We start from the raw sequence: 72,089 nt of genomic DNA, 5'->3' as shown, positions 1-72,089 counted from the left end.
ATATAATAACAGAAACCACAAGGAATATGTTTTTGATATTTATTTGTATATGGTTCTTTTGGATTAGGAGAAGCAGTATTTATCTTTTTAAGGATACATTCAAAATCAGCGTATATCACAAATGGGTGCATGATAGATTTTTTATAATCTTCAAAAGAAATCTTTTCACCAGGTTTAGGCATTGTAATTACAGCTGATTTATGATTACTACAATATTTTGAATGTTGTTCTAATCGTTCTTTTGTATGAAATGAATAAAGACATCGCTTACAAGGATATACTTTGTTTGCTGTTCTGAATACCTGAGAAGAGATTAATCTTGATAAATTATTGATGTATGTGGAATGTGAATTCTTTCCAACACTAAAATATAAAAGATCAATGTGTGTTTCTTCATTTTTATCGTTGTTTGAAATTTTTAATATTTGAACTTTGTTTGTATCCGTTAATCCATATACATTAATAGAAAGATTATTCTTTTTCTCAAATTTAGGAATATCTGTTAGTGGCATTGGGAAATTAAAATCTTTAATGTCCAAGGTATTCTCATATTTCATATATTGTTTTACTCTTTCTGAATTACATTTTGGTGGATGTAAGTGAGCAAGAACAGACCAGAGAAAACATTTATTATCATTATTCTTAATATTAACAACTGCCTTCTTTCGTTTTATTTCTTTTGGTAATTCAATATAAGAAGAAGCTTTAAGAGGGTTTGATTTCAGAATGTGTATATCCAAAAAGATGATTTTTTTAATATTGAATCCACTTCCTACCACTGTATTATCAACATCCTCCTCTTGTCTTGATAGTTCTTCATAAACCCCACTATTCAAAAAATCTTGAAATGATGTTATAAAATGAAGATCTGTTCTCATATAAGGAGTTTGTTCTTCATCTTGTCTTTTCATATTCATTTTCACTCCCATATAAAACTTTAAAGTTTTCATTTCTTTTAATGTCTTTTTAATAAATTTTTCAACATCAGGTTTCACTATTTCAATTGATTCAACTATTGATGATGGACCGGGTTCTCCAAATTGAAAAATCCTTATTTTTATATGCCCTTTAAATGCCCCATCAGTGTTTTCAATATAATAGTCTCCCTTTACTTTAAACTCATTTTTCTTGTGTTTTTGTGATTGAAGATGTCTATTATAACTACTCTTCAAAACATCCTTTGAGCAGATATCACAATGTTTTCTTTCCAACTCGAGGAGATATTTTATGAAATAGATTAAATGTGTGTTTGTTGGTTCGGAGGTGTTTTCTATAATGTTTATATTCGTGATTACAAACATCGCAGTATGTTGTATTCACCATATTTATATAATTAAAACTTTGCTTAAACTAAAATTTTCTTGATGAAAATTTCGTTTATTTTACAGGTGAATCTGTGCTTAAACTAAAATTTTCTTGATGAAAATTTCGTTTATTTTACAGGTGAATCTGTGCTTAAACTAAAATTTTCTTGATGAAAATTTCATTTATTTTACAGGTGAATCTGTGCTTAAACTAAAATTTCTTGATGAAAATTTCGTTTATTTTAAAGGTGAATCTGTGCTTAAACTAAAATTTTCTTGATGAAAATTTCGCTTATTTTACAGGTGAATCTGTGCTTAAACTAAAATTTTCTTGATGAAAATTTCGTTTATTTTACAGGTGAATCTGTGCTTAAACTAAAATTTTCTTGATGAAAATTTCGTTTATTTTACAGGTGAATCTGTGCTTAAACTAAAATTTTCTTGATGAAAATTTCGTTTATTTTACAGGTGAATCTGTGCTTAAACTAAAATTTTCTTGATGAAAATTTCGTTTATTTTACAGGTGAATCTGTGCTTAAAACCATTTTATCCTCCAACTTTTTCACTTAATAAATACAATGTTTCAAGACACAAAAGACAAGTTTCAATCAATCTCTTCATTTGTTAAAGATGCTGAGAAATATGTCAAGGATGTAAAATTGAACAAAGATAAATATAACAACTATTGGATAAAAACAATTATGGTGGATATGATGAGTTCTTCAATTCACTTCAGTGGAAGGGCTTTTAGTATACCTGGAAGAACATCAATTAAGGTATCTCTAACAAAAGTTTCTCCTCTCCTTCTGGCAATATATTCAAAACTAGAAAAAGCAATGAAACAAGAAAAGGTATCAAAAAATAAAAACCTTATGGATGAAGCTTTAGAAAGAAAAGATAAGACCATCTGTAATATGCAAGGAGAAATTTGTATTTTTTTCAACAACCCTAAAGATATAAATCCAGATGAAATAAAGGATGTTACTATATCAGGTGAAATGACATTTCGTTCAATTGTAGTTCAGGATCATTTTAAAATTACCTTTAATATAAAAAATGTAGCAGTTGAATCTGTTAATGAAAAAATGTATATCGATATCGATGGTAATGTTTTTTCTACTAATTAAATGAGTCAATATTCAACTGAAGATTTTGAAGATTATGAGAGTGATTATGATACCGAGAGTTTGCATTCAAACGATAGTTATGACACCGAGAGTTTGTGTTCAAATGATAGTTATGAAAGTATAGATGATTCTGAAAGTATCGAAGATTAATTTCAGTTTAAGTAAAGTTTTACTTTATAAATATGAATAGTTTACTCGATTTTGAGCCTCTTGAATTCCATGATTCTCCATATGACAAATTTGAGAATTGTCCTGCGTGTGAAAGACGGGGATTAAACACAGAGTCAAAAGCCTATAAACAATGTATATTCTGTGATTATCTTCTAATTAATGATAATCAAAAATATAAAAAGGAAAATAATTCTTTTAGATTTACACCAAAAATGAATTACTTTACAAGATTGATTAGAGAAATGAATGTAAAGTACGAGGGTGATAACACACCTTTCCTTACAAGGGAAGAAACTGAACGTATTAGAGAAATGTTCAAAGGATTGTTGTTATATATTATTCATGGATGTGATTTTCAGGGAAATATCAACACAAGATATTGCATAAATAAAATAATGGATTATCTTGAAATTAAACCTGAACTTAGGATAAAATATAGAATTTCGAAAAAAGCCAATAATAAATTAAATAACCTGTTTTCCAAATATATAAATGAATGATTTTTTACCCATTTGGGAAAATAAGATAAAATTTGACAACCATAAAAATCTCCCAAATTCATTAAGATGCCTCATAGTTGGTTCAAGTGGATGTGGAAAAACCTGCTTACTTTTAAAGATGCTCCTCACTCCCAACTTTTTAGATTATGATAATTTAATAATTTTCACAAAGTCGAATTTTCAACCAGAGTATCAACTACTCTCACAAGGTTTTAATGCTGGTCTTCAAAAAGAAGATATAATCGGTTTATTTAAACTTCAAAAAAACCTAAATGATTTTAACATTGAAGATATAATACAACTATTTTGTGATACACAGAGATGTAAAAAGAAATCAAAACCGATAACTTGTATTCTGAGTGATAATACGGATGATATACCGTCTCCCCAAGATTTGGATAAATCCAAAAAGAACCTCGTTATCTTTGATGATTGTGTTAATGAGAGAAACCAAATGGTAATGGACAGCTACTACACAAGAGGGAGACATTCTTCTTGTAATTGTATTTATCTTAGTCAATCGTACTTTCAACTTCCTCGTCGTTCCATCAGAAACAATGCTAATACTTTTATTTTATTCAAGTTAAATTCAATAGATATAAACAATTTTTGGAGAGACAATTGTTCTACATTATGTAGTAAAAAGGAATTTGGGGATTACATGAAACACACGACTGAAAAATATAAATATATTGTTGTGAAACAAGATGAGATATTAAATGATATTTTTCAATAAATAAATGGATGCGAAAGAAAGAGCAAGAAGATTTAGGGAACATCAAGAGTTGGTTTCAAAAGTTGTAAAACAGCAGGAAGACATAAAGAAGAAACGCAGACAGAAACTAACGGGCGAAGAAGCATTTGAAAGAAAACAAGAGAAATTTTTTAAACCACTTTTAAAAACTTCCCAAGAAAAAATGAAAGATGTTTCCACAGTTCCCACAGTAGAATATACTCCTAAAAAACTTCAAATGTTAAAAGATTTTGATCAAATGACGGAGGAAGAATTAGAGCATTTAGGAGAATTAGAATATGATGATGAAGGTTTATTTCAACAACTGGAAGAGATTAATCGACCCCCTGATTATATTGTGAATGCTCTTCAAAACAATGAATATTCAGCGGATTCAAAAACCAAAGCAGGACTCATTCCAACAGAACAATCAGCAATATTTCATCTTGTTCAAGAAAAGGTATTGATATTTAATGATGAATTAAGGTTCTTGGGTTCTGCTCAACCCCCTGTTAAACTAACTCCGAGATTAATGTTTCTTCTCACAAAAGATGGAAGACAAGGTTCAACTGTGAGGGATGAATCAAAGTATATTGATAAACCATTGGATATGGAAAATAATGATGATAGAGTATATATTGATCTGCTGAACACTCTAAATTATAAGGTTATTCTTTCTGGTAAAAGTAGGAAGAATGAGAAGGAGAAACACATTATTCAGGCTTTAAGTATCCTTGGTTCAGGTGTTAGTTTTCTTCCAAATGACCCATCGCAATTAATTAATAGACTGTTATTGTTGTTAGGCAGTAAGAAGGCTGGAAATAACAATTGTTTTAATGAAGCATCAGCCATTTTAGACGAGTTGATGAACATGAAAATAATTAATAAATATCAATATAAAGACATTTTATCTCATATTAAATAAGATGAGAAGCACAATCCTTAGTTTCAATTTCACAACAAGCGACCACACATCTTCATTCCCATACCCACTACAACTTGACACAACAAAAGAATATGAGGCATCTTTATTGTCCATGGAAACTTACAATACCTTATTTAATATAACCGAGAAAAATGACAACTTTAGTTATAATCCGGGAAGTGGATACAAAACAATAACAGTCTCACCCGGAGCATATGAGATTTCTCAAATATCTTCCGAAATTGCTCGTCTTATGAAAGAACAGGGTGATGAACCAAAAAATATTGTTATAAACATTCAAAAACATACTTCAAAATCAACGATTAAAGTTAAAAATAACTACAAGGTTGATTTCACAATTGATAATTCATTTAGAGAGTTATTGGGTTTCTCCTCAAAAAAGATTGAAACTAATGGGACGTTTTACAGTGATAATGTCATTCAAATATCCTCAGGAATAAATTCGGTGTTAATTCACTGTGATTTGATTGATGGTGCTTATATTGATGGAAAAAAAACAAATACAATATTTTCATTCAGCGCATACTCAACCCCAATTGGTTATAAATTCAATATGGAATTGGATGATACTATTATTATCTCAAACTCCACTAAAAAAGAAGATTACTTCAAGGTAAATGCAATAACTGGAACAGACTGGAATACGAATGGTACAAAAAGTTTTGAAATAAATAATCAACAAACCTATTTGAATCTCTCCGAAAGTTTCTTGTTGTGTAAATTTAAATTCACTAAGGCTGGGAATAACACAAACGCTACACTTGTAAATGATTTCTTCTGGAAAATGTTTGATAGTGTGCGTTTGTATATTGGAACACAAGAAGTTGAAGCGGTTGATTATGTCTCTGCTGTATCTGAAATGATGAAATTTACACTCTATACATTCAGTGATAGAATGGGAAAGGGGTCTGTCGAAGGTTTTATTCCTGATATGTCAACGGGAACAAACACAGACCCTGGATATACTCAAAGGAAAGGAATGTATAATGATGATACAAAAGCAGAAAATAGTTTTACTGTGGCAGTTCCTCTTAAAGGTATATTTGGATTTTGTGATCATGATAAAGTTCTGTATGGTCTTAAAATTAGATTTCAACTACAAAGGAATGATAATGAAAATCGATTGCTTTTTGGTGTTGGTAATGCTTTTAGTGATCAGAATAAATTTGTAATTGAGGAGATGAGTTGGTATATCAGTGAATATACTCCTAATCTTAAAACAGAAGAGATGTTGAATCGAAGACTTAACTCAAAGAAACCACTCAGTGTATCATACCTCAAAAGAAGATGTCAACACGTTAAACTCAACCAAACTACTTACACGTGGAATTTGGGTGTTCTGGAAGGAAAGCCACGATATCTGTGGATGATTTTTAAAAAGCCAGATGGTGATACTGCGACTGATAAGAATAATGCATTGAGTGATAATGCGAAGGTGAAACAACTTCGCGTTTCTCTAGATGGAACATTTTATCCACGAGATAGATTGGAAATTAATTGGGAAAAAAATGATTTTGCTGAAGCAGACAAGTCTTACCAAAAGGTGTGTGAAAGTAATGGAAATAAAGAACCTATTTTGGATATGACAGCATTTAAAAGTTTGTATACAATCTATGCGTTTGACCTGAGCGCTCAAAAGGAAACTATAAAGTCTAATCGAGTGGATACTTCCCTATACATTGAAAGAGGAGAGATTGAAGAAGTTGATACATATTGTTTGCTTTTGGAAGAAACAGAATTGCAGATTAATACAGATAATGGTGTGATGATTAGTCTCACATAATTTTTTGTTAAATAAATGAGTGGCAAAGTACCAACTGGGGTATATGTTAATCAAATCAATCTTCATAAACTATCATCTTGTGTTCAAAATCAAAAGCCTTGTACGATTAACGTTAATACAATTCAGAGAAAAGGAGCAGTAAGAATTGATGTTTTGCTCACAAGAGAACAGGTTAAAATCTTGAATGACACTGGCTCACTTAAAATTAAAATGACAAAACCAATGTTGAAAAAATATTCAATAAGAGAGACGAGTGGAGGATTTCTCCCATTTCTAATTCCTTTATTTGCTGGTTTAAGTGCGGTTGGAGCATTGACGGGTGGTATTTCAACAGCGGTGAAAACTGCCAACGAAAGGAAGGCTCAACTCCAGGCTCAAAAGAATTGGAAAGACATAACAAAGAGTTGGAGAAACAAATTAGTGGAAGTGGTGTAATTGTAGATTTTGCTGAAAAACTTGAAGGTCTGCCTGATAAAGCGAGATTGTTAGTTGGAGATATGCTTTCTTCTATAGCACAAGCAGGTGTAAAATTAACGAAAAGAGGTAATGGATTATATCTTTCTAATAAATAAATGAGCATTGATGAGTGGTTGAAAGAATTTGGAAAGAATACAACATCAAATTTACAACTTGTCAAATATTGTAAGAAATTAAAAATTCATAATGTGGTTATTTGTATGAGAGATGAATTAACAAATGTGCCGAAACATACAAAGAATATTATTATGAACTTAGAAGATAATAATGGGAACGGTTCTCATTGGGTTTGTATTTTTAATCGTCAAGACAAATATTATTTTGATAGTTTTGGTCTTCCACCACCTGTTGAAGTCATAAAATTCTTACAGAATGGTGTTTATCAAACATTTCAAGTCCAAGAATTAAATTCCAAGTGTTGTGGTCAATTATGTCTATATGTGTTATTTCAACTCAACAAAAAGAAAAAAAATTATGATATTATTTTTAATCTAATATAAATGACTTATGTTGGTAAAGATGGTTCTATCTTTGGTGTATCTCAAGAACTGGATATTGATTTATCAAATTATTACACAAAGGCACAGGCTGAACGACATAAATATAATATAACCAAAAATATTAACATGAAAAATGCTTATAAATTAAAAAATTATCCAAGCCCGACTGACGCGAATGACTTGGTGAGATTAAGCGATTTATCACAATATATATCCTTAAATAAAACGGCCGTGTATTCCAAAGATACAGAAGTGTTGATATTATCTCCAGGTCATACAGAATTCACAGTTCGAATTAAAATAATTTTTTATAAAGAAGGGCGTATCGTTTGTATGAGAATAGAACAATGGGGGTATGATATGAATGATTTAGGGTATAATTGGTCATTTAAAATTAACCTCGAAGACCTGGAACAATTAAATCAGTCTCGTAAGGAAGAATATTATCCACTTGGTATCGAGAATGAGTTTTGTGGGGCCACGATTAGTAAACAACAAATAAAATAATTTAATAAGGGCAAATATAATAATGGTTTTGCCCTTGTTTATCTCATGAAAACAGAAAAAAACAGGATTATATATAATAAGTAAGGAAATACAAAATGATTTAACTATGGGAAGATGGGGAGGTGTTTCGTGCCATAATATTATTCTAACATATATTTCTAATACATAAATGACAGCAAGAAGGCTTCAAGAAAATTATCATTTCTGTGTCCAAGCATACCTTCAAGAAAAGGGTATTCGGTATTTTAATAAATATGTTCTACAACATAAGAATGAGGTATTTTCAATAAAAGATTGGCATTATGCTGATGTTGATAAACCGACAACTTTAGATTTAATTAGAATGTTAAATAATGAAAAAATTATAAAGTTAAGAAAAGGTAAGGCTCTTTTAGAAATTCAAAAGAAATTTTATTGGTTTCCTGTTGTAAAAAAATTATTTTGGATACAGGAATAACAAGAAATCCTGATGAATATATGTATGATATTCTATGGGGTGTAAGCGATTCAAGGATAATAAGGGATGAGGAAGGAGTTGAAGAAGAGAGGGAAGAGGAGGAAAAGGAGAAGAGGGAGAAGAAAGAGAAGGAGGAAAAAGAGAAGAGAGAGAAGGAGGAGAGGGAGAAGAGAGAGAGGGAGGAAAGAGAGAGAGGGAGGAGAGAGAGAGAGAGAAGAGAGAGAGGGAGGAGAGAGAGAGGGAGGAGAGGGAGAAGAAAGAGAAGAAAGAGAAGGAGGAAAAAGAGAAGAGAGAGAAGGAGGAGAGGGAGAAGAGAGAGAAGGAGAGGGAGGAAAGAGCGAGACAAAATAAATATCAAAATATGGAAACCAGTGAGATTAAAAAAAGATTAGGGGTATTACAGAAAATAACTCAACCCACCGAGGAGGAAAACAAAGAATTTACAAGTCTATTTGCAATACTTTCGACAAGACTATTGACATCGACAAGATATGGATTTTAATTCAAGTTTTTCATTTTTTATTTTTTTTCTTAAATAAATGGAGGAGAGAGTGAAGGCATTTCTAAGGATTCTTTATGTTTTAAAAATTAAGATTCAAATGTGCATGTTGGAAACTAAAAAGGTTTTTGCACTCTGCAGGAATTTTTCTCATAAATAAATGAGTTATTGTCTCAAATGTAAAAAGAAAACTAATACTAAAAATATTTCATATATTAAAAGTAAAAATAACAGGGTTATACAAAAAGGTATATGTTCAGTGTGTGGTTCAAAAAAAAATCAATTTATCTCCCAACACAAACTAGGAGGAGATATACAAAAGTTATCAGGAAGTAAATTTACAACTACTGGAATACCAGGGGAATTACATCTTCCAGGGTATTCTTTCTGTGGTCCAGGCACAAACTTGGATAAAAGATTAGATGAGGCAGACAATCCTAAATCCTGGAGTAAGCCTATCAATAGAGTTGATGAAGTGTGCATGAGACACGATATTGATTATGGGAATACCACAACGTTGGAAGAAAAGCATGAAGCCGATAGAGAAATGTTGTATAATTTGTCTCTGATACAAAATCCAACCTTGAGAGAAAAAGTTGATCGGTTCATTGTGAAGAAGATGATCAGTGCTAAATTGAAACTTGGACTTGGAAATTCAAAAAAACTTGTAAGCTCTAATGATGTCATTAAGATTGAAGAGCAATTAGCTGATGAATTACATAAACCAATATTCACAAAGTTTCAGAGAAGGAAAGTTTATTCCAAGGAAGTAGATTATATCTGGTCTGCTGATTTGATTGAACTCAATAATGATAAGGGGTACAAGTATGCTTTAACCGTTATTGATTTGAGGAGTAGATATGCGTGGGTTGTACCATTAAAAAACAAAACAGGTAAAGCTCTTATGTTAGCCTTCCAACAGATATTTAATAAAAGTAAGAGAAAACCTAAAAAATTGTGGACTGATGAGGGTAGAGAGTTTTATAACAAGACATTTATGAATTTTCTAAAAAATAACAGTATTACATTATACAGTACCTTTAATGAAGGGAAGGCAGTTGTTGTTGAACGTTTTAATCGTACCTCAAAAGAGAGACTATATAAAAAATTCACACAACTCGGTTCACAACAATGGTCATCTTTTATTCAGGATATTGTGGATAAGTATAATGACACGATTCACACGTCAACAAATATGAAACCATCAGAAACATTTACAAAATTAAAATATGAAAAAGAGATTAATGTCAGAAAACCTAAGTTCAAAGTTGGTGATATTGTAAGAATATATAGGTGGAAATCTCATTTTGAAAAGGGTTTTACTAAACGATGGACGAAAGAACTTTTTTAAATTGTTGATGTAATAGATACGGTTCCTTGGACTTATAAGATATATGATTTGGAAGGGGAAGAGATTTTAGGTTCATTTTATTCACAGGAATTACAAAAGACAAAACTAAGCAGATAATACCCATGGGAGCAATGGGTTGTCCCTTCACTCCCTCCTACTATACACCTTTGTGGACACTAGAGGGCCAAGTCCGAGGTGTATTACAGTATATAATGTGTGTCAAAGGGGGGACGTTCTTAGATCTGTGAACCCCAAACATAGAATCCTCAACTGAATAGTCAAGGCTTAACTTTTGTTTGTTGGTGTGTGTGTGTGTGTGTGTGTGTGTGTGTGTGTGTGTGTGTGTGTGTGTGTGTGTGTGTGTGTGTGTGTGTGTGTGTGTGTGTGTGTGTGTGTGTGTGTGTGCGCAATGGGAGCAATGGGTTGGCGCTTCACTCCCTCCTACTATACACCGTTGTGGACACTCGAGGGCCAAGTCCGAGGTGTATAACAGTATATAATATGTGTGCAATGGGAGCAATGGGTTGGCGCTTCACTCCCTCCTACTATACACCATTGTGGACACTCGAGGGCCAAGTCCGAGGTGTATAACAGTATATAATGTGTGTGCAATGGGAGCAATGGGTTGGTGCTTCACTCCCTCCTACTATACACCATTGTGGACACTCGAGGGCCAAGTCCGAGGTATATAACAGTATATAATGTGTGTCAAGGGGTGGACGTTCTCAGATCTGTGAACCCCAAACACAGAATCCTCAACTGAATAGTCAAGGCTTAACTTTGTTTGTTGGTGTGTGTGTGTGTGTGTGTGTGTGTGTGTGTGTGTGTGTGTGTGTGTGTGTGTGTGTGTGTGTGTGTGTGTGTGTGTGTGTGTGTCCCAACCCTCACATTCAAAATCTCAACCTCAACCCTCACATTCAAAATCTCAACCCCAACTCAATCCTCGCCCAACACAATGTCTTTTTCAAAATGAGATTTCCACCTATATATATATATTTTTTACGTTTTTTTTTTTTTCTTCTTCCAATTCTGTCTTTTAAGGCTTTCAGGTTTGATGACGTAGAAAGGGGGAGTAAGCCTGCACTTTCTTCCCAGAACGAACAATGTATATTTTTTGTTTTTTTTCTCTTCTTCAAGTTCTTCTCTTCTCTTCTTTTTTTTTCTCTTCTCTTCTTTTTCTCTTCTTCAATTTTCTCTTTTTCTTCTCTTCTTCTCAAGGTCATGTCAGGTTCGATCTGTGATCTGCTCCAGGTACCATGTAAACCTGTACTAACCTGTTCCATGGTCGGGTTGTCGGCGACTAAACCGTCTCCCCCACCAGGTTTTCTGGTGAGGAGGGTGTTTGGATATGGACACCCAGCAAGATTAAAAACAAAACCTGTCAAAGGGCGGAGGAGCTCCTTGTGAGCCAACGGCCATCCATATCTAGTGCCCAACTGTGTCTGCGGACGTCCTCCTGCAGTTGGGTCACTTCTTATTAGGAGGTTGGTGGCAGGATTTGCACTCCGGCCACCGTAAAACCCTTCATTCCGCAAAACGCAAAAACGCAAAAAAAATCTGAAAACCCACTTCGTGGGAGTACCTCCTGTGCAGCTTCCCTTTGCAGGGCAGCTCACCGGATGACGGGATTGGGGCAAAGCCTTCGGGACCCCCAATCTTTGATAGGAGGGAAACCACGGGGTAACATCCCTGGGTCAGATTGCGGGAGAGTATGTCAGAGTGGTGCTGAGGTGTCGTCCACCAGACGGCGGTCTCCTTGGGTTAACCTGAGGCGGTCCCTTTGGGTGGGTGCCTGGAATGTCCTATCCCTAAGAGAGGATGATCACCTGTCTCTGTTATCATCTGAGCTCAAGCGTTTGGACATCGGGATTGCAGCTCTCTCTGAGGTTCGGAGACTGGATTGCGGTGAGATAATGGTGGGTGGTTACACCTACTATTGGTCTGGTCGCTCTGATGGTTACCATATCCAAGGAGTTGCTGTAGCTGTGTCCAATAAGCTGACCCCAATGATAATTGAGGTAACACCGGTCAACGAGCGTATTATGAGATTAAGGATTTGTCACTCCTTAGGTGTCATTTCCCTGGTCTCTGTTTATGCTCCGACTGAGGTGAGTGATCTCACCGTGAAGGATGCATTCTACGCCACACTCGAGTCTGTGGTTGATCAGTGCCCCAGACGAGATACACTTCTAGTCTTGGGGGATTTCAATGCATCGACTGGAACTGATAGGGACAGTTATGAGGTGTGTGTTGGTCCCCATGGGTCAGGAACTATGAACCAGAATAGCACTAAGTTCCTTGACTTTGCAAGAAGTCATGGACTTAGGGTGGCTGGTTCATGGTTTCAGCGCCCACAAGCTCATCGCTGGACTTGGTATTCCAACGCTGGCGGTGTGGCAAAGGAGATTGACCATGTCCTCATTGACGGTCGTTGGAGGATGATCCAGAACTGCAGGGTCTACCGGAGTGCTCAGTTCCTCAATACTGACCACAGGCTTGTTGTAGCAACTCTAAAGCTGCACCTTAAATCCTGGAGAATGGTACCATCCCAGCCGAGGCTGGATGTTGCCAAGCTCAGGGATGAGAGAGTAGCTGAGGAGTTTGCGAACAGGCTGAGTGGACACTTGGGGGGTCTGGGTGCTTTGGGGGGTCCTGAAGAGTTGTGGAGCGCCTTCAAGACCACCGTCCTTGATGTTGCCGGTGGATGCCTTGGAGCTCACCGCAGGGCAAAGAAGAATTTTGTCTCTCAAGGGACACTGGATACCATTGACCAGAGTCACAGGGCCAGGCTGAATGGCAGAGCTGAGCTGTTCAGGGAGCTGAGGCGTAAAACTGTACGTGCACTGAGGGTGGACAAGGAGGCCTATGTGCGAGGAATCTGTGAGGGGGTAGAGCATCACCTGTGGACAGGTGATTCTCCTCCCGCTTACAGGGGAATTCGCGCATTACGTTCATCCAAGCCCATCCCTCGGAGCACTACAGTTCGAGCAGAGAATGGTAGGCTCTTGACAGAGGAGTCTGAAGTGAAGGCCCGCTGGGCCGGTTACTTTGAGCGGTTGTACCAGGCTGATCCCCCAACTGTCGAGTTGGACGTCAAGGGTGTTACAATCCCTGTTGCTGACCCTCGAATCAACTGTGGTCCACCTACGCTTGTGGAAACACGGGCTGCGGTGAACCAGTTGAAACGGGGCAAAGCTCCAGGGATCTGTGGCATCCATGCCGAACTTCTCAAGGCTGGTGGAAATGCTGCACTCATGTCGTTGCATGCAGTTTTGTGCTCTGCCTGGAACACAGACATCATCCCAACTGACTGGAAGAGGGGCCTTGTTGTCCCTCTCTCTGGAAAGGGAAGGGTGATCGCCAAGACTGCAACAACTACCGAGGGGTGACGCTGCTCTCAGTGCCGGGCAAGGTCTTTGCTCGGATAATTCTCGATAGGGTTCGCCACCATCTGCTTGAGCACCAGCGTCCAGAGCAGTCAGGCTTTACACCAAAGAGGTCAACGATTGACCGTATCCTTGCACTTCGTGTCCTCACCGAACGCAGACGAGAGTTTCGGCAGGGGCTGCTTGCAGCCTATGTTGATCTCTGTAAAGCGTTCGATTCAGTGAATCGGGATGTCCTCTGGAGGATTCTTGGTCTTCGTGGGGTGCCACCAAAACTGATCGATCTGATGTCTGAACTCTACTCTGGTACTGAGAGTGCTGTGAAGTGTGGTGGTACCATCTCTGACTTATTTCCAGTTGTTACTGGAGTTCGTCAGGGATGTGTACTTGCCCCCACACTTTTCAGCACTTGTATGGACTGGATTCTAGGGAGGATGTCGGAGAGATCAAGTTGCGGTGCGTCATTTGGGAATGTCAAGATCTCGGACCTTGACTTTGCAGATGATGCAGTCATCTTTGCGGAGACTTTAGACATCCTCTTGGGTGCCCTCGAGGTGCTGAATGAGGAGTTGGAGCCATTGGGATTACGGGTTTCTTGGGTCAAAACTAAGATCCAGGCTTTCGGTGACATCTTGGATGCTGCTGTCCTGTCTGTGTCTGTTTGTGGTGAGGATGTTGAGGTCGTGGAGAGATTCACTTTCCTTGGCAGTGATATTCATGTCTCTGCTGGCTGCGAGTCAGAGGTCAATAGACGTCTGGGTCGGGCCTGGGGAGTCATGGATTCACTGGATCATGGGGTGTGGCGCTGCCGGTACCTGTGCGGGAGGACGAAAGTCTGAGTCTTCAGGTCCTTGGTACTTCCAGTCTTGCTCTATGGGTGCGAGACTTGGACTCTGACCAAGGATCTGAGACGGAGACTTAATTCCTTTGGTACCAGGTCTCTTCGGAGAATCCTTGGCTATCGCTGGTCGGATTTTGTGTCCAACGAGCGGTTGCTGAGAGAGACTCGGATGAGATTTGTTACCTACATAGTCCGTGAGCGTCAGTTGCGGCTGTATGGACATGTGGCTCGTTTTCCTGACTCTGATCCTGCTCACCAGATTCTCTCAGCGAGGGAGTCTCATGAGTGGAGGAGGCCAGTGGGTCGACCACGTGCCTCATGGTTGCAACAGGTTGACCATCATCTCAAGGAGATGGGGATGGGCCTGGCATCTGCCTGGGGGATGGCCAGACGGAGGCCCCTGGAGTACCGGCGGAAAGTGGATGCAGCGACGTGCTGTTCTGGCACATGCTCCCATACCTGACCTGACCTGACGTAGAAAGGGGGAGTAAGCCTGCACTTTCTTCCCAGAACTTTCTTGATCTTGCTCCCATCAAGCACCATCCGACAAAGAACTACATCGATAGGTTTATATCCCAAAGAGTGATAGCAACTCCAAAAGTCTCCAAAATATAAATAAATAAAATAATAATAATAATAATAATAATAATAAATAAATAAATAAATAAATAAAAGTCTCCAAAAAAGTTTCAAGTGTCCAACATAAACCCAACTTTCCAAGTCTTCAAGGTATAACCACATTCCCGTTGAGTTTCCAAGATATGTATCACATTGTGAGTTATCAATCCAGAACCCACATTTCAAGTATTCAAAGTAAAACCAACTTACAAAGTCTCTTAAGGATAACTCATTTACTGATTTTTTCAAAATTTGTGAGTCTCCAAGGTAGGCCCCATATTTAGAACCATCTTGGCAGAACCCTTTTCCTGAGTCTCCAAGGTAGTTATTTAAACCATCAAGGCAGAACTCATTTACTGATTTTTTCAAAATTTGTGAGTCTCCAAGGTAGGCCCCATATTTAGAACCATCTTGGCAGAACCCTTTTCCTGAGTCTCCAAGGTAGTTATTTAAACCATCAAGGCAGAACTCATTTACTGATTTTTTCAAAATTTGTGAGTCTCCAAGGTAAAACTTGTATTCTGGCTCATCAAGGTATAACTTGTTCAGTGGGTATTGTCTTGATAACTCACAATGAGTACTATTGCTGTAAAACTCTTTTCAGGATTTTGCTGGTCTCCAAGGTATAACTCTTTGGTTGGGTCATCAAGGACGAACTCGTTCTGTGGGTCTTGGTCGCTCATAAGGTCTTCAACCAAGCCAACAATTTCGCCCCAAGTTGTAGCAAAAGCAGTATTTTCATTTCGTATTTCAGACACAATTTCCTGTGAGAGAAAATAATAATGTATTAATTAAGTTATTTAATTATTAAATGAGTATGCTTCAATCAAAGTTTGAAAATAGGAAAATAAAAATCTTACCTCAACAGATAAGAGGTTTGAATCCAGTTCATCAACTTGAAGGTTTAGTTCCATACAAGTCTGAGAGTTCCAGGCAAGCACACAGCACACCATTGCCAGCAAAAAAAAATGTTTAAAATGGAGCCTGGGCTTGAAGCTTTTATAGGGAAAGACTGTTGGGTGTGGTTTCTTGTGGAAATTCCCTGGGCAAGCTCACGCAGGCCTTCTTTGGGCAATTTTTCAAAACCATAACATGCTGGAATTTTCTTGTGATTTCTTTGTGAGTCAGAGATGAACTGGAAATGATGTAAGAGTAGGTGGGGCTTAGCAAAAGTAGGCGGGGCTTAGGAAAAGTGGGCGTGGCTTAGAAAAAATACCTCATGAAAAGTTGGCGGGGCTTAGCAAAAGTGGGCGGGGTTTAAAGTGGGCGGGGCTTATAAAAATCCACAGAAAAGTGGGCGGGGCTTAGAGGAAAGTGGGCGTGGCTTATGGAACACCTCGTGAAAAGTGGGCGGGGCTTAAAGAAAAGTGGGCAGGGCTTTTAAAAATTCCATTTGAGAGTGGGCGGGGCTTATGAAAAGTGGGCGGGGCTTAACAAAAATAATCTGTGGCTCAGGAGGTGGTCAGATGAGATCATTAAGAGAAGCTTATCATTTCGTAATGGCACAAAAGGGGTATCTTAAAAAATATAAAGATTCAAATGTTTTGTTTTTCAATATTTTAGATGGGGATTATTGTGCAAAGAAAATTAAACTATTGAAGGAATTTGAGAATGAACAAATGTTTATAGGTTCAATAAGTGAGCTAAACAATATGCATCGGTTATTTGATAAAGAGTGTCCCGAGGCTTAGACGTTTCAGATATTTCTTTAGAATCACCTTTAACAAATCTTTATCTTGTTGTATGGGTTATTTGAATAGAGAGCCCCTAGGTTAAAAGGGGAGACAAATAAATATACCTTGGGATAAAAAGGGGATTTATTTTTTTAGGGGAAAAAAAGAAAAATTTCATGGCTGAAAATCCCCCATTCATTTACATGGGGAAAAGTGAGCCAGAACCAGTATTCTTACCCTACTCTCTCCTGTCTCCAGCTAAATTCACGGGAATAGGTCTAGGGGTGAGAGGAGCGACCCCCGATTCCCTCCAAATTACGAGCAATTAAAATTAACCCGTTTCGAGAAATAAGATGGAGTCTCAAGGCGAGCGGTTGCCGGGGGTAGAAATGTATATGTGTAGAAATGTAGGATCCATGGCCCAGGTCGGTTCTTTTTATAATTATAACCCCACCACTAACTGGACTCTAATACACCACTAACTGTACTTTGTATCATTATAACCCCACCACTGACTCGTCAGTCAGGTCAGGTTCGATCTGTGACCTGCTACAGGCACCATGTAAACCTGTACTAACCTGTTCCATGGTCGGGTTGTCGACGACTAAACCGTCTCCCCAACCAGGTTTTCTGGTGAGGAGGGTGTTTGGATATGGACACCCAGCAGGATTAAAAACAAAACCTGTCAAAGGGCGGAGGAGCTCCTTGTGAGCCAACGGCCATCCATATCTAGTGCCCAACTGTGTCTGCGGACGTCCTCCTGCAGTTGGGTTACTTCTTATTAGGAGGTTAGTGGCAGGATTTGCACTCCGGCCACCGTAAAACCCTTCATTCCGCAAAACGCAAAAAGGCAAAAAAATCTGAAAACCCACTCCATGGGAGTACCTCCTGTGACGCTTCCCTTCGCAGGGCAGCTCACCGGATGACGGGATTGGGGCAAAGCCTTCGGGACCCCCAATCTTTGATGATAGGAGGGAAACCACGGGGTAACATCCCTGGGTCAGATTGCGGGAGAGTGTGTCGGAGTGGTGCTGAGGTGTCGTCCACCAGACGGCGGTCTCCTTGGGTTAACCTGAGGCGGTCCCTTCGGGTGGGTGCCTGGAATGTCCTATCCCTAAGAGAGGATGATCACCTGTCTCTGTTATCATCTGAGCTCAAGCGTTTGGACATCGGGATTGCAGCTCTCTCTGAGGTTCGGAGACCGGATTGCGGCGAGATAATGGTGGGTGGTTACACCTACTATTGGTCTGGTCGCTCTGATGGTTACCATACCCAAGGAGTTGCTGTGGCTGTGTCCAATAAGCTGACCCCAATGATAATTGAGGTAACACCGGTCAACGAGCGCATTATGAGATTAAGGATTCGTCACTCCTTAGGTGTCATTTCCCTGGTCTCTGTTTATGCTCCGACTGAGGCGAGTGATCTCACAGAGAAGGATGCATTCTACGCCACGCTCGAGTCTGTGGTTGATCGGTGCCCCAGATGAGATACACTTCTAGTCTTGGGGGATTTCAATGCATCGACTGGAACTGATAGGAATAGTTATGAGGTGTGCGTTGGTCCCCATGGGTCAGGAACTATGAACCAGAATAGCACTAAGTTCCTTGACTTTGCAAGAAGCCATGGACTTAGGGTGGCTAGTTCATGGTTTCAGCGCCCAAAAGCTCATCGCTGGACTTGGTATTCCAACGCTGGCGGTGTGGCAAAGGAGATTGACCATGTCCTCATTGACGGTCGTTGGAGGATGAGCCAGAACTGCAGGGTCTACCGGAGTGCTCAGTTCCTCAATACTGACCACAGACTTGTTGTAGCAACTCTAAAGCTGCACCTTAAATCCTGGAGAATGGTACCATCCCAGCCTAGGCTGGATGTTGGCAAGCTCAGGGATGAGAGAGTAGCTGAGGAGTTTGCGAACAGGCTGAGTGGACACTTGGGGGGTCTAGGTGCTTTGGGGGGTCCTGAAGAGTTGTGGAGTGCCTTCAAGACCACCGTACTTGATATTGCCGGTGGATGTCTTGGAGCTCACCGCAGGGCAAAGAAGAATTTTGTCTCAAGTGACACTGGATACCATTGACCAGAGTCGCAGGGCCAGGCTGAATGGCAGAGCTGAGCTGTTCAGGGAGCTGAGGCGTAAAACTGTACGTGCACTGAGGGTGGACAAGGAGGCCTATGTGCGAGGAATCTGTGAGGGGGTAGAGCATCACCTGTGGACAGGTGATTCTCGTCCCGCTTACAGGGGAATTCGTGCATTACGTTCATCCAAGCCCATCCATCGGAGCACTGCAGTTCGAGCAGAGAGTGGTAGGCTCTTGACAGAGGAGTCTGAAGTGAAGGCCCGCTGGGCCGGTTACTTTGAGCGGTTGTACCAGGCTGATCCCCAAGCTGTCGAGTTGGACGTCAAGGGTGTTACAATCCCTGTTGCTGACCCTCGAATCAACTGTGGTCCACCTTCGCTTGTGGAAACACGGGCTGCGGTGAACCAGTTGAAACGGGGCAAAGCTCCAGGGATCTGTGGCATCCATGCCGAACTTCTCAAGGCTGGTGGAAATGCTGCACTCGCGTCGTTGCATGCAGTTTTGTGCTCTGCCTGGAACACAGGCATCATCCCAATTGACTGGAAGAGGGGCCTTGTTGTCCCTCTTTGGAAAGGGAAGGGTGATCGCCAAGACTGCAACAACTACCGAGGGGTGACGCAGCTCTCAGTGCCGGGCAAGGTCTTTGCTCGGATAATTCTTGATAGGGTTCGCCACCATCTACTTGAGCACCAGCGTCCAGAGCAGTCAGGCTTTACACCAAAGAGGTCAACGATTGACCGTATCCTTGCACTTCGTGTCCTCACCGAACGCAGACGAGAGTTTCGGCAGGGGCTGCTTGCAGCCTATGTTGATCTCTGTAATGCGTTCGATTCAGTGAATCGGGATGTCCTCTGGAGGATTCTTGGGCTTCGTGGGGTGCCACCAAAACTGATCGATCTGATGTCTGAACTCTACTCTGGTACTGAGAGTGCTGTGAAGTGTGGTGGTACCATCTCTGACTTATTTCCAGTTGTTACTGGAGTTCGTCAGGGATGTGTACTTGCCCCCACACTTTTCAGCACTTGTATGGACTGGATTTTAGGGAGGATGTCGGAGAGATCAAGTTGCGGTGCATCGTTTGGGTATGTCAAGATCTCGGACCTTGATTTTGCAGATGATGCAGTCATCTTTGCGGAGACTTTAGACATCCTTTTGGGGGCCCTCGAGGTGCTGAATGAGGAGTCGGAGCCGCTGCGATTACGGGTTTCTTGGGTCAAAACTAAGATCCAGGCTTTCGGTGACATCTTGGATGCTGCTGTCCTGTCTGTGTCTGTTTGTGGTGAGGATGTTGAGGTCGTGGAGAGATTCACTTACCTTGGCAGTGATATTCATGTCTCTGCTGGCTGCGAGTCAGAGGTCAATAGACGTCTGGGTCGGGCCTGGGGAGTCATGTATTCAATGGATCGTGGGGTGTGGCGCTGCCGGTACCTGTGCGGGAGGACGAAAATCCGAATCTTCAGGTCCTTGGTACTTCCAGTCTTGCTCTATGGATGCGAGACTTGGACTGTGACCAAGGATCTGAGACGGAGACTTAATTCCTTTGGTACCAGGTCTCTTCGGAGAATCCTTGGCTATCGCTGGTCGGATTTTGTGTCCAACGAGCGGTTGCTGAGAGAGACTCGGATGAGATTTGTTCCCTGCATAGTCCGTGAGCGTCAGTTGCGGCTGTATGGACATGTGGCTCATTTTCCTGACGCTGATCCTGCTCACCAGATTGTCTCAGCGAGGGAGTCTCATGAGTGGAAGAGGCCAGTGGGCCGACCACGTGCCTCGTGGTTGCAGCAGGTTGACCATCATCTCAAGGAGATGGGGATGGGCCTGGCATCTGCCTGGGGGATGGCCAGACGGAGGCCCCTGGAGTACCGGCGGAAAGTGGACGCAGCGACGCGCTGTTCTGGCACATGCTCCCATACCTGACCTGACTAACTGTGGTCAGTGGGAGCGGCTTGAGCACCAACTTTGCCGGCAAACGAAGTCGCACAATGGCAGCGCGATCGCACCTCAGCGCAGCACGGAGCGGGATGATATTAAGAGCACAACTAACGGCGCAGCACGAGGCGTGAGCTCCCAGTCACCGGTTCAAGCCACGTGGTCACGGCATGTGCCATGGCAGGCGTGGCAGCATGACTATGGGAGCATTGGCAGGCTTCAGGCACAATTGGGGGATGACTTAGAAAAGGTGAAGCGTTATGAAGATAATATCGAGGAGGTGCAAAGTGGAGTGGACGAGTCACAACGGCACGCAGACGAGCTTCAGAAAAATTACGTGTACGGGGGGACACAGCGATTGGACGATTTACTGGAACGAATTCGGTGGCAAAAACATGACTTGGCCAACACAGTCGACAAACTATGTGGGAAAAAGAATTTGGTAGTGTTTTATACCCGTCAGTTGGAATATGCGAAGAGCAAACTGAACAAAAGAATAGAGGAACAGCAGATTGGTATCTCCCAGGATAGGAAACAATGGGAGGAAGAATGGAAAACCGAGCTCGAAAAGAAACAAAAGGAGCACGACTTGGAAGTAAAACAACTAATGGAAAATTTATTATTGGAGGAAGCAAGGCAGTTCAAAGAACTGGAGGGGAGAGTGAGGGAAATACAGTTGGAAGAGAAAAAAAATGTGAACACGATGGGGAGTTGGAACAATTGAAGGAAGAGATAAGAACAGGCAATCAGGAAAGAGAGAGCCTAGAATGGAAGATAAAAAGAGGAGAGAGACAGCTGGAGGAAAGGACGGAGGAATTGCTGGAAAAGTCAGAACAGTTCAAAGAACTGCAGGGAGAATCGAGGGAGGAAGGAGAAAGGAAAACAAAGCTCGAAAAGGAAAAACGCAAACAAGATGGGGAATTGGAACTACTGAAACGAGAGGTAAGGGCAAGCCAGTTTAAAAGAGAAATCCTGGAAGGGGAGATAAGAATGGGAAAGGAATGGCAGAAAAAAAACTAAATGAATACAGTAAAAAAGGGACGAATTGAGGAGGGAAGCGGTGGAAAGAAGAGATGAAATGAGTGAAGAAGCATGCAAATTGAGGGAGGAATTAGAAACAAAAACTTCTGAGATACCGAAACACGAAAACAAAGAAAGAGGATTACAAGATGAACTGAGGATGTTAAAAGAGGAAAGGAAGAGAGCAGAGAATGAAACGTTAAGGAACCACACTGAGCAGATTGAACAATTAGAAGCCAAAGCAAAGTCGGAGTGTGCGGAGATGAGAAAGGAATTGGAAAAGAAAGCTTCTGAGTCGACCTGCGGCGAGGTGCGATCGCCCGGTTTACCATCCGCGTGGGAACTTAGGTCGGTCGAGTTTGGCGAACAACCCTATCCCACGCAGGTGGCAGATTGGCACGATCGTGGTGCGGCCGAAAGGCCCACCCGTGACAAGCTCCCGGCGTTAGTCCGAGAGGGTCACGACAGAATTGTCCGTCTGGTGGGCGACGTGCCGCGATTCGAGTCACGTGGCCGTTCGCACGCCGGCGGGCGCGAATTCGCAACAATATATATATATATATATATATATATATATATATATATATATATATATATATATATATATATATATATATATATATATATATATATATATATATATATATACACACACACTGTTACGGATCTGGAAACCATAAGCATTCAACATACAGATTGGATGTCCCAAAAGTCAGTTATGTCGTTAAGTATGTGTCTCGTCAGATCCCCTTCCTTTTGTCGAGTGGGAGAATCAAAGGTGTGCGTTGCGATTTCTTTTTAGTTAGGTTATTAAAACTTTACATCCAACGAACCCTCCAAGCCATCTCACAACCATCCCATCTGCATGACCCCTCGGCCCATCACGATCCATCACCAACAAGCTGCTTTCTCGCACACTGACGTGCCAAGGCAAGATCTCGTGGTTCCGGTTTCTCGGTACCCACGAACATTATAACTTTTTCACGACAACCTTTGCAACATTGATACTGTTAATCGTCAAGTATGAACCCGTGTGGAAGAGTGGCTGGAGTTTCCTGGCAGGGGCCGTTGCAACATTGATACTGTTACTCGTCAAGTATGAACCTGCGTGGAAGAGTGGCTGGGGTTTCCCGGCAGGGGCCAAGGCCCCGCCCTAGAAAGGTATGCATGCCGTAGGAACCTGTCCAATCAAAGGCGGACAGCGAGGTGTGTTCACCAAGGCCCCTAACCGCTGAGGGAGGTCCATAAATTCCCGAGCACTCTCTGAGGCAAGGGTCTTTATGGGGTCTTGGAGAGTTTTTGGTGGGTCTTTTTGGAGAGTTTTTGCTGTCACGAAAGGGGTTTTTGCTGTTACAAAGGTCATTGAGGCGGCGAAGGTGTCTCTGCTGGCCCTCGACAAGGAAGGAAAGAGCGACCCCGACATCCCCCTCCATGGACCCCACTACTCACCACCCAAGTTCCGCCACGAACCTCGAATCCCACACGTGCGACTGGGGGACCAAACCAGTGACCATTATCAGGTGCCACAGCACGGAGTACCCCCTTTCTCCGACGGCCAGGTACCCAACCCAACTCTGACTCCCAGCTTATCTCTCTCCTCAGCTGCGAGGGTCCAATAACGAACTCTGGGTTTCTTTTCATTCGTGTGTCTGTCTGCGTGTGGGCCTGTCTTTAAGTAGAACTGAATAAGTGTTTTTGGATCATTGTAAATACTTCTTGCATATTCGCGTTAAGTCTTGCTTTGTGTCTTCATTTACTGCAAATGAAACTTGGAGAAATGTTCCCAGTTCGTTTCTGTCCCTTCTTGAATTGGTCCAGCATGGTTCGGATCTGAGTTTAGGCGGGGTCTTATCCCCGATAATCCGTTCATTCCAGCCGGCACGGCTTTGGCAGTTTCCGCTCGGCTGCACCCGAACCGGAGTTGGTAGTCGGTAGTTGGAACTCTACCGCAGTCGGTAGAGTGACCCGGTTCGAGCAAGACGTGCCGAGGGGTTGGTTTTCCTCGGTAGTTGAAATCGCGTAGTTAATTAGGTAAATTGGTTATAGACAAATAGACCCGACGCTACGCGGCTGAAATATTGGCGACCATGGTCGGTTAAACCACCCGCCGCCTCGCAGAATTATCCGAGTGACGGCCTACAATTCCGGGGAGTTTTGTGGGAGACGACGCAAGCTTTCCCCACCTCGTGGTCATTTTCGCCACCGACCCCCGGCCCACAACAGTTTGGTGTCAGGAGCGGGGTACGAACCCCTCCGCCTCCATATAAAATTTGCGGGGTTCGAATCCGCAACAGTTTGGTGTCAGCAGTGGGGTTCGAACCCCCCCCCCACGCCTCCACAAATAAATTTACGGGACACCAAACTCACAACAGTTTTGTGTCTGGAGCGGGATTCAAACCCCTCCGCCTCCAGAGAGAAAATTATGGGATTCGGACCAGGGGTGTGTTTGACAACCCCCCCCCCCATTCCCTCCAAATTAAGAGCAGTAAAATTTTATTTAATTCTCAGCACGGACCATGGCGGACCAAGACGTCTGGTACAGGTGGGTTCGGAATTAACGTTAGAAGAACTCATGGATCAGGACAACACCGGGCAGGTAGACCTTTCCCTGCAACCAAATCCGAAGGTAACATTGGGTGTGGCAGCGGTGGTGCGTGAGCACCCCCTATATCAAATTTCCCTCCCAGAGGACCGAACGATCCCAAACGGATCCGCACCGCCAGCGCCAATTGACTTGAGCTAGTTGGTGGAGATACCTGCAAACATGCAAAACCAACTGAAAGGGGATTTACAAAAACAAATGGATGCGAATGCGCAAAGAATGGATGCCAATCTGCAAACACTGAGAGGTGAAATGCAAAGCATGGGGATAAGTTTACAAGAACAAATGAAGGCGGGCCAGGAGGAAATAATGGCAGAGCCGTAACGTTGAATTAAAAGAAACGACCGGGTCAAGGGGGAGTGTGGAGATTGTTCGGACCGCGATGACGACAGGCGAGGTCGAGGTAACGAGTGACGTCACAACAGTTAAAGGAGAAACCGGTAAACTCAAGCAGGGGATGACGGAGATAGTAAAAGAAACCCAGGAATTAAAAGAGGTGACGGAGGTGTACTAAATTAAAGAGGAGCACACGCAAGTAGAGCTGGTAGGGGACATTGAGGTTGAGCATGTGGAATGTGTTGAGACCCAATGCGGGGGTCAGATTAACCTCCCACAGGAACAAGGGGAGACAATACGCTCCATCGAAGCAGACCGCGACCAGGTGAGTCCGGTAGGGCCATGCGAGGTAGAGCCGTTGCATGATGCGAAAGGGTGCATGCCGAGCTTGGGGGGTATAGTGTTGTGGTGCCGGGGTTCGGGGGAGAGGAACAACCACGAGATGGAGCAGTTGTGCCGTCTCCACCCGAACACCCAGAATTAAAGGTCGTCACTCCGGACAACTCCGAAGTCGACGGGTCGCTTAATGGACCGTGGACGCCAATATTTTGACCACGCAGTTAGGGTCTTTTTGTCTGATTCCAATTTACCTAAGTAGCCGCACGGTCTAGCTACCGGGGAAACTACACCCTCGGCCAGCTTTGTCCGAACCGAGTCGCTGTTCCCGACTCGGATCCGGCGTAACCGACTTTACATAACCGAATTATCAAAGCTGCGCCGGTCCAAATAACAATTTACGGCACAATCGGCCTCCCTAATTCTCAAGCCCAAACCATACTGGGTCAATGAAAGAAAGCACGGACAACAAACAGGAACATTTAACAGTTATTTATTTACAATGCAAGAGGGAGGGAAAAACAGAGCAGACTTAACCACGAATATAGATGTAGGTAAATGTACAATGGCAATCACTTAAACGATTTCTACTTATCAGACTGGCCACAGATACACACACACACCCAAAAAGAAATGGACCTCGTGGGTCTTTATTTGGCCCTTCAACTCGGGCTGGAAGGCGAGCTGAGGGTCAGAGTCTGGCCGGGTACCTGGCCACCTCGTGCGGTTTTACCGCCTCGCACTTGTGGAGTTCGGAATCCGTGGACGGGAACGGGGATCCCCAGCTCGAGCGCTCCAACACAACCCACCACGGTGGGACTCGAACCCACAACCCAGGATCCAACAAGCGCAGCCAGGGTCCCACGAACAATCCGGCTCACCACGAATGACGATCGACGACACGAGCACCACGAAACACCTCCGCCACGCCAACCACCACCACGAGCACCAGCATGACCACCGACCACTGACCACAAAGGAACCCGAACAAGACCGCCGCTGAAACAGCTCGCCACCCTTCTTATCCCTCCCCCGTGCGGGTGGAGAGATCCGCTCTGAGGTAACTCGCCTCCGGATTGGTCAGGGGGCGTCGGGTGATAGGTGTCCTCCCCTCATTGGACGAGGCGAACATTCCATCTGGCTGGGGCGGGGTTGGCTCTGAGGTGATCTCACCCCCGATTGGAAGAGGGGAACATTCCATCTTGCTGGGGCGGAGTCGGCCCTAAGGTGATCTCACCCCCGATTGGACGAGGGGAACATTCCATCTTGCTGCGGCAGAGTCGGCCCTGAAGTGATCTCACGCCCGCATATGTCCGTGGCCTCGAACACATGCGTAATGGCGCTGAAGGAGTGGAGGGGGGATTTACTGCAGAAGACTAACTAGAAAGAAACTCGCAGCGCACACATGAAATTCCCATTAGACATAAGGAAGGAATTCTAACTGTCCACATATACTTAACGAAATAACTAAAGTTTGGGCCAACTGTATGTGTGAATGCGAATGGTTTCCAGATTCGTAACAATAGAAACCCCGGGATCTTTTGGGCTGACACGAGCCCCCAATGTGAATGTCCCAGAGTGCGTGTCAAAATGTGTGCAGAATGCAAATGACATGGAATGTGTGAGTGCATATGAGGAGGTGGGACAAGGACCGACCCAGACGGGAGACGTGGGTCGTGTAACGGACGGGAACAGTGAGCCTAATGGGACGCACGGAACTATTTCGGAAACCGCGCCGGATCCGCGGGACGCTGCATGCAAGGTCCGTTCCGTGTTTTGCGAATGGCCCAGGTGTGCATGACTCCGTGGTCGGGAGCCGGTGTTGAAATGTCCTGTGATTGGTACGAAACCACCACGTGGACGGCGAAAATGGCGGCGATTGTGTGAATTTGGAAAGCACGTGTCCCCATGTGAGCACGTGTGCAGGGGCCGACGTGCTGTAGGCCGCGAGTGCTGTTCGCAGGACGTGCGGAACGTGTCCCGACAACGGCGCCAGGCCTGTGTGCGAACGACGTCGGCAGGGATCGTGCAGCACGAAGGCCAGGTGAGAAACGCGCGGCTCACATGGTGAATGGCTCGGAAGCGGACGTGTGATGCGATCGACGGGGCAAAGTTACGCTTCCAATTATCGCCCGAACGAAGGGGAAATGCGAGTTGCAAACCGCCACCCTGGCGATGCAAGGCCTACCGAGCCTTTGCACGAGTACCCGATCCCCGGCCAGGATGTTGCGAACATCCTCGTCGTGGGCAAAGGAGCACTAGCTTAGGGGAAGGGTTTAGCGTTACATAGAACGGCCTCATGGGGTATGAACAGTCCTCCATGGGGCCTGGTAAAATCAGTTAGAGGGACTTTAGTTTAGAATTTAGAAATGGATTGGAGATATGGACAGACATGGAGCGTGTAGTGGGGACATAGATTAGCTACGTAGAGCTAAAAGGAATGTGCATTTGAGTAAGGGATGGCGAGGAGCACGAATTAGTTAGGGGGACGTAGTTGATGGAGTGTGTTGAAAAAAAAAAAAGAGAAGAAAGAAACATAATGAATGAATGTGGGTCAGCGGGCCTAAGTGTGAGTTGAGTGAATGTGGAATGCATGGTGCGAATGAATGATTGGGGGGAGGAGTGAATCCCACCCAAGGGAACCCGAGGTTAGTGTAATGTTAGTTAGTGGGTTAGTTAAATTAACCAATCGGATGTCGTTGTGTTGAATAAAGGCACAAAACCTTTTTGTAGGGTGCAGGAGTCTATTGACTGGCTGGGAGCATGGCTGTGGAAATGTGCGCACTGAGTAGAGGGCCCCCTGGGCACCAAAGTAGTCGGCCAGAGTAGGCCATGGGTCCAAGGGACCGAGTTAGTGTAATGAGCACGGGCAGCCCACGGAAACGGGACCCGGAGCACCAAAATGCCACGTGGGCATTGAAGGAGACACTGCCAGGGGCATTCCCCACGTTCATACAGAGTAGGTAGGCTCAGAAACCGCGTCAGCAACCCGGGGGTGCTGAAGTTTGAGTTCGGCAGATGGGTATCCCTGCCAATGGAGCCACGCTGCCCAGCCACAAAATTGTGCAAGAGCACGAGTAAAAATTCGTGGGCCGGGCCCAAATTAATAATGAACACCAACACAGGCGACGGGAATCGGGGTTGCTAGAACCGATAGTTTAAAGAGACAGGCGTGTTGAAAAGCCCCAGGGATAGATTAATCTATATTAATATTTTGGTACGCCCCTTTTTTGTTCCACCATCAGATTTTTGTTACTGCATGAAATGAAACAAGCTTTGACATATATAGTAATGATATTATTGTCTTCCTTAAGAGGCCCCTCAAAATTCGTTTTGATGATTATGGTAGTTAAACCTACATTATATGAATATTTCAGTACACTCATTTTTTTGTTCCACAATCAGATTTTTGTTACTGCATGAAATTAAACAAGCTTTGACATATATAGTAATGATATTATTGTCTTCCTTAAGAGACCCCTCAAAATTCGTTTTGATGATTATGGTAGTTAAACAGTTCAAAAACTCCATTTGCAAAATGGGAGGAATTATTGCACAAAAAAGAAATAAAAATGTTTCCTATTTTTTTAGAGGACCACAAAGATGAGCGGCTCATAGATTCACGCTCCATTTGGGGAGAAAACAGTTGAGTTCATACCTGACGAATTTGCACTTTCCATGTGCCATAGTTTCTTCACAAAACCATGACTTTCTGACTAATATAAGTACAAAGTATTTCTTTGCTTTTTTTATACATGGTTGCCGTTTTGAAATTTTCATCGAACGATACCCGCTGCCCAGCCGGACCAACTGCCAACAAAGTATCGCCTGGTCAGTTACGGTTAAACCCAAAATCATGATCATCGTTTTAGTGTGGAGGTGAGTACTGACAGTGCACTTGGGTCTTTTCCGGGTGGGTGCGGGATTGAGCACGTGCACATAAAAATCTGGCAACCCAACTTGAGTTGAACAACAATGGCCGCTTGATCCTTTAAATTTGAACTGACAGAAATAGCCTTCGAGCCTTCAGAGCTTCAGTGAGCCTTGAGTCTACCGCTCCGTAAAAGTACTTCTTCAACCGTCTCACAAGTCAGAGTTCGATCATGATGGCAGATGCCAATAATAACAAGGAATATGAAGACTCCTCAAGTCACTCCTCTGATGAAAATTCTGTTGCAAGCATCCCCCCAAGTCCAAGCCCAAGCCTTGATCCTAACAGTGATATTGAACATCCTCATAAATCAATGGATAAAAAATGATATAATATATTTTTTAAAATACATTCATGCTATCTGTCTTTTATCATATGTTGCCGGTGATGCCCGTCGAAGACGGGCACCTTCACTAGTAGTTAATAAATGCCAGGATAGATAGGAAATGTGTACCCCTTCGCACCATCCATCCCTTTGCTGTACGTAGGCCGCTGGACTCATCTTTGGATATTGCTGAAATCTGAGGGAGTTGTCTGAGGCTGCATTGGGCCTCGAGACAGATTCACTGGTCTCTTCCTCAGTCCCCTCAGAAAGGATCTTAGGGATTGGGGATAGACGGTCAGGACAGGTTAGCCGAACAAAGACAATAAGGGAGCTCGGGACATAGGTAATTATAAAAAAAAAAAAAATAATAATAATAATAATAATAAAAAATCAAATAAATAAATAAAAATACAAAGTCGAAATTTCGTTGTTTTTTTGTTGTTGTTGCAAGCTAATGGGGGTGGGTATGGACAAGGACAGGCATAGGCGATGGGTTGGGGGGAGACTGTAGGGTAGGTCCAAGCCCGTTTTCAGACCGGCCGGCGCCACCACACTCCCTCCACAACCTCACGAGACCAGACCGAGGCCGGCCAGCTTTGTGCGCCGAACTTCCTGTTGTACTGCAACTTGCCTAGTCTGCGTTTGCCATGCCATGCTTTGCCTGCCTTTGCCTTGCCTACATACCTGCCCATGCCTTTGTTTGCATTGTCATTCACTCTCACCATGTGCTCCAGGACCATCTCTGAAAGTGTTTTGCAAGGACTGCCCTGCAAGCAGCCGCATTACCGGGGACTGCATTTGAGCAGCCCGGATATCCCTTGTTGTTGCATGAAGGCCAGTTCAAATGGACCGGGGACTGAACTGAGCAGCCCAGAGATCTTGTTGCATAAAGACCAGTTCAAATGGCCTGTGAAACGGCATATGGCCTGCCGTGTTAGGGTGAGTTTCCTCCAGCAGCTGAAATTAAAAAAAAAAAAAACATCCAACGACAATCAAGGGACCTTTGAAGGCCCTGAAGACATCTGACCATTGATGCCTGCTGCACACTCAACCACAAATGTTAACTTGCTGTGTTTTCTCTCCACAAGTCACAGGTCCTGAGCCATGGGTAGTGTAAATATTAGGACTGTACATAATTTTAACCCACCTGTTTGTTTAGCACCAGAAATGTAGTTAAGTTGTCAGAGTGAGTCTGCTAGTTTAGTTACGCAACGCACTAGGTTATTTATTTTTTGGACATGTATTCAAAATGTTGCACTCAGGGATCCATAGGTAAAACGTACTCGGGGAAAACCTCCACCTGCATGCCACACGGAAATGAACGACTCGGGTCGAGTCTGTAAAAAAGGGGGTGGGGGGGGTAGTGTTGCGGATCTGGAAACCATAAGCATTCAACATACAGATTGGATGTCCCAAAAGTCAGTTATGTTGTTCAGTATGTGTGTAGTCAGATCCCCTTCCTTTTGTCTAGTGGGAGAATCAAAGGCGTGCGTTGCGATTTCTTTTTAGTTAGGTTATTAAATCTTTACACCCAACGAACCCTCCAACAAGCCATCTCACAACCATCCCATCTGCATGACCCCTCGGCCCATCATGATCCACGACCACCCAGCTGCCTTCTCGCACCCTGACGTTAAAAGGCAAGATCTCGCGGTTCCGGTTTCTCGGCTCCCACGAACGTTGTAACTCTTTCACGACAACCTTTGCAACATTAATACTGTTACTCGTCAAGTATGAACCCACGTGGAAGAGTGGCTGGGGTTTCCCGGCAGGGGCCAAGGCCCCGCCCTAGAAAGGTATGCCATGGAACCCTGTCCAATCAATGGCGGACAGTGAGGTGTGTTCACCAAGGCCCCTCCCCGTTGAGGGAGGTCCATAAATTCCCAAGCAATCTCTCTGAGGCAGGGGTCTTTTTGGGGTCTTGGAGAGTTTTTGGTGGGTCTTTTTGGAGAGTTTTGGAGGGTTTTTGCTGTCACGAAAGGAGTTTTTGCTGTTACGAAGGTCGTCGAGGCAGCGAACGTGTCTCTGCTGGCCCTCTACAAGGAAGGAAAGAGCGATCCCGACTCCCCCTCCATGGACCGCACTACTCACCACTTCGGAGCTTTTGATGATAAAAGATATATTTTAGAGAATGGAATCAATCGTCTCCCTTATGGTTACAAGTATAAGTGTTAAGATATTGGGTTGAGAATTTTAACAGGCTACCACCGTCTACTGATTAATAAATGATAAAAACAAGCAATAACCAAACCAAAGTGTGGAGATGTAATCAGCCTTGGTATTTAAATGGGAAACATAAAGAATGTGAGAAATATCAAATAAGTCTTATTGAAGAAATAACCGGGGTAAAAGTAGATAAAACAAATAAGCAAATAAATTTCATTACAAATAAGTTGGCGGATGTAAAGAAAAAAATAAATATCCTCGAATGGACTGAAAACTTTGATGGTAATCAAATTTTTTTTTTTTTGGATACCTTGTCGAGGCTCGTGTGAGAGCTAACACACAATGCACAGCAAGGGAGGCATGAGACAAGAGGGGTGGTAGTGGGAAGGACAAAACAGTGGGGAACAGAGACATTAGGAGATTTGTGGAAGGGAGAGGGATGGGGCGGGGAACATGGGGAATACAAGATGGACATTACAGGGACTTTCAGGAAGGAAAGCAGGGAATTTGAAGGAGGTGGGCTTGGGTGGATTATCGGGGGTAGAAAAGATCGAGGACTTGGATGAGGGATGATAAGAGGTGGTGGGAACAGCTGTTTTGAAGGCCCAGAGGGAAGAATGGGATTGAATAGAGTGAGGGAGTTTATTCCAAAGGCAGGAAAAAAGAGGAATGAAAGAGTGAAGGTGAGCAGTGATTCGTGATTTTGGTAGTTTTACCAGAAGGGGGTTGTTGGCGGACCTTGAGCACCCTGCGGAAATGCGGTGGGGACAAATCGCAGAGAGGGCAGGGGGGGGCAAGCTTGAACAATGGATTTATCTGGAGGTGGTCCATGGAACCCTAACAGCTTGAACAATGGAAAAACAATTTACTGCAATCTCAAAATGATACGTGGCTCAGGAGGTGGTCAAACAAGTGCATTAAGAGAAGTTTATCATTTCATTTCTGCTCAACAAATACACTTATACCAAGAACCAAGTTACTCTTTGTGAATATAATCGATGGAAATGAATGTTATTAAAAAAAATGAAGTTATTCCCTAAAGTAGAACATGGGCAAATATGTTGGTTCGCTCTTTGAGTGGAATGAAAATATAAAAGGACTGTGATTATGTTGGGGGGAGGAAGTGCTTTCATCAGTAAGTCTCAATCTTTCATAGTCTCAATTTTACATTTGCTTGTATGGGGGGGAAGGGGATAGGTGGGGAGAAAATCAGTCTCCTATTTTGGGCTTTTGGGGCTTGAGTCTGAAAGTTTTTCCCTTTCTCCCCATTCATTTGAATGGGTGTCCCAGAAGCAACATTTATCATCTACTGATGAGGCTTGTCTTTGGGTCTCCCAATCTCTCACTACAGGCAGGTCGGTGGTCTTTCTGTCTTCTACAGTCATCTGTCTGGCCTCACCCCCCATATTTCTGCAGGGCACTCAAGGTCCACCAGCAACCCCCTTCTGGTAAAACTACCAAAATCACGAATCACTGTTCACCTTCACTCTTTAATTCCTCCATTTTCCTGCCTTTGGAACAAACTGCCACACTCTCTTCAATCCCACTCTTCCCTCCAGGTCTTCAAAACAGCTGTTCACCACCATCTCTTATCTTCCCCCATCGAAAACCATGATCTTTTCTACCCCCGTTGATCCACACCAAATCCATCTCCTTCAAATTCTCTGCTTTCCTTCCTGAAAGTCCCTGTTATGTGCATCTTGTTTACCCTGTGTCACCCGCTCCATCCCTCTCCCTTCCACAGATCTCCTGTCTCTGTTCCCCACTGTTTTGTGCTTCCCTCTCCCACCCCTCTGGCCTCCTGCTCCCTTTGTACCTTCTGCATATTAGCTCTTGTACGAGCCTCGACATTGTTTCGAAAATGAATAAAAATAAAAAACAATAAAATCCTTGTCTTATTCCTCTCTCAAATGGAAATTGCATGCACATGTATCCATTGACTTTTACTTGGCATTCTGCTGAGCTGTACAACATCTTGATTTGTTAGGGATTTGTTAGCGCACTGTATTAAGTCTCTGACCAGGGATATGTGGTCATGTATTGTTCGACCAGGAATTGCATATGACTGGTCAGGGGTGACTAATTTTGTCAATACTGGTGCAAGACGGAGTGACAACATTTTTGCCATGATCTTATAGTCTACGCATAGCAGAGACACTGGGCGGTAGTTTTTCATGCGTCTCAAGTCACTCTCTTTGGGAATCAAAGCCAAAATCGTTTGATGCCATGAAAGCGGCATTAGGTCTGTATTACATGCTTTCTGAGCAATGCTTAGGAAATCAAGTCCAACCAAGTCCCATACTTTCCCATATAATTCAATTGATAAGCCATCCACTCCAGGGGATTTTTCTCTTGATAGGCAATGTAGGGTGGTTGTCAATTCTTCTTGAGATAAGGGCGTCTCTCGTTGTACTCGATCTTCCACAGAGGCTTCAGGAAGACTACTCCACAAGGTGCCACATGCAACTGCATCTGCATTGGTGCTCTTACCCGAATATAGCTGAGCATAAAAGTCTCTAATTAGTTTTAGAACACTCTCTGAGCAATTGAGCAAGGAGCCGTCTGCGAAACACTGGATATAGTTCTGGATTGACCTTTGCGCTTTTCCAATCATTTGAGATAATTCAGGACATATTCATCCTCAGAGAGAGACTGCAAGCGAGGGAGCACATAAGCACCTCGTGCCTTCACATAACCACATGTTTCAGGGTGTTTTTCTTTTCTTCGTAAGTCTGCAGTTCAATCGAGGTAAGTGTGGTCAGACCCTTCTCAAGATGCAGAAGTTCCTCTTCCAACCTTATGATTCCTGCCCCAAATGTTTTACTCGATTCATACGAGTACTCCTGACATAGGTTTCTGACTTCCTCCACTCTTGTAATTAATGTGTGGCTCTCAACAGAACCCTTTCGTCTCCTCTCCCCATCAAGGCTGGATTACCCCAAGTCAGTGTTCCCAGGCCCAATTTTATTCATAATTAATCTTCATCAATGATCTCACTGAATCTCCAGAAAACCCTTTCAATCTCTGCTGACTCCACTCTCTGCCATGAAAATCCTCATCCTTCTGACAGACAGGCAGCATCCTCTTCCCTCTCTTCAGACCTTGACAAAATCACAAAGTGGTGAAACACTTTGAATATGTCTTTCAATCCCGAAAAATACCTCACACTCTGTCTCTCTCCAAAAGGACCGTTCCGCAAACCCTCACATGTACTTTCTCAACAACCATCTCAAAGAGGTTCAGTCACTTAAACTCTTTGGTTTCACTCTCAACAATGATCTCTGTTGGGCAAGCCACATTTCAAAACTGGCCTCCAAAGCCAGATTCGGCATCTTCCATTGTGCAAGTTCCTTCCTTGGCACACCTAAGCTCCGATCCACCTACAAGGCTTTCATCCGCAGCTCTCTGGAGTACTGCTTTCCACTCTGGGCTGGCTCACCTGCCTCACAACTTGCTCAGCTTGACACCGTGGAAACAAAGGCCTTCAATATCAATGGCATCTCTCACGATGAAACTAAGTCTATGGGCCTATCACTTCAACATCACCAACAGGTCTGTGGTCCCTCAGTCTTCTTCCGCGTCATTTCTGGTCTTGCACCCTCTGCCCGCTCCGTGCTCTGTCACCCCCCCCCCAATGATCTTCAGGAGACACGTGGTCCACCAGCAACCATTTAGTCCTCTTTTTTCCCCACCTGTGGAACCAATGTCCACACTCTCTTCATTCTCATTCTTTCCTCCATGGTCTCCAAGACAGCTGCTGAACATCTCAGGTCATTCCCCATCCAAAGGCATGATCTTTTCTACACATTAAACCACCACCGCCCTCCCAAAATGTTTGTAATGTATCCATCTTGTCCACTCCTTGCATTCACCCCAACCCTCATCGTAACCTGCACCCCTTGTCTGTCCCTCTCCCTCCGTCCTGCAATTGAAATTTCCACTTTCTCCTGCTGTTCCCTTTGTTATGCTATGCCCTTGTCTGTTCTGTGTTCTAGCTCTTCCATGAGACTTGACCATGTAAAAAAAAAAAAAATTTTTTTAGGAAAAGTGGTTTGGGATAGGAGGATATAGAAGAGGAAGGGATAGGTTTCCAGTTCCAATGAGGAAGAAGAAGCCCAGACCCCTCTCCCCCACCCCCAGCAATTTTGTGTATATGTATGAAGAGAGGCCCGAATGTTGCAATCCAGGGAGCGATGGCTTTCTCACGAACCTGCCTTGGTGTAAAACACACACATCATCCCTTAGCACAGTAACTGGATGCTAATAACGTTAGCAGATTGCGTTTGAAGCATTTTAACCACTTATTTCTTTGGCAAACTCACGAACAGTGTCACCCACACGGGGCTCCATAAGTGTGAACGACGCTCTCCGGATGTGCGCATTACTTGGTATAATGATTCCTTTGAAGCATTTCTCTCGAACTAAGTCCTCGACTCTCCAAACTCCTGGCGCTTCAAAGGCAACACTTCCAGCGCTCATTAGGTCTCATGCACCCCCAAACCTCCTACAATCTCATCTCACCCCCACCCTGCGGCCCCTATACTCCGCACCTGCCTCTCCCCCGCCGCCCCACACTCCGCCGTTACTAAAGACCCTTTCGCTCCGCTCTCCGCACATTCAGCGCTAATTAGATTTGGGAAGTCTTTTAATTAGGCAGCGCATGACGGACCATGCAGGCTGGCGAGGCGCTTCGTGCTGCTTGCTACAGATCTCTCTCCAAGTGCAAGTGGTTCCGGTGATGAACGGTCGTAACTGTACGCAAGTTCGGGTTACCTGCATAAACCAGGCATCCCAACCTGATCACCAACCATGCATGTCATCTGGTGTAACATTGTACACAAGTGAGCTACCTATAACAGGGATACCTGTAGTAAAGCACACGCCCACTTCGGTCTCGGAACCACCCTGCCAGGTAACCGGAAAGATATAGTGACGGAGCGCTTAGGTAACCGGAGAGGTAGAGTGATGGAGCGCTTGTCGATCAATGGTGAATGCAAGGCGTTCATTGTAAATAAGTCATTATTACGCAATGCCTTGTACGGCCCCATTGTGCACAATGTGATGACGCAACAAATGATAACGTTTGAAGTGGGGAGTTGAAATCCCGAGAGACCCCAATGGACCCTTTTGAGATTCTTCGGGTATAGCAAGGACCGAGGAGCGCCATCAGGTGTGCACACTGTTGGGGAACCTCTCGGCACGACTTGTCCGAAGCACCTGTACCTCGTACACCCTCTATTATATAGATTGATGTACTTCTTAAAAATAAAGGACACCCACATCCCCCCTTTTGTAAATAATCAGACAAAAATAATTATCATGCCTGAAAATTATTTCCTCCGATGGTCACAAACTTCCGTGGAGACGCAGGTTCACACACCTGCACCTGCACAGTGACGTAAGAGTGGACAGGGGAGCGAGTACATCTGGGATCGGGAGAGTCCACAATGGTGCCCGAATCAGAACCGCAACACCTTCTTCATCTGAACCGAATTGCTGATGAAGTCGGGATGTGAGCTTTGAACGTCAATTACAAGAACCCACGTGCCGGGGGCACCATGATCTCACTCGCACACCATCGTCTCATAATGGACAGATCAAGAGGGACCAGTAAACCCCCACGGGAAGAAAATGGAGACTGAGCTTAACCCTTGCTTTTGATCTCAAGCGAGGTTAATGTGTTAATCCCAATACGTTATCTCGACAAGGCACAGTTGGATCCTGTCCCATAACCGCTCATCTCTTGGTTAGTTGGGGCCGTAACCTGGAGGAGGGATGAGGGATGAAGTGTAGCGAGGATGGGGTTGTGGGAGGGGGGGAAGTGCTCGTGGGGAGGGGTGGGGGATGATGCTGGGCTAACCCTCAACCACATATGGCGCTTGATCAAAGGACTTGCCCCCCTGGCTCAGACCAGTCTTATTACCTGCCGGCACTGTTAATTAGCAGACAAGATCAGAAGCGAAATTAAAACCCAATTAGGCTGATGTGAACAGATTGCCGAGTGATGTATGCTAATTTTTAATGAGAGAGCAACTCCCTCGGAGACTTTTTCTTTCCCGCAATTCTTTCTTTCGGTCTTTGTTTCTACTCTTTCTTTTTCTCTATCCTCTTCTTCTTCTTTCTCCACATCGTTTTCCCAATGACACCTTCATTGACATCCTTTCGTTTTCTGAGTAACCATCTCTCATCTCAACTAGCGCCGGGTTAGGGCAGACTGGGCAGTTGCTAAGGGGCCTCCACAATACGTGGGCCTCCACAACACGGGGGCTTCCACAACACGGGGGCTTCCACAACACTGTTTTTGTGCATCTGCAGGCATACATTCTAAAGAACTCAATAAACTGTTATATGATGCATATTTGTGATCTAAATGGTAAAAGATTGTATTTTGCTCAGAAGTGAGAACTAGTGTCAAAGAATGACCGGTCAATCACTGCCTGAGAGGCCTCCACAGTCCAAAACTGCTTGCAGGCCTCCACAGTCCTTAACCCCCCGTGGGCCTCCACAGTCCTAAACTGCTTGCAGGCCTCCACAGTCCTAAACTGCCCACGGGCCTCCACAGTCCTTAACCCCCCGTGGGCCTCCACAGTCCTAAACTGCCCACGGGCCTCCACAGTCCTAAACTGCCCACGGGCCTCCACAGTCCTTAACCCCCCGTGGGCCTCCACAGTCCTAAACTGCCCACGGGCCTCCACAGTCCTAAACTGCCCACGGGCCTCCACAGTCCTAAACTCCCCGCGGGCCTCCACAGTCCTTAACCCCCCGTGGGCCTCCACAGTCCTAAACTGCTTGCAGGCCTCCACAGTCCTAAACTGCCCACGGGCCTCCACAGTCCTAAACTCCCCGCGGGCCTCCACAGTCCTAAACCCCCCGCGGGCCTCCACAGTCCTCAACTCCCCGCGGGCCTCCACAGTCCTCAACTTCACCACGGGCCTCCACTCCCCACGGGCCTCCACAGTTCAAAACTGCCCACGGGGCCTCCACAGCCCAAAACTGCCCACGGGGCCTCCACAGTCCTAAACTGCCCACGGGCCTCCACAGTCCTAAACTCCCCGCGGGCCTCCACAGTCCTTAACTCCCCGCGGGCCTCCACAGTCCTCAACTTCACCACGGGCCTCCACTCCCCACGGGCCTCCACAGTTCAAAACTGCCCACGGGGCCTCCACAGCCCAAAACTGCCCACGGGGCCTCCACAGTCCTAAACTGCCCACGGGCCTCCACAGTCCTAAACTCCCCGCGGGCCTCCACAGTCCTTAACCCCCCGTGGGCCTCCACAGTCCTCAACTCCCCACGGGCCTCCACAGTCCTCAACTTCACCACAGGCCTCCACAGTCCTCAACTCACCATGGGCCTCCACAGTCCTCAACTCCCCAACGGGCCTCCACAGTCCTCAACTCACCACGGGCCTCCACAGTCCTAAACTCCCCACGGGGCCTCCACAGTCCTAAACTACCCACGGGCCTCCACAGTCCTAAACCCCCCGTGGGCCTCCACAGTCCTCAACTCCCCACGGGCCTCCACAGTCCTCAACTCCCCACGGGCCTCCACAGTCCTCAACTCCCCACGGGCCTCCACAGTCCTCAACTCCCCACGGGGCCTCCACAGCCCAAAACTGCCCACGGGGCCTCCACAGCCCAAAACTGCCCACGGGGCCTCCACAGCCCAAAACTGCCCACGGGGCCTCCACAGCCCAAAACTGCCCACGGGGCCTCCACAGCCCAAAACTGCCCACGGAGCCTCCACAGCTCAAAACTGCCCAGGGGGCCTCCACAGCCCAAAACTGCCCACGGGGCCTCCACAGCCCAAAACTGCCCACGGGGCCTCCACAGCCCAAAACTGCCCACGGGGCCTCCACAGCCCAAAACTGCCCACGGGGCCTCCACAGCCCAAAACTGCCCACGGGGCCTCCACAGCCCAAAACTGCCCACGGGGCCTCCACAGCCCAAAACTGCCAACGGGGCCTCCACAGCCCAAAACTGCCCACGGGGCCTCCACAGCCCAAAACTGCCCACGGGGCCTCCACAGCCCAAAACTGCCCACGGGGCCTCCACAGCCCAAAACTGCCCACGGGGCCTCCACAGCCCAAAACTGCCCACGGGGCCTCCACAGCCCAAAACTGCTCACGGGGCCTCCACAGCCCAAAACTGCCCATGGGCCTCCACAGTCTTAAACTGCCCGTGAGCCTCAGTCCTAAATCTGGTGCTGATTTCAACTACAAATTGGTGAATCAACATTACATATTCTTTCACGTAAGCCTTGTGTTGGCTTAACAGTTAAGGTGGCTGGCTTAAGATCTTAGTCTTGAGTTTGAGTCCCTGTCTGCCATTGAAATAACACCAGGTGGGTTAACTCAGCCAGTCATCCTTCCGAGGTTGGCAAAATGAGTACCAGTTTACTGGTAAGAGGAGCACTGCATCAGAGGCACAGCCGTGCTTCCAGCAATGATGCAACCAGCAGCCACAGACTGCATATGAAACACCAACAACATTCTTTCACGTTTCAAAACTCACTTGCAAGACAGAGCCGAGCAATCATCAAGCCCTTAAATCTCCGACACCCTCCCCGACCCCCCCCCCCCCCCCCCGAGCACCAACTTGCCTTGAGCTACACAGGCTACATCTATCATTTGTCCTATCAATTTGACATGGACGTGCTCACGAGTCATGAGAGAAAGAGATTCCTTGGGATCAATATTCCCCAAGGGTCAATGTATCACCCCCACTCTCGGCTCTTCCCTAGACACTCTAGAGCAGCGATCTTCACCATTATTTAGAGGGGGGTCACTTTTGCCGACAAGACGTCAGTGTGAGAGCAGCCTGCAGGATTCCATCATGGCTGCTACTAGGCCCCACCTCCACACACGCTTCTTCGTTGTGCTTAACTGGGCTGCAAGCATAATTGTTTGGATACTGCAACCATATCCTGATATGTAGTTTTGTTACTCGTATGCTTCGTGTTGGAACTCATTTGGAACCATTGGGTCAATTTGATAGCATTGATGGCGGATTAGGATAGGGCCTTTTCACATTTGTGTATTATCAGCCGCACGTCAGGGGCCGCACTTTAGGCCACCAGGGGCCGCCACTGGCCCGTGGGCCATGCAATGAAAAACAGGGCTCTAAAGGGTAAGCCAAAGGAACTTGCTTGTGGGGTGACTTGATAACCGAAAACGGAAACATTTTCCAACCTTTACAATTCAAAAAGCCCAAAATAAACGTGGAATTGATACAGAACCGATTTCCCCCTCTGAGCATGTTTTGACGTGCAAGTCAAACCGAGAGCTCTCGGGTTGGTTCTGGGTGTGTGCACTTTGTGAGCATGCCGTGTTCAGGACCAGAATAACGCTACGAGGGACCAAAGACAAATTAGAGGGCAGGACAGCAGTAGGTACTACAGCTTGCATAAAATTCATAAATTCTTCAAACAAATTTATTCAAACAAAAATTTCCAAAATACCAAAATGCTGATCAACAGATCTGCACCACAAAGACGGTGATATGTCCCTTCTCCCTCACCTTGCACTTAATTGCTTTACCTTTGCAGAAATCGTTATATATTTCTCATTTTGGCTCTGACAGTCATGAATGACGACATCATAACTCAAACACCTGACAATTTCATTCAATACTCAATCAGGACAAAGCAGCGAGATGCTGTTGAGTTGATCAATCATCAATGCACAAAATCTGGAAAGAAACCGAGATTGCAAAATTTCAGGGCCAAAAAAAAAACAAATGAGGATCCAAGGCCATAAATCTATCTTTTAAAGCAGGAGTGTCCGTCTGTCCATCCCCGAACTACTCCCTCATTTTTTGAGGCTAGCCCTTCTGTGAAACATTTTGGGGTCCAGCGGATATCTTAAGGTGGATGGAAGGTTTCATAAATACCTCAATATAATGATTATTGACTTCCGATCCGGAAGTAAACACAATCATGGGTTCGACAGAAACATTCCCTGGTTTGAAAATTCCTCAATACAATTCGTCGACCGAGAATTAACAGGGTCCAACTACACTTTTTTAAAGTTTGAGAAAAATGAAATCAAAAATTCAAAGTGGAATTGCCGCTATCTCATAACATTTTATTTTCATATCGTGTGCTACATAACAGGTACATATAAAGGTTACATAACATAATCTTACTAAGTTTCCTCTGTTGCCCTTCTACATGGACTTCTAAATTTGAATGAAATGTCAGATTGACCCTGTTAATTCTCGGTCGACGAATTGTGATTTTGAGTTTCCACCTGAACGACACCACTTTTATCCACTCATAGATGGATGGGAGGTTTCATCAATTTCTCAATGCAATTATTATTTTAATTTTTGATCGGTAGAAAATGTTTTGTATTCGCCCTTTCTCGCCGGCAGATTCGTCTGTGTTGGTTGTCACATAAGAACGATGTCTATATCCGTTTACCTCATCAGTGTTTGCATGTTGTTATATTAATGGTGTTGCATTGTGATTGGAATGATGCTGTGTGGAATGAATATAGAGAGAGAGAGATTTCATTTCAAGGAGAATGAGGAAATTATGTGAAGGGTTCCACCGTTGACATTCGCAGATTCGCCCTCGATTTGTGCACGTGCCTACTTTGACATACACCGTATCAAAACTTCTCAGGTCACAGTCCCGAGAAAAACGTGATGTGACGTGACCGCTAGTAGGAGCACAAAATTAGTCCTTCAGTATTAATATATAGACTAGCCGAAGCCCCGTCACAGACGAATTCCGTTCATTCACCCACCCTCACCAGCTCACCCACACTCGAGGGACATGGACTGGACAGGGCGTGCTTGCCCCCTCCTACTCATCCCCCACCCCTGCCCCATTCCCCCCCGCCTCCCACCCCCCGCCTTCAATTTGCTTACCCCCGCCCAAAAATTTAATTACCCAGCCCCGCCACCGCCTCTTCACTCCCCGTCCCCGTCTCTCGATTCCCGCCCCACTTGCCCCTGGGCCTCTGCCCCCTTGTTCACCCCCTCACACTCAACCCCGCCTAATTCACCCCAGCCCCCGCCCACTCATCCCCGGCCCCATTTCCCCCCATCTCCCGCTTTCAATTTGCTTACCACCGCCCAAAAATTTGCTTACCTTGCCCCCCGCCTCTTCACTCCCTGCCCCGTCTCTTCATCCCCCACCCCCGCCTCTTCACTCCCTGCCTCAGTCTCTTCATCCCCCACCCCCACCTCTTCACTCCCTGCCTCCGTCTCTTCATCCCCCAACCCCGCCTCCTCACTCCCCGCCTCCGTCTCTTCTTCCCCCCCCCCCCCCCCTTCCTCCCTGCCCCCGTCTCTTCCTCCCCCACCCCCACCTCTTCACTCCCTGCCTCCGTCTCTTCATCCCCCACCCTGCCTCTTCACTCCCTGCCTCAGTCTCTTCATCCCCCACCCCCGCCTCTTCACTCCCTGCCTCAGTCTCTTCATCCCCCACCCCCGCCTCTTCACTCCCTGCCTCCGTCTCTTCATCCCCCACCCCGCCTCTTCACTCCCTGCCTCAGTCTCTTCATCCCCCACCCCCACCTCTTCACTCCCTGCCTCCGTCTCTTCATCCCCCACCCCCGCCTCTTCACTCCCTGCCTCAGTCTCTTCATCCCCCACCCCCGCCTCTTCACTCCCTGCCTCCGTCTCTTCATCCCCAACCCCCGCCTCTTCACTCCCTGCCCCCGTCTCTTCATCCCCCACCCCCGCCTCTTCACTCCCTGCCTCAGTCTCTTCATCCCCCACCCCCGCCTCTTCACTCCCTGCCTCCGTCTCTTCATCCCCCACCCCCGACTCAACGAAAAGTGTTTATTCTGCTTCAGAGTTGAAAGCTGACTCTTGCCACTATGTGCTATGCACTCTTACAGGTACGAAGTCTCTTTCCGTCCAGGTCACAGTACTGAGAAAAACGTGACGCGACCGCAAGGAGGAGCACAAAATTGATCCTTCAGTATTAATATATAGAAGATACAATTGTTACATTTTTGTGTCAAATTCACATTCTGAGGTAGTGAGCATGTGCAGAAGAGGGTTTTACATTACAGACGCCATTTTCGAGGAGTGGAATTACACCTCTCAGCGGTAACGGTCTGTCGTCGAAAGACGTAATGACGTCAGCGAATGGCCGATGTCATGACGTTCTGAGGCCTCTCAGCGGTGACGTCACACGTCGCCATGTAAACGAATGTAAAACGAAAAGTGTTTATTCTGCTTCAGAGTTGAAAGTTGACTATTGCCACTATGTGCGATGCACTCTTCCAGGTTCGAAGTTTCTTTCAGTCCAGGTCACAGCACCGATAAAAACGTGACGCGACCGCTAGGAGGAGCACAAAATTGGTCCTTCAGTATTAATATTAATATATAGAAGCTTCAGAATTGAAGGTTGACAATTGCCACTATGTGCGATGCACTCTTACAGGTACGAAGTTTCTTTCAGTCCAGGTCACAGTACCGAGAAAAACGTGACGCGACCGCTAGGAGGAGCACGAAATTGGTCCTTCAGTATTAATATATATAGATTTCTTATAAAGCATTGCAGTGAAGTCTGATCAAAATAATTTTAAAGCAATATATATGTATATTGTAATCAGTAACAAGAGTGCAAGTGAGCACAATATACACCCCAACAAGAAGGTATATAGAGAATTGTGCTACTACATGGGAAACAGCATCCTGGTTGCCATGGCAACCACTTTAGATGACGAACGTATGTCGTGACACACCGTCTCCACAGTCTGTACCTATGTACCAAATATGAAACATGAAAGTTGAAAACTTTGGGAGTTAGAGTGCGGACAGGAACAGATGGAAAACAGCATCCTGGTTGCCATGGCAACCACTTTAGATGACGAACGTATGTCACGACACACCGTCTCCACAGTCTGTACCTATGTTCTTCGAACAGGCAAGCTAAAAACAACAAATGGTGGTACAATATCCGTCTCGTCTCAAGGACTCATTCGACAGTGACCAAACTCAAAATTAACACACCAATGATGCAAGTAACTAAACTGGCCAATCCATTATAAGAAACACCAATAATGTAAATAACTAAACTGGGAAATCCAACATGAGAAACACCAAAAATGTAAATACTGTAAACTAAACTGGGAAATCCAACATGAGAAACCAATAATGTAAATAACTAACTAAACTGGCAATCCAACATGGGAATCACCAATAATGTAAATAACTAACTAAACTGGGCAATCCAACATGAGAAACACCAATTATGTAAATAACGAAGTAAACTGGGCAATCGAACATGAGAAACACCAATAATGTAAGTAAGTAAACAGGCAATCCAACATGAGAAACACCAATAATGTAAATAACTAACTAAACTGGCAATCCAACATGGGAATCACCAATAATGTAAATAACTAACTAAACTGGGCAATCCAACATGAGAAACACCAATTATGTAAATAACTAAGTAAACTGGGCAATCGAACATGAGAAACACCAATAATGTAAGTAAGTAAACAGGCAATCCAACATGAGAAACACCAAAAATGTAAATAACTAAACGGGGCAATCCAACATGAGAATCACCAATAATGTAAATAACTAAACTGGGCAATCCAACATGAGAATCACCAATAATGTAAATAACTAAACTGGGACATCCAACATGAGAAACACCAATAATGTAAATATCTAAGTAAACTGGGCAATCTAACATGAGAAACACCAATAATGTAAGTAAGTAAACAGGCAATCTAACATGAGAAACACCAATAATGTAAGTAAGTAAACAGGCAATCCAACATGAGAAACACCAATAATGTAAATAAGTAAACAGGCAATCCAACATGAGAAACACCAAAAATGTAAATAACTAAACTGGGAAATCCAACATGAGAAACACCAATAATGTAAATAACTAAACTGGGAAATCCAACATGGGAAACACCAACAATGTAAATAACTGAACTGGGCAATCCAACATGAGAAACACCAAAAACGTAAATAACTAAACTGGGAAATCCAACATGAGAAACACCAATAATGTAAATAACTAAGTAAACTGGGCAATCCAACATGAGAAACACCAATAATGTAAGTAAGTAAACAGGCAATCCAACATGAGAAACACCAAAAATGTAAATAACTAAACTGGGAAATCCAACATGAGAAACACCAATAATGTAAATAACTAAACTGGGAAATTCAACATGGGAAACACCAACAATGTAAATAACTGAACTGGGAAATCCAACATGAGAAACACCAAAAATGTAAATAACTAAACTGGGAAATCCAACATGAGAAACACCAATAATGTAAATAACTAAGTAAACTGGGCAATCCAACATGAGAAACACCAATAATGTAAGTAAGTAAACAGGCAATCCAACATGAGAAACACCAAAAATGTAAATAACTAAACTGGGAAATCCAACATGAGAAACACCAATAATGTAAATAACTAAACTGGGCAATCCAACATGAGAAACACCAATAATGTAAATAACTAACTAAACTGGGCAATCCACCAGGAGAAACACCAATAATGTAAATAACTAACTGAACTGGGAAATCCAACATGAGAAACACCAATAATGTAAATAACTAAACGGGGCAATCCAACATGAGAATCACCAATAATGTAAATAACTAAACTGGGCAATCCAACATGAGAATCACCAATAATGTAAATAACTAAACTGGGACATCCAACATGAGAAACACCAATAATGTAAATATCTAAGTAAACTGGGCAATCTAACATGAGAAACACCAATAATGTAAGTAAGTAAACAGGCAATCTAACATGAGAAACACCAATAATGTAAGTAAGTAAACAGGCAATCCAACATGAGAAACACCAATAATGTAAATAAGTGAACAGGCAATCCAACATGAGAAACACCAAAAATGTAAATAACTAAACTGGGAAATCCAACATGAGAAACACCAATAATGTAAATAACTAAACTGGGAAATCCAACATGGGAAACACCAACAATGTAAATAACTGAACTGGGCAATCCAACATGAGAAACACCAAAAATGTAAATAACTAAACTGGGAAATCCAACATGAGAAACACCAATAATGTAAATAACTAAGTAAACTGGGCAATCCAACATGAGAAACACCAATAATGTAAGTAAGTAAACAGGCAATCCAACATGAGAAACACCAAAAATGTAAATAACTAAACTGGGAAATCCAACATGAGAAACACCAATAATGTAAATAACTAAACTGGGAAATCCAACATGGGAAACACCAACAATGTAAATAACTGAACTGGGCAATCCAACATGAGAAACACCAAAAATGTAAATAACTAAACTGGGAAATCCAACATGAGAAACACCAATAATGTAAATAACTAAGTAAACTGGGCAATCCAACATGAGAAACACCAATAATGTAAGTAAGTAAACAGGCAATCCAACATGAGAAACACCAAAAATGTAAATAACTAAACTGGGAAATCCAACATGAGAAACACCAATAATGTAAATAACTAAACTGGGCAATCCAACATGAGAAACACCAATAATGTAAATAAGTAAACAGGCAATCCAACATGAGAAACACCAAAAATGTAAATAACTAAACTGGGAAATCCAACATGAGAAACACCAATAATGTAAATAACTAAACTGGGCAATCCAACATGAGAAACACCAATAATGTGAATAACTAAATGGGGCAATCCAACATGAGAATCACCAAAAATGTAAATAAACCAATGTCACCCGCAGGGTGACCCGTATCTTGCCAAAAGGTGACCACGTGTGACTTCTTTAAGGTCACACTGAGGTGAACAGAGCTGCTATCCACCAGGAGCGACTCCTTGAGGAATATCTGCCTACGAGAGATTCCGATGAGAATCGTTCTACAGAGTAACCATGAAAAATATGCTTTTGCCTCATAACGTCACCAAATGACGCCATAATGTCTCAAGCTTGACATATCTAGAAAGCACTCATCGAGGTGTTCAATTTGAGGTACTACACGATATGGTTCCTAAAACTTGAAAATTTGACCTTGGGGTCAAATATGTTTGACCTGAGGCGCTAACCATGAAGGTCAAGGCCAATCGCCACCAAAAATTAATCAGCTGAGCGCCAGACCATGAACTATATTCCCATGAAGTTTGAAGACGATCCAATCAAAATTACTTAAAAATAAGGGTTTCGTCGACTCCCCTGATTTGCGCCAAAGTGACCTTGACCTTCAAAATTTTGTGCACTGAAAGGGACCTCTATAGGCCTCTGATATGCGAAGTTACAAAAATTTCCGATGATAACTGTGCTCTGCAGAATTTTTTATACGTGATTACAGACAAACAAAAAATTAAAAAATTAAAAAAAACATACAAGCTGACTAACATATCTTGCATAAACTTCATTTTGGCAAGATAATAACGAAACTGGGCAATCCAACATGAGAATCACCAAAAATGTAAATAACTAAACTGGGAAATCCAACATGAGAAATACCAATAATGCAAATAACGATGTAAACTGGGCTATCCAACATGAGAAACACCAATAATGTAAATAACTAACTAAACTGGCAATCCAACATGGGAATCACCAAAAATGTAAATAACTAAACTGAGCAATCCAACATGAGAATCACCAATAATGTAAGTAAGTAAACAGGCAATCCAACATGAGAAACACCAAAAATGTAAATAACTAAACTGGGAAATCCAACATGAGAAACACCAATAATGTGAATAACTAAATGGGGAAATCCAACATGAGAAACACCAATAATGTAAATAACTAACTAAACTGGGCAATCCACCAGGAGAAACACCAATAATGTAAATAACTAACTGAACTGGGAAATCCAACATGAGAAACACCAATAATGCAAATAACTATGTAAACTGGGCAATCCAACATGAGAAACACTTCTTCTTCTTCTTCTTCTTCTTTCGGCTGCTCCCGTTAGGGGTTGCCACAGCGGATTATCCGTATGATCCGCATTGTGATTTGGCACATGTTTTACGCCGGATGCCCTTCCTGACGCAACCCTGGTCGCCTCTTACGACACAGGGATATGGTACACCTATTTTAACTGGGGTATACACCGGCCCAGTATACTGGTACTCATTTTGCCGACCTCGGAAGGATGACAGGCTGAGTCAACCCCCTGGTGTATTAATTCAGTGGCTCAACGGGGCTTGAACTCGGGACCTTTTGGATCCCAAGCCGCTGCCCTAACCACTGCGCCAACACCAGGCTCCCAACATGAGAAACACCAATAATGCAAATAACTATGTAAACTGGGCAATCCAACATGAGAAACACCAATAATGTAAATAACTAAACTGGGAAATCCACCATGAGAAACACCAATCATGTAAATAACGAACTAAACTGGGCAATCCACCATGAGAAACACCAATAATGTAAATAACTAAACTGGGAAATCCAACATGGGAAACACCAACAATGTAAATAAACCAATGTCACCCGCAGGATGACCCGTATCTTGCCAAAAGGTGACCACGTGTGACTTCTTTGAGGTCACACTGAGGTGAACAGAGCTGCTATCCACCAGGAGCGACTCCTTGAGGAATATCTGCCTACGAGAGATTCCGATGAGAATCGTTCTACAGAGTAACCATGAAAAATATGCTTTTGCCTCATAACATCACCAAATGACGTCATAATGTCTCAAGCTTGACATATCTAGAAGGCACTCATCGAGGTGTTCAATTTGAGGTACTACACGATATGGTTCCCAAAACTTGAAAATTTGCCCTTGGGGTCAAATATGTTTGACCTGAGGTGCTAACCATGAAGGTCAAGGCCAATCACCACCAAAAATTAATCAGCTGAGCGCCAGATCATGAACTATATTCCCATGAAGTTTGAAGGCGATCCGATCAAAATTACTCAAAAAATAATGGTTTCGTCGACTCCCCTGATTTGCGACAAAGTGACCTTGACCTTCAAATTTTTATGCGCTGAAAGGGACCTCCTATAGGCCTCTGATATGCGAAGTTACAAAAATTTCCAATGATAACTGTGCTCTGCAGAGTGATTTATACGTGATTACAGACCAAAAATAAAAAATAAAAAAAACATATGAAGGTCAAGGCCAATCACCACCAAAAATTAATCAGCTGAGCGCCAGACCATGAACTATATTCCCATGAAGTTTGAAGACGATCCGATCAAAATTACTCAAAAAATAAGGGTTTCGTCGACTCCCCTGATTTGCGACAAAGTGACCTTGACCTTCAAAATTGTATGCGCTGAAAGGGACCTCTATAGGCCTCTGATATGCGAAGTTACAAAAATTTCCGATGATAACTGTGCTCTGCAGAATTTTTTATACGTGATTACAGACAAACAAACAAACAAACAAACAAAAAAAACATACAAGCTGACCAACATATCTTGCAAAACTTCGTTTTGACAAGATAATAACTAAACTGGGAAATCCAACATGAGAAACACCAATAATGTAAATAACTAAATTGGTCAATCCAACATGAGAAACACCAATAATGGAAATAACTGAACTGGGAAATCCATCATGAGAAACACTAATAATGTAAATAACTAAACTGGGAAATCCAACATGAGAAACACCAATAATGTAAATAACTAAATTGGTCAATCCAACATGAGAAAAACCAATAATGGAAATAACTGAACTGGGCAATCCATCATGAGAAACACCAATAATGTAAATAACTAAACTGGGAAATCCAACATGAGAAACACCAATAATGTAAATAACTAAACTGAGCAATCCAACATAAGAAACACCAATAATGGAAATAACTGAACTGGGCAATCCATCATGAGAAACACCAATAATGTAAATAACTAAACTGAGCAATCCAACATAAGAAACACCAATAATGGAAATAACTGAACTGGGCAATCCATCATGAGAAACACCAATAATGTAAATAACTAAACTGGGAAATCCAACATGAGAAACACCAATAATGTAAATAACTAAACTGGGAAATCCAATATGAAAATCACCAATAATGTGATTACACAAGGGCTTTCACAGGTGAGGTAGTGAGGAAGGGCTTTTACCGAAGATCCAGGTTGGAGTGGAGGAAGTAAAGGAACAGCTTGGTAATCTAGGAATTGATAAGACTCTGGATCCAGATAATATGCACCTGAGAGTATTGATGGAGGTGGCTGAGCAGGTAAGCGAGATGTTAACGGATATTTTCAATAGATCCCTGGAGTCAGGACAGGTACTGGAGGATTGGAGAGCAGCAAATGCAACACCACTATCCAGGATCCAACACCACTATCCAGGATCCAACACCAAGAAAGGATCCAGAAAAGAATTGGGAAACTGCAGACCTGTTAGTTTGACTTCAGTTGTGGGGAAGGTGTTTGAGACATTAAGGACCAGATGAGGAACCATTTAAACAAATACAAGCTAATTAATGGTCATCAGCATGGGTTGACCAAAGTTAGTTCCTGTTTAACAAACCTTTTAGAGTTCTATGAAGCAGTGTCTGATTGGGTGGATGATGGAAAGGCAATGGACATAGTATATCTAGACTTTAAGAAGGCATTTGATAAAGGTACACATCGGAGGTTGTTAGCCAAAATGAGGGCTTGTGGAGTGGCTGGTCAGGTAGCTCATTGGATTGCAAACTGGCTTAGTGGTAGGAAGCAAATAGTGGCTGTGAGTGGGAGGATGTAAGTAGCGGGGTACATCAGGGATCAGTACTCGGACCATTACTATTATATTCATTATTTACATCAACAATTTGAATAATAGGGTAAAGAGTAAGCTTTCCAAATTTGCAGATGACACAAAGCTTGGAGGTGAGGTGGATAGCAGAGTGGGTGGTGATCAGATAGAGGAAAGTATTGATACTTGCATAGATTGGCAGATGGCATTTAACCTGAGCAAGTGTATGGTATGCCTGGTGTTGGCTTAATGGTTAGAGTGGTGGGCTTGGGATCCTGGGGTCCTGAATTCAAATCCCGCTCAGCTGTTGAATTAATACCAGGTGGGGTTAACTCGGCCTGTCATCCTTCTGAGGTCGGCAAAATTAGTGCCAGCATGCTGTATCCTGTGTCGGAGTGGCGACCCGTCCAGGATTTTGCCCATTAGCCAAGGGGACTGCTTCGGCAGCACCAACGCTTTACATAGAGTATGGTCCCAATGGATGGATGGATGGAAGTGTATGGTGTTGGGGATGGGAAAGAACAATGAAAATAGAGATTACAGGATGCAAGGGGTAATTTTGGAGCGTGTCACACATGAGAAGGATCTGGGGGTGGTAAAAGATATGGGAGGAAAGCAGGCAGCACATTGCCAGGCAGCTTTCAGCAAAGCATATATGGTTTTAAGTTGTATTCGGAGGGGATTATTTATAAATCAAAAGAGGTGGTGTTAACATTGTACAGGAATTTAGTGAGGGCCACATCTAGAATATTGTGTGCAGTTTTGGTCACCACAGTTCCGGTAGGACATAGATGCCATTGAGAGAGTTCAGCGCAGGGCTACGAGATTGATTCCGGACCTAGCTAGACTCAGCTATGAGGAGTGGCTGAAGGAGACAGGGCTTTATTCACTAAAAGGAGGCGATTATGAGGAGATATGATAGAGATGTTTAAGATAATGAAAGGTATGGATAAAATAAGTGTAGATGAATTATTCAACAGAGTAGAGAGTGATAGAACCAGGGGCCATAGCTTGAGAGTAAAGAAGAGGAGAGTTAAGATGGTAGCAATAGCAGGACACTTTTACTCAGAGAATAGTTAATGCATGGAATGGTCTCCCTGGAAAGGTCGTGGCAGCAGAAAAAAAAAATCGATAAGTTTAAATTTGAATTCGATAGGTACCTGGATGTTATGGTGATGGAGGGGTATGGGGATGTTGGTAAGACTTTTCGGTAGTTTGAGTATTGATGGGTGATTGTGTGCGTGCATGTGTACGGAGTGCTGTTGGTGGGGGTCTTGTAAAGGGGAGTTGTGTGGTTGATGTGTGTTTTTAACCAAGCCATGCCCCCCTTCCCTGAGGGGAAGAAAAGAAGAAAAAAAATACAAAAACTACGGAATTTTTTTTCTCCCAAAAAACACAAAAATATATATTTATTTAATTATTTAAAAACTTCTTTGCATTTTCTTCCTTGGATCTTGTGTGGATGGGTTAGTGTGGTGTTCATGCAGGCATGATGGGCTGAATGGCCTCCACCTGTGTTGGATTTCCTTGAATGTAAATAACTAAACTGGGCAATCAAACATGAGAATCACCAAAAATGTAAACAAGAAAAAGACATCGTGCAGAGCATGATCCACCCTCCTCTCCAAAGGTTGCCATGGACACATGAAATTGTCCATTTCATTAAAGAGCAGGTTTTGGGTCGCTTATGACTTCACGTGATTTGAAGGTTGTAAGCACATTAATAAACGTGGGGTATTTCTTTTCTTACATTTGAAACTCAAAATATGCTAAAATTAACTTTTAGGTCAAAACTTTTCTCGGTGATCGAAAAACAGACCGGAAGTTAAGATGCTATGACGTCATGTTCTCCGAAAACTTCGTGAACATTCAGAAACAGCGTGTGAACAATGGCGAGATGCGAATCAGAGAGTGATTTCAGCGGCAATGAAATAGAGTGTGTTCATTCCGATATTGCCGAGGACGAGTCGGAGGATGATGGGAATTTATACTATGGAGCTTCTGGCCCTGAGCCATATAAATTTGAGCCACTTGCAAGTGCCAGAAAACGGCTTATTTCGTGTACAAGTGGCAGGACTGACTGTCCGGCAGTTCACACTGACAGACTCCACCAGACAGATTGGTTGGTAAATTTTCATTTTCTTGTTCGATGCATAAAATAATGTAAAGTTTAATTCGTCTGTGACTTGATATAATAATTTTTTTAACCCTCGAGTAGCCTGGTGTTGGCTCAGTGGTTAGGGTGGTGGCTTGGGATCCTCGGGTCCTGAGTTCAAGCCCCATCGGCCGCTGAATTAATACACCAGGGGGTTGACTCAGCCTGTCATCCTTCCGAGGTCGGCGAAATGAGTACCAGTTCCAGTGTGTGTACTGGTAGAGGGGTAATGCATCAGCTACACAGTCGCGCTTCAAGAAATGATAGCTACCCCGGCAGCTATGCTGCCATATGACCACCACCAACCCTCTAGTCACTCAAGAGTCAGAAATATAATGAATCATTAATGGACCCAAATATAATGGACCCTTGGTGTTGAAGTCTTTCTGACAGCTGAGCTTGACCCCAGCGAAAGTGATGATGGCATGGCCGATGGGGAAGAGATTCTCACCCGTGTTCCCCATTACGGGTTACAACGTACGGACTTCCGGATAGTGATGACTTACTCTATTCAAATAATTTCTCGATTTATTATGCGCATTTATAGATAAACACAATGCCCCAATCCTTGAGAAGTGACACAGTGTGAGAAGATGAAGCAGGAGCCAGCTGAGGAGAAGGCTGAATGGTGGGCACAGCGTCACGCTTGTTTTGAAACTGAGCTCACTCACTGCATTGCCTTCGTAATCCTCGGCTGTGAAATGGTCACCACAAATGACAAGTCTATCTAGAGGGTCCGCTTTACCAGTTTTCTCTGGGGGAAAATTCGCCCGTTTTGTTTGTACAAATCTTATCCACTGCCGGCGAATGTTTGATTCCTTCGGGAATCGGTGGGAGCGATTACCCGTTTTCCAGCCATTTTCGCAAAACATGACGACACACGTACAACGCATGATGTACAAATATCCAAATAACTTTGTTCTTCAATAATTCAAAATAAAAAAAGGATAATATGGACAGATGCAAGCTCAAAATAAGCGAAAGAACGGCCCGCTCAACTGGACACTTCTTCAATGAGCGAGTGAGCGCCACTTTATTTTGGAGAACGTGACGTCACCATCCATATATGGGCACACGGCTGTTTTTTTCAACGGCCTCGAGAAATAACAACTTCGGAGTTAAATTTCTTTAATTTTCCCAATAGTCAGGCAACCACAAAAGTTTGCATCAAACTATTTAATGCACATAGAATCATATTGATGAATTTTCAGAACATGTTTGGTGACCTGCAACCTGCTCTTTAAGATTAAAATTCACAATCTTAATCAAAGTTCAGGTCAATCGGATGAAATTGATTATTTTAGAAGTTTGACCTCAAAAGTAGTTGGTTTCCCAATTCAGTGACGCAATGTGAAAATCTTTTTTCAAATTTCAAGTCAATCAGGTGAAAATTGATGATTTTTCAAATAAAATTTGATGATTTTAGAAGTATGACCTTGATTTGACCTTTGACCTTTTGAACTCAAAAATAATTGGTTTCCTAATTCAGTCACGCAATATGCAAATCTTGTTCAAATTTCAAGTCAATCAGATGAAAAATGACGATTTTAGAAATGTCACCTCAAGATGACCTTTGGCCTTTGACCTCCAAATCAATAGGCTTCTGAGTTGAGACTACCTCTACAACTTGGTAAAGTTTCATGACGATCGGTTTAGAATTGTGACCTGTAGGTGACAGACAGAACCGACTGAGCAATATACTTGAACAAGGACAAATGTGTCCAAGAGCCTCGTCCTAAAGGTTTTGTCTTCACCAGAACAAGAAGAAGAAGAACAAGAAAAAAATAAAAAAAAACTTCTGATATTTCGTCACGTGCCTTGACGGAGCCAATAGCGAGATCCGTCATGGGCGATCGTCGTTCATGACGAGAAAATAGTGTATTTACGAAATTACAAGACATTAAATGGAATAATCTTTAAATAGTAACGTGAACTTTTCGAAACTTTAAAGCAAATGTCCGAATATATTTAAAAGTTCATGATAGACGCTCTCAAAAGGCACCCTCAATGCGAAGGTGCGTACAGGTGTTTAGTATTTAAGGAGATCCGGATCCAGTATATAAAAGAGCCGAGTCCTAAAGGTTTTGTCAGAAGAAGAAGAAGAAGAAGAAGAAGAAGAAGAAGAAGAAGAAGAAGAAGAAGAAGAAGAAGAAGAAGAAGAAGAAGAAGAAGAAGAAGAAGAAGAAGAAGAAGAAGAAGAAGAAGAAGAAGAAGAAGAAGAAGAAGAAGAAGAAGAAGAAGAAGAAGAAGAAGAAGAAGAAGAAGAAGAAGAAGAAGAAGAAGAAGAAGAAGAAGAAGAAGAAGAAGAAGAAGAAGAAGAAGAAGAAGAAGAAGAAGAAATAAAATACCAACAACAACTTCCGATATTTCCTCACGTGCCTTGGCGGAGCCAATAGCGAGACCCGTCCTGGACGATTGTCGTTCATGACGAGAAAATAATGTATTTACGGAATTACAATACACTAAATGGAATAATCTTTAAATAGTAACGTGAACTCTTCGAAACTTTAAAGCAAATGTCCGAATATATTTAAAAGTTCATGATAGACGCTCTCAAAAGGCACCCTCAATGCGAAGATGCGTACAGGTGTTTAGTATTTAAGGAGATCCGGATCCTGTATATAAAAGAGCCACGTCCTAAAGGTTTTGTCTTCAGAAGAAGAAGAAGAAGAAGAAGAAGAACAAGAAGAACAAGAAGAACAAGAAGAACAAGAAGAAGAAGAAGAACAAGAAGAACAAGAAGAAGAAGAAGAACAAGAAGAACAAGAAGAACAAGAAGAACAAGAAGAACAAGAAGAACAAGAAGAACAAGAAGAACAAGAAGAACAAGAAGAACAAGAAGAACAACAACGCAGAGCTCTCTTCGAGCCACCTCTCGCTTCGCGAGACGCGACTAAAAATCTTCGATTTTGCAAGTAATAACTAAACTGGACAATCCAACATGAGAAACACCAACCATGTAAAAAATGTTGGGTTTCCAGTAACATCCTGCTCAATGAATGGGGTCGGGACTGTAGGAAGGGAGTTTTTTTTTTGGAAGTGTTTAAATGGAAGCAGTACAGGATTTCAGATTCTTCATCTTTGCAACAAACATGTGTATACATGTTGATAGTGGAAAAGATATAGAATCATGAACTTTAACATGTCCATCGTGAGATACCAAATTAGGGATAAAACAGTATTGTGTACACAAGTCAGATGATTAAATGACACCAATTTAGTATCTCTGCAAGGTTTCCTTTAAACAGTGAAGCTGGTCACAGCAGTAATAAAGATAGCATATCATTAACATGGCTCAACGGCACATTTGAAGGAATTGAAGAATAATAATTTCCCATTCATCATCATGTGTAGGATTGGCTTAATGGTTCCAACCATAACCTGATCCTACTCTCAAAGTCCAGGCTTACCACCCACCTCCACTCTTGTTCCTTTTTTCTCCCGGTTTGTGGAAATACCTATAAGAGGCCTTCAATCCCAATCTATGCCTGGTGTTGGCTTAATGGTTTGGGTGGTGGGCTTGGGATCTGAGAATCCTGAGTTCAAATCCTACTCGGTTGTTGACTTAATACCAGGTGGGGTTGACTCTGCCTGTCATCCTTCTGAGGTCGGCAAAATGAGTGCCAGCTTGCTGGTATCCTTTGTCGGAGTGGCGACCTGTCCAGGATTGTACTCAATAGCCAAGGACACTGCTGAGGCAACACCAACGCTCTGCACAGAGTATGGTCCCAATGGATGGATTCATCATCCCTGAAAATCTTGTATATTCAGACATTAGACCCTTTCCAGTGAATAAAAAAATCCAAGATAAGACCCTTTGTGGGTATCCACGAAGTATATATAGTCTTCAAAATAAGAAACTTTAACCCACCCCCCCTGTAACCAACAGATCTCTCAATCCAAGCTGCTTCCAATAAACCTAATATCATCTGTTTGACAGAATCCTTCCTCTCACAGGACGTCCCTGACTCCTTCATTTCTCTCCCTGCATATTGCCTCCTCCGATTTTATAGGCCTTAACCACTCCCCATTCATGGAGTTGCACTTTACATCAATAACTCAATTTCTCAATGACCGTGTACCTCCAGTATCGTAACCTCCCAACCCCCAGGAGTACCTCTGGCTACGACTTCCCCTCTGCTCATCTGTGTGTTGTACCATCCTCCTAACAGTGACCACTCCATCGACATCTCTTTACCTCTCTATCTCTCTGACAACATGGAGAAACCTTTAACCACTCATCCCAACTCTCTCTTCCTCATGTGTGGCAATTTCAATTGTCACCATGCAACTTGGTTGAGTGTTGGTACCTCTCTCACAAGCCATGGCACTTCAGCAAAGGTATTATGTGACTCCATATGACTGACTCAATCTGTAAACTTTCCAACCCAGATTTCTCCCAATGGCAAATGCTCCCTTCTGGACTTGGTCATGATTAACTTTCCCACAAACGTCTCCTGCTCTTCCTCTGTTCCAATTGGTTCATCTGATCATAATATGCTTGTGAGAGTCAACATTTTCTCAGAGAGTTGCCTCAAAGCCGGTGAGTCTAGCATTTCACTCAAGCAGATTGGCAGGGACTACAAGCAGCCATCTCACTTCACACACAGATTCATCCCATTTCATCTTCAGTTATCCTACCCCTATTCCCACCTATGTCCAGTACACTGAATCTTGTGGTGAGGCAGTTGCTCTGAAACAAGTTGCCTTCTCTTCTTGGAAGGCCAATCCGACTGAAGGTAATCTCAGTGCATTCCAAAAAGTCCCACAACAAGTGTGTGTTCATTCTCAGGAGAGGCAGAAAACATCTGTCCAACCTCAAAAATGAACTTTCAAACTTGCCTCATATGGCACCACAGCCAACTCTGGTCATGAAAAGGCCGAATGCCTCAATTCTGTGTTTGCTTCCAAATCTTGTGTCCCTAACCACTCACTCTCAGTACCCAACCTTTGCTGTTGCACCCATTTTTTTCCTGGACTCAATGTCTTTTGCCCCTGAAAAGGTAGAGAAGGTTCGTTCAACCCTCGACTCTGACTGCTACTGGACGACATGGCATCAGCTGACATGTCCTAAAAACCTGCTCTGCTGCTCTTGCACATCCTCCCAGTCATTTGCATGAGGTCATCTTCCATCTGCTTGGAAGTCAGCCATCACTGCATGACATAAAAAGGAGCAAAAACTGATCCCCTTAAAGGTCCCATGACACTTAAAACTTTCTGGTTATTTATATATTAACTTGACCTTCCTAGTGAAGAAATCACCCATGTTTCTTTTTTAAAATCAACAATGGGATAATTAGACCAATATTTCGAACATTTCTCATGCTTTTCATAACTTGCTATGCCCCGCCCCTCAAAAAAGTTGAGTTCAGCGAACTACACGTCACGTGACCGTTGACGTCATCTCCCGAACGCGACTCGCACAGAGTGGATTGATTAGACGTCGCTCGCCGTATAAAATACGTACAAATGCATTGTGCACATGGGTTTGCTATCTCACTGATCATCTTCTGATGAATGAATGTCTAGTTGGTATTGCTACGTCTAAGTTATGAGAAATAAATTACAAGTGGAGGCAAGCTAACAGCACTGTTGTTGTAGATGCACTTATACCAAGGCCATTGGCATGTGAATCACTTTTTAATTATGGAACAAGCATAATTCATTTCAGAATTTTCTAACTTAAGACAATATTGGTGATGCAGCATGTTTCTGGTGGCAGCAAAAAAAAAAAAAAAATCTATACACCGAGGACAATATGCTGTTTAAAATCTCAACGTTTTCACAAACGTCAACTGCATGTCTGGTAGGGTAGGGTTCGCTTTGGATAATGAACGTCCCTGCTTCTCTGACACATCGACAAAGGTATCGGGAAGGCAACATGCTTCGTAAAGGCACATGAGGAGTATATATTGTTACTGTACAAGTGGGTCAGAATAATACAGTTTGCACCGGCACATAAACGAATATACTTTTTGCAATACTGTAAAGGAATTAATACTGACTGCACATGGTAATTTGCCCAAAATATTACAGCAATTAAAATGTAAAGTACAATTATTAAATATAAATATATACATATAGTGCAAAGAAAATGAGCAGACCTGCACAAAGAAATGAAAACTGCAACAGAAAAGAAATCTTCTTGTTGACTTGTGTATACCCTTGCAATGAAGCTTACAAACAACAAGTAACAATCCAGGAATACCCACCCAAGATAAAAAAAATAATGACGACAATAAATGTCCATTTGGATACCTGACAACATGCCCACTTCACGCTTCCTCAAATCCCCGATACTCCTTTAACACGGCCTCATAGCCTCGGGACTCTTACGCATTGACTTATACATTATGTGCATGCTAATACAAGGTACTTGTCAACTCTAAAGTCTAGACTAGTCTGATAAATCCGTCGTCCGTCCGACTAGGCCGATAAATCTGACGTGCTGTAGCTTTCTTTTGTTATTCTCTTTTCTTCATTGTTTCCTACTGGCGCTACATGACGACAGTAGGAATAAAATAAATAAAAATGCAACAGAATGTCAGATTTATCGGACTACTCTAGACAATTGTGTCACAAGGTGTGTTCTGCACACAAGTTTTCATCGTATCCGGACAGCGAGATTGCTTCGTTTTATGCGCGGAGAGATACGGCCGATGACATGGGCTAGCCTTGCAATTCATTCGCCGCGGTGCAACATGTCCGCTGCGCTGCGCAGGGATCACGTCACCTCACTAAAATATTTCTGATATCGAGCAGTATGCAAGTCAAATTTACATTATTGAATTAAGAATAGGATTTTGTCTAACCAGTTGTTATTGCCAAATCTTCCTTCGATGTCCTCCCGATCATCATGAACGCCGGGAATTTCATCGCCAGTTTCCTCTGCTTGTCCTGCTTCGGGCTCGAACTGGTAAGGCCGTATTGTATTTCCAGCTGCCTGAACTTCACCTCCAGCGACTACGTTATCTGACAATTCTCCATCTAATTCAGACCAACATCCTTCATTTCTCTCACACTCACTGTCGCTACCAGACAAATCAAAGTCCATGTCATCCATTATTCAAAACCAAATGTTTGATTTTTTTAAAGCAGAAATGAACGAAGCGATTGAGTCGACCAATCAAATGTGGAAACACACAGGAAGCCAATAGAATCACGTTGACCACCAACCCGAGTAATTTACGCCCAACCATAATTTTAGGCGAACTTGTTTAAGGCAAAAAGGTGATGGAGCACGAACCACTCACTCAGGGTGATGGAGCACGAACCACTCACTCAGGGTGATGGAGCACGAACCACTCTCTCAGGGTGATGGACCACAAACCACTCTCTCAGGGTGAGGGACCACGAACCACTCTCTCAGGGTGATGGACCACGAACCACTCTCTCAGGGTGATGGACCACGAACCACTCTCTCAGGGTGATGGACCACGAACCACTCTCTCGGGGTGATGGACCACGAACCACTCTCTCAGGGTGATGGACCACGAACCACTAGCTCTGAATGACGTGGCGTGGCAAAAGCGTCCGCAGAGAGTGAACGATTCACCCAGAATGATGTAGCGCGGCACCGCTGTCGACAATGGGTGCTCGTCAAATGGCTTAAGCACTCATGCAAGCACTCCAATTAAATGGTTGATAAAGAATATAATTAAATAAGGCCAGGCTGTCACTGCATACCATGAACGATCCCTTTAACTTTAAAACTGGTCTTCACAGCACACGCAGCAGTTAATGAAATAAAATGACTTCATCCACAAAAGAGATGCAGCTGAATACAGAACAATCCTGGAGACATCGCAAAGTTCAAGCACCCGTGATATAAACATTGCCAAAAATCCATAATTTTGCCTGCTCGTCTGTGTACGCGTCACGTGGTCCTGTTGTGGGCCGGGGTCGGTGGCGAGGAATGACCGCGAGACGGAGCAATAGGGCCGTCTCCCACAGAACACCTGGAATTGAAAGGTCGTCACCCCAGATAACTCTGGAGTCGACGGGTCACTTAAAGGACCGTGGTCGCCAATATTTCGACGGCGTGAGGTGGGGTCCACTTGTCTATTCCAATTTACCTAAGTACCCACGCCGTCGAGCTACCGGGGAAGCCACACCCTCGGCCGACTCTGTCCGGACCGAGTCGCATGTACCGACTCAGGTCCGGCGTAACCGAGCGGGAGTTACCAGAGTTGCGCCGGTCCCAATGACAACTTACAGCACAGACGGCCTCACTATTTCTCAAGCCCGCACCGTGCTGGGTCAATGGTAGAAAACACGGACAGCGAACTGGAACATTTAACACGGGGGTTTATTTATAATGGGGAGAGGGTGACAAAGAGCAGAGTTATCCGAATAAAAGAAATGCAATTTACAATGAACACAGGCACTTAACAGTCTCTACTTACAGGATGGGCGCCCCACACACACACAAACACACACACACGCACACACACACACACACACACACACACACACACACACACACACACACACACACACACACACACACACACACACACACACACACACACACACAAGAAATGGGGTCGGTTGGCTTTTATTTGGCCTTTCAGCTCAGGAAGGAAGGCGAGCTGAGGGTAAGAGTTCGGTCGGGCACCCTTCTCCCTCATGCAGTCTGGTTGAGACGAGCTGGTTTGGGGGGGTGGGGGTGGGACTCGAACCCACACCTTCGTCGCTGCACCAAGCACCAGGGACCGGGAATGACGCAACGGACGCCAGCCAGCACGAACACGGACGAGACGAGACGAGCACTTACGGGCAAGAAGAGAACGCCAGCAGGCAAGATGAGAACGCCAGCAGGCAAAGCAAGAACGCCAGCAGGCAAGACGAGACGATCCCAGCAGGCAAAACGAGGGCAAACAAGGCGACGAGGATTCTTCCTCTTGCCAGCCGAATCGCCCCCACTATTATTCATTCCTCACGTGAGGTAGGAGGAGTCCATCCTGAGGTAACTCGCCTCCTCATTGGACGGGGGCGTCGGTGGGTGTGTCGTGGTGTCTCGGTGGCCCGCCCCCCGAAGAGGCTCTGTAGTAGTTTCTGGCAATGTTGCTTCCCATTGGCTGGAGGAAATGCTCCATGCCCTTCTTCGGAGTAGAGCCTTGATCTGAGGTGATGGAGGCTCCACCCACGCCTTCAGCAAAAAACACGTGGGCAATGGAGTCGGTGTGCGAAGGTTTGCTTGGGTGGCGGAACAAAGCAGGTGGTGTTGTTGTTGTTGGATATTAAAAAAAACTAACTGCAAAATAACTCACAGCACACATACACTTAATCACCCATTAAACATAGGGACGGGACCCTAACTATAAACACATACTTATCAAAATAACTAAGCTTCGGGACTGCTGTCTGTTTGTGTGCAAAGGCTCCCAAATCCATAACAGTACATCGGTTCGAGGTCCTTGCAAACATTATAACTTTTTTTTTTATAAAACGGCCGCCTTTTTTCACCAGATTTGCTTTGATTCCCTGTCGAGTATCTTGAGAAACATCCGAAATATAGACACAGATCTGACAGATGCTATGGATAGGCAGTCCCTCTGGGGGGACAGGGCGTGAGGTCGAGCAGTGAATGCATTAAATCATACAACTCAATGAAGCTCATTAATTCTGTTACATTTCTAAATTTTTTGCTTACTTAATATAATTCTCCAAACAGTAGTAAAAGATAAGTTTAATGCTTTGGAAAGTTCACATTTTCTTGTGCATGTTCAGTTTGGAGAAGGAGGGAACATAGCCTTGCTTGCTTAAAGTAAATAGGTATATCGGCTTCGTTAGAAGACTCGTTATTTCTTTGAATTATCAGATTTCACAACAGATTTAGATACTTATTTAGTCCGGATGGTAGCCGATCCTCAAAACCGAAATAATATTTTAATGAGTCCGTGAGAGTAGATCGTGGAAAATCGTATCATATAATGTATGAAATCATTCGAAGTTCCTAATTTGAAAACTGCAGTACTTACAAAAGCGATGTACACAACAATTCGCAGCTATGATGAACAGGCATTCAATAATATGAGTGAGGAAAGTGAAATAAAAAAAACTTTATCGTTAATAAATCATTGCGGCCTATTCCAATTTGAGGCATGGTTGAGCAGGCCAAAAAACATGGCGGCTTCAGACCCAAGCGAGGTTACCCAGGAAACGCCTAAAGACCCCACAGATCGAGGTGGCCGAGGATTGCCTGATGAAGGATATAATTAAATAAGGCCATTAATTATGTTCAAAAGGGGTGTTTTAATAAACCCAAACATCCAATTTTCACTCTGCACTTGGAGTTCCCTTCGTATGCATGCAAGCCTGGTGTTGGCTCAGTGGTTAGGGTGGTGGCTTGGGATCCTCGTGTCCTGAGTTCATGCCCCGTCGGCTGCTGAATTAATAGACCAGGGGGTTGACTCAGCCTGTAATCCTTCTGAGGTTGGCAAAATGAGTACCAGTTCCAGTGTGTGTACTGGTAGAGGGGCACTGCATCGGCGACACAGTCGTGCTTCAATAAATGATAGCTACCCCCACAGCTAAGCTGACATACGACCACCACCAGTATGCATGCAAAGTTTCAGGCTGCTTGGTTTCATGGTTTTGGAGTTTTGGAGGACACACACACACACACACCGTTTTATTAGCGAACGCAGTGAGCTTCATACTTAACTTGTGCACGTGGGAGAATAGGAAACAACAACAACAACACAATCCCCCTGGCAATTTGGAATCCGTGTCGTTGGATATGACCTTTTGCTTCCGGTTGTTTTTAAACGCTGTGCGGTGCATAAATACGATTGGGTTTTATTTCTATCTTATGAATATTACTTAACGCGTGCACATGAGAGAATAGGAAACAACAAAAACAACACAATACCATGGCAATTGTGAATCTGTGTCATTGGCTATGACCCTTTTGCTTCCTTTTTTTTTTTTTGTATCTGGTTTTTTTTTTGTTTCTGGTTTTTTTTTGTTTCCGGTTTTTGTCATGGGGAATGATTTTTTTTATAAAACGTCCGCATGCCGATACGAATGATGCATGCCGGGAGATAAAGGCATCGTCGGAGACATGAAAGACCCAAATAATATCAGACATGGTGTAAATGTCCTCCTCTGATTTTAATAAAGATATCTCCCGCATCATCAAAAAAAAATTTTAATCGTGATTTACATGATTTGATCGCTGATCCCGAATCCAGGCCGAAGTAACTGGAAATTGCGTATACAGTTGTCAACAAGTTATAGGTAAAGTCAGAAGCGAATGTAAGAAGAATTCTACGTTCGCTTCTCGGCTTTGCCTATTCCATATTAGTATATATATATATATATATATATATATATATATATATATATATATATATATATATATATATATATATATATATATATATATATATACACATAGATATATATGATGGGCATCAGATCAGAGAGCGAGGTGCTCATATGGGAATTGCGAACCTGGGACAGCCTGAATTGCTGGACATGCCTGGTCAGTGACGTCAGTAATTCCTGGTCGTCAGTGACGAGACAACTTATGGAATCGATAGATGACAGACGGATGATGAAACAACATTCTAAGAGGTTGTAAAATAAACAGACAAACGGAGGAAGAAGTGAAACAATGGCTCGTATTTTCGTGGCACAGGAACTGAATGACCGCTTGAGAAGCCGCTGATGGTGATTACAGGTCTCGGAGTCAACAAGCGGGTAGGAGGGCAAAGCGTACCTGCCCATTACACTGATAAATCTGATTTCTCCTTCCAAATTGCAGGGGCCGGTACCCTTAACAAACAATTTTAAGGTGTCTGCACCTCCGTGCCCTCAATTAACTCATCAGTCTGTGGCATGTTCACTGTATTTTTAACACTTGATTTTTTTTTTTTGTTTTTTACCCGGTTATTGTCGTCTCTTCACGTTTTCTCGAAAGCTTTGTGAATGTGTGATTCGTGAAATCGAGCGAGGATCCACACAGACCCGATTTGGACAAGTCAGCCAACCGTTGTAGCTCCAATAGTGACAGCCAGGGTGTTTTGTTGAACTTATATTGTCACTTGTATCTGTGTCCCAAGGGTGATATGTCGTGTAGTTAGCTGTAATCCAGTTTGAAATCACAAAGGTGACATGATATAAAATGCAGTCTTGAGTCAATGCTACACCGAAGACTCCCTGATGAGACAACCTTTGGCTGGCGTGGAAAGAGGACACCAAGGAGACTGAAAAAGGTGATTTCATCTCAACCTCTTTGTTACCTCCACCACCGAGGTTGTTTTCACCCGTTTGTCCATGAGCAGGATATCTCACAAAGTTGTGGACGGCTTCAGATGAAACTTGGTGGATAGGTTGGGATTGCGACAAGGACGAAACGGTTAGATTTTAGTGAACATCGGAATCCAAGGTTTTTAAATCTCTTAAGTGATTCTTCACCATTGAGAGATGGGGCTAAAACGATGTATGTTCTGTATATCATGATCTATACGATAAAACGAGGTGTGTGTGTGTGTGTGTGTGTGTGTGTGTGTGTGTGTGTGTGTGTGTGTGTGTGTGTGTGTGTGTGTGTGTGTGTGTGTGTGTGTGTGTGTGTGTGTGTGTGTGTGTGTGTGTGTGAGTTCCAGACCCCTCTTTCCCTTCAGACCCTTAATACCCCAGGACGGTTTATAACATTAAGACCACCAAGACCCTTAAAGATCCCCCAAGTCCTTTAAGACCCCCAAATACTTTTAAGACCCTCTAAAATCCTTAATTCCCCCAAGACCCTGAAGACCTCATGACCCCCAAGACCCTAAGACACAACACCCCTAAGACATTTTAAGACCTAAAATAGCCTTAAGACCCCACAACCCCCAAGACCATTTAAGACCCATGTGAGCCCTTCGACCCTAATACACTTTAGACCTTTAGGACCATTAAGACCCCTAAGTCCCTGTAGATACTTTATAAGTCCCAAGACACTTTAGTGCATTAGTATCCCTTTGACCCTTCAGAACATGAAGACCCAGTCGATCCTATTAGAACTTAGAATCCTTAGATGCTGAAGACCTTCTGCAAGAACACTTGAGTCACCAGCTATAATCAAGGTCTTCTTCTTCCTCTTCCTCTTCCTCCTCTTCCTCCTCTTCCTCCTCTTCCTCCTCTTCCTCCTCCTCCTCCTCCTCCTCCTCTTCCTCCTCCTCCTCCTCCTCCTCTTCCTCCTCTTCCTCCTCTTCCTCCTCTTCCTCCTCTTCCTCCTCTTCCTCCCCCTCTTCTCCCTCTTCCTCTACCCCTTCCTCTTCTTCTTCTCGGCTCTTTTATATAGAGCATCCGGATCTCCTTAAATGCTAAACACTTGTACACATCCTCGCATTGAGGGTGCCCTTTGAGAGGGTCTATCATGAACTTTTAAATATATTCGGACATTTGCTTTAAAGTTTCGAAAAGTTCACGTTAATATTTAAAGATTATTCCATTTAGTGTATTGTAATTCCGTAAATACACTATTTTCTCGTCATGAACGACAATCGTCCAGGACGGGTCTCGCTATTGGCTCCGTCAAGGCACGTGAGGAAATATCGGAAGTTGTTGTTGTTGTTGGTTTTTTTATTTCTTCTTCTTCCTCTTCTTGTTCTTGTTCTTGTTCTTCTGGTGAAGACAAAACCTTTTGGACGCGGCTCTTGGACACATTTGTCCTTGTTTTTTAGGTTCTGCTCTTTGGACAATAGTCCAAAGGTCAACGTGTGGTGTGCCCTTCTCCATGACCGCTTGGTGTGTCCGTTTTTCTTTGTGAAGGACACAGTAACTTCAACAATTTACATGAACACATTGCAAAGATTCACTTTCCCGCAGATTGAAGACCTGCAATTGGTCAAAACTGGATTGGTCAAAACGGATCAACCGCCTGCCCCCCCCCCCCAAGATCACCAGACATAACCCCCCTTGATTTATTTTTTCTGTAGGGATTTGTCAAAGATGTCTACAACACCAAGGTGGCGAACGTGCAGGATCTTCATTCTCGGATCACAGCTACATGTGCACTGGTGGACGCAAACATGCCGAGCTAAACACGGCAAGAACTCGTGTACCGCCTTGATGTCCTGTGCGTGACAAACTGAACTCACAATGAAATGTATTGATGATGTGTACAAACCTTTATGAGTTTCTGTACCAAAGGGTATCATTTGTGGCTCTGTGAACAACCAAAGCTGTCCAGGTCTTTTTGGAACACCCTGGACTATGACACGACTGTCGAGGCCTGAGTTGTCCACTAAACAGGAAACTACAGGAACAAGGGAGTATGGAGAGATACAATGGTTTGGATTTGGATAAAGGGGTTCGACTGGGCTTCATTGCATTCCCCCGTTATTGTTCAATCCATATAGTGAGTACATCATGAGGAAATCAAACTTCATCTCCAAGACAGGAAGCAAGGTGACAATACAGTCACCAGATGGAATTTGTTATGACAAACACGTCACACGTGAAGACGTATCGACATCAAAATGTTCCTGATTATGGGGAATCTGGAGACGAGCGGTGTTCCAGAGATAGATCAACTGATGATCGAGCAACAGATGGTAACGCGAGAAGATGGGACGCAGAGGGGTGCAGAGACTGATGAGGCGGCTGAACTACCCATCAGGGTTCCACGGGTGGACGTGGCAGAGAAACCTCGAGATCCACAGGTATCGCCAGATTAACATACAAGGCAAGATCAGAAGGATGCATCGTTATGACCTCATGCTCCAGGGATGTCATGATAATGGTTTGTATTGTGTTTGGATGCTTTTGAATACGTCGCTCCATTGTACTGTCACGGTGCTGTGAAACAACAACAACCGGAAGAGGATGTTCTCAGATGGCTGATTGAAATCAACACCACCAGTGATAGTGGTGACCCGTAATCACGCTGGTTTCTGTGTTTCCTGGGCTCGACGATGTGACAAGTACATCATGAGGAACACAAACGTGGATATGACGTCGATGCTGGAGTCTGGATTGGAGGAAGATGGATCAACAACCTAAGGTTTGCTGATGATACCACGCTGTTGGCAGAAAGTAAAGAGGACTCGATGAAACTGCTGCAGACGGTGAAGAAGAAAAGTAAAAATCAGGTTACGTTCACAATTTGTGGCCAGGCCATATAACCCGGAAGTTGTTTATATGCACGCCATAGCGCGGGACATGTGGAAACTGGAGAGGAAAAAGAAGAAGACTCAAAACTTAAACAATGACATCACAGAGTAACCCATGATTGTCACAATAGCCGGATCTCTACTCAGTTCCCCCATCAGGCCACATCACACTGTTCTTTATTTAAACCTCAAAAATATTAAAATCTTGTTAACTGAGAAGATGGACGTATTCAGATTGAGAGATGACCAGGTGGAAATGGTGGAAAGTTTCATCTTCCTGGTTCGATGTTCAGTTGAAGTGAGTGGAGAATGTGGAGGAGATGTTAATCGATGGTTAATGTTGGAAAGAAGAGCAATGTGTGTGTGGATTGATAAACATTTGGAAACACAAACAAATCAAGAGAAATCCGGTGAATGATCTGGTATTTCCAGTTGCGATGTACGTCTGGATGTGAGTCGTGGACAATGAAAAAGAAAGGAAGAGAAAGATTGATCGATTTGAAATGTCGTTTTGGAGATGAATGGAAGAACGAACGAAAAATTCCCCTCTAGGCAAAAGCATCACCATGGGTCAGGAATCGAAACACAAGTACACGCTACCACTGAGCTGAGCTACTGCCAGGCCTGAAGATGTACTTTTACCATGCGACAAGCTTCATCATTCAAATTCTTATTCAACAATTCTCACTTATCTTGGGAATGCTACTCCGGCAGTCGAATGGATGGGAAGCACATTTCATTAAAATGCACAAATCATGATCTGCACACAAGATACAAAGCAGCACGTACTGGAAGCTACCTCTCGAAATGGTTGCACGCAGTGTATACGGTGCACCTTTACCATGTGAAGAACCTCATATGTACCACAGTCTTTGTCATTACATTTTAAGGAAAGCATGGAAGACCATCACGTAATTTGTTAGGGTATATAGAACATCAAGAGCGTTCTTGTCCAAAGCTACAGTCCAATCAGAGTGTTTCGTTTCACTTTTGTAATCCTCTTCAGTCATGCCAATGAATTCCCTCAGCTGCTCAAAGGACCGCTCTATCTCACATTCTGGAGACTCAGCTACTCCAATTACCAATCTATCTCACATTCTGGAGACTCAGCTACTCCAAGAACCACTCTCTATTTCACATTCTGGAGACTCAGCTGCTCCAAGGACCACTCTATCTCACAATTTGGAGACTCGGCTGCTCTCAGGACAACTCTATCTCACATACTGGAGACTCAGCTGCTCAAAGGACTACTCTGTCTCACATTCTGGAGACTCAGCTGCTCCAAGGACCACTCTATCTCACATTCTGGAGATTCAGCTGCTCGAAGGACCACTCTATCTCACATTCTGGAGACTCAGCTGCTCCAAGGACCACTCTATCTCACATTCTCACATCTGGCCTTTTTGTGAGCCTGACATTGGTGTGTGGCCTTTTTGTGAGTTTTCTGCAGCAATTTGGTCAACCTTGAGCAATTATCATCAGGGAGAAATGCTGCCTTTGTTGCTAAATGCATCTCGGTTAACCACACATGTCCGATGCCATCATGTACTAGTTGGCCTAATTCAACTACAGGACTCATTTTCAAAAGAAAACACGAGGCCGACCTTGTCATCTGGTTATAAGAGGTTTGCTAAGCCTGGTGTTGGCTTAGTGGTTAGGGTGGTGGCTTGGGATCCCAGGGTCCTGAGTTCAAGCCCCGTTGGGCCGCTGAATTAATACACCAGGAGGTTGATTCAGCCTGTCATCCTTCCGAGGTTGGCAAAATGAGTACCAGTGCACTTGTAAGGAGGACACTGCATCAGCGGCATTGCCGCGCCCCAACCAATGGTGCAACCAGCAACCAGCAGCCACAGACTGCGAGAGAGAAAGAGAAAGAGAGAGAAAGAGAAAGAGAGAGAAAGAGAAAGAGAGAGAAAGAGAAAGAGAGAGAAAGAGAAAGAGAGAGAAAGAGAAAGAGAGAGAAAGAGAAAGAGAGAGAAAGAGAAAGAGAGAGAAAGAGAAAGAGAGAGAAAGAGAAAGAGAGAGAAAGAGAAAGAGAGAGAAAGAGAAAGAGAGAGAAAGAGAAAGAGAGAGAAAGAGAAAGAGAGAGAAAGAGAAAGAGAGAGAAAGAGAAAGAGAGAGAAAGAGAAAGAGAGAGAAAGAGAAAGAGAAAGAGAGAGAAAGAGAAAGAGAGAGAAAGAGAAAGAGAGAGAAAGAGAAAGAGAAAGAGAGAGAAAGAGAAAGAGAGAGAGAGAGAAAGAGAGAGAGAGAGAAAGAGAGAGAAAGAAAGAGAGAGAAAGAGAAAGAGAGAGAAAGAGAAAGAGAGAGAAAGAGAAAGAGAGAGAAAGAGAAAGAGAGAGAAAGAGAAAGAGAGAGAAAGAGAAAGAGAGAGAAAGAGAAAGAGAGAGAAAGAGAAAGAGAGAGAAAGAGAAAGAGAGAGAAAGAGAAAGAGAGAGAAAGAGAAAGAGAGAGAAAGAGAAAGAGAGAAAAAGAGAAAGATAGAGAAAGAGAAAGAGAGAGAAAGAGAAAGAGAGAGAAAGAGAAAGAGAGAAAAGAGAAAGAGAGAAAAAGAGAAAGAGAGAAAAAGAGAAAGAGAGAAAAAGAGAAAGAGAAAAAAAGAGAAAGAGAGAAAAAGAGAAAGAGAGAAAAAGAGAAAGAGAGAAAAAGAGAAAGAGAAAGAGAAAGAGAAAGAGAAAGAGAAAGAGAAAGAGAAAGAGAAAGAGAAAGAAAAAGAGAAAGAGAAAGAGAAAGGGAAAGAGAAAGAGAAAGAGAAAGAGAGAGAAAGAGAAAGAGAAAGAGAAAGAGAAAGAGAAAGAGAAAGAGAAAGAGAAAGAGAAAGAGAAAGAGAAAGAGAAAGAGAAAGAGAGAGAGAGAGAGAGAGAGAGAGAGAGAGAGAGAGAGAGAGAGAGAGAGAGAGAGAGAGAGAGAGAGGTTTGCTAATACTTTTGAGGAGTTGGCCATACACGACCCAACGCACAGATGGTGGGGGGTCTGGGGGTGAGTGGGTGGTTGTACCAGTGTGGAGGAGCGTTCAATTATGTAGGATCAGGAGGTGTTTCGGCCTCTGTTACGTAAGCCTTTCAGAATTTCCTGAATGAGTTACTTTTGTTGCAGGTAAGAAGAGCAGGTTTTGCCTTTCACGATATTCCAGCCCCGAGGTGCAGTTGCTTCGTGCAGTGATAAAATCATGCCGAAGGACACATGAATCGATACGTGTCCAATTGTTTACATATCGATAATGTCGATCTGATGTGTTAAGGGCCTTGACAAAGAAGACGTGACATTGGAGGGATTTGAAGCATCATGTCGAACACCGCAGCTCTGTGTCATACCTGTACTGTTTCTCTTTTCATCTATTGTGAATATTCATCAACTTGAATTTTCTCATATGCTCCATTATTTGGGAAGTGGGTTGTGTCTAAGTGTTGGAGGGGTGGGGTGTTGTCCTAAAGTGTTATATAATTTTGGGGCTAGGGTCTTAGCCCAGCATTATGGAGCATTTTGTGGGGGTGTCTGGAATTCCAGGGTAATAAATTACATAATCTCTGAATGCCCAGCCTGCTGTTGGCTTAGCGGTTGGAGGTGGCTGACTTAAGATCCTAAGGTCCTGAGATC

The sequence above is a fragment of the Eptatretus burgeri genome, chromosome 9, assembly GCF_056783735.1.
Source record: "Eptatretus burgeri isolate ZD-2024b chromosome 9, Ebu_testis_v1, whole genome shotgun sequence".
NCBI classification, from domain to species: Eukaryota; Metazoa; Chordata; class Myxini; order Myxiniformes; family Myxinidae; genus Eptatretus; species Eptatretus burgeri.
This window is presented reverse-complemented; position numbering follows the sequence as displayed.